The 71,482-nt window shown below is 48.5% G+C and overlaps 2 protein-coding genes across 2 annotated transcripts; both read left to right on the top strand.

Annotated features, from left to right (window-relative positions):
- Nucleotides 1-36,390: 36,390 nt before the first annotated feature.
- Nucleotides 36,391-37,331, top strand: LOC309578231 (olfactory receptor 10A3-like; the record flags this gene model as incomplete). The annotated part of the gene is given in 3 exon segments (XM_082290653.1): nucleotides 36,391-36,537; nucleotides 36,539-36,564; nucleotides 36,566-37,331. Coding segments are annotated over 3 exon segments (939 nt in total).
- Nucleotides 37,332-42,540: 5,209 nt separating this feature from the next.
- On the top strand, nucleotides 42,541-71,236 carry LOC309578230 (olfactory receptor 10A4-like; the record flags this gene model as incomplete). Its single annotated transcript, XM_082290652.1, is given in 6 exon segments — nucleotides 42,541-42,615; nucleotides 65,290-65,512; nucleotides 65,950-66,130; nucleotides 70,404-70,578; nucleotides 70,580-70,672; nucleotides 70,676-71,236. Coding segments are annotated over 6 exon segments (1,308 nt in total).
- Nucleotides 71,237-71,482: the final 246 nt, after the last annotated feature.

Genomic DNA, 71,482 nt, shown 5'->3' with positions numbered 1-71,482 from the left:
GAAACGTTCTCTCGATGAATTGTAGCCCAAGTGGAAGACCACCATTGTTGCTTCAGTTTTGGAAACAATTTCCAAATGTCTTGGGAGTTGTTTCCAGTAGTTTCCACCATGGATTATGTCTGAGATGGAACCTTACTGATGACTAAGGCAAATCATCTTGTGAGCCTGTAACAGCTCTGTCCTGAGTGAGGCTCTTGGAGGCCTCCTGGACCACAGCGGGCTGTGCCAGCACCTCCCTCTGGGTGGAACGTCTCTCGCAGCTTAAGAACCATAAAGCTGGGGTACTCGAAAGACCACCACTGATGATGAGGCCTGGTTTGATCCACACACACATCCACACACACTCCTCAAAGTCCAACCCAGGCTTGGTTGAGAAATGCAAAGGGATTTGATGTGACCATTTCACTGAGCCCAAGGGGCATTTTCAATAGGTACATTTACACACCTGAATACAGATGTGGTCTCCTCTGTGCCTCTGTGTGTATGAGTGTCTGTGCATTGATAATGGTATCAATGTTGTCACTGTGAATGTATAATTAAGTCCTTGCTATGACTGTGGATTGAGTGCTTCTAAACCCTTTTGTACCCTTCTAATTTTGTGTCCATATCCTTTGCATACCGTGCATTTCTAAATGCACAGTCTCCCTATAAAACATTCAACATTGATTACAATTCAATATTCTATTTATGCTTCATCCATTTAGTAAGTAACAGAGTGAACTTTGCCATCAAACTCTGTTAAAGCCACACTGCCTATGTCCAGCCATGAAAAGAAGTGCTTTTCTCCTTTCCAGCCCACAATCCTGTACTCATCCCACTGAGAAAATTCCAACATCACCAACAGAGGGAGATAAGATGGATTTTCCTATGCTTTTGTGAAGAAGCATAGGAAAGCAGAGGAAGACCTCTGACAGGACTGAAAACTTACTCAAAATATATCTGTATTAAATCTCACAAATTGGCACCAGGCCCTGCAGGACCATGGTCTCCAGGTTACAGACTCAAGCTCAGTGACTGAGGCTTTGGTGCTCTGCTGTAATTTCTGGGAGTTCTTTGTGCAGCTGCTGGCAAGCTCAGGAAAGCAGCCAGTGCTCACCCTGGCAGAGCAGGTGGTAGCTGAGGAGAACAAATGACCACAACTCTCCAGCGATGCTGCACAAAGGCTTTAATGAGAAGGAGCAAAAGCAGCGGCACAGAACACAGACCAAGGGACACGCGTGCGGGGGCCAGGCAGGGAAAGAGATCGGCCCATTTGCCAAGGACAGAGGGGATGACCCGCCGGCTTCAGCAGATCTGACCGCAGCGGGGGAAAGGCAGACACAGGCCTGACCCCCCCAGCCCAAGGGAGCCCCCAGAAGAGATGGGAACCCCCGCACTGCTGAGGGAGCTGCCCACAGCAGCTGACAGAGAGGATCCCACGGCTGTGCTCTGAGGGAAAGAGATGAGGATGGGGCACAGCATGGTCACCACCCACAGCTCATGACTCTTTTTCCTGGGGCAGGCATCCCTTTGCGCATTCAATGCATTTTGCAGTTCAAAGGGATGTTGGATCAGTCTCCCAGAGCATGTGGGAATCATTGTGATGTGGAAGAGTTGGGAAAATCCATGAGCTTTAGGCAAACCTGAATCATCCTGATGTGGAAATGAGTGGACACAGTGTCCTGGACTCAGGCATTCCAGGGATACCAGAACACATAGCCTCATCTCTCCAAAATTTCTGCCTTTGTCAGGGGCATTGCCAGACCTTTTAGGACCACTCCCAAACCACCTCGTGTACATCTGTGTAATCCTGTGCTTCTGCTGCTTCTGCAGCTTTTAGAAAGGCATTGCCTTTTGGTGGGTTCTCAAGGGCCCATGGGATGCAGTGCAACCCACGATAATGGAGGTTGGGAGAGACCAATGGAAGTCCTCTGCTCCTGCTCTGAGAAGAACACACTTCCCAGTTGCCTCCAGAAGCTGTGGGCCTTGTCCCATTGTCCTCTGAACACTGCCACTGTCAGACAGGTGCCTGTCTCTTGGACAGCTCTTCCAGGGATGCCCTGCAACCCTGGGGAGCTACCAGGAGATGGAAAGGGCTCCTACAGCTGAGCCACCCAGGTCCTCGAGGGGGAGGACCACCAGGAGATGACACTGAGGCTGCCTGCACTGGTGAGCACATGCCACATGGCAGTCTGGAGAGCACAGGGCTGGGTATGTGCAGGGAATGCCACCTGCTCTGCATTGCACTGGCAGGCCAGTGACAAGGAATCCCTTTGGGGTACAAGGGCTGGAAAGCAGAGAGAAAGTCTGTCCCAAGAGAGCTTTCACCCCTGATCCTGAGAGTTCCTTACTGCCCATCTCTGGATCCCACCCCATAAGCCTGAGATCTGATCACCCCGTGGAGGGTGCCCTTTCTTTGGCACTGCAGAAGCCACATCTGGGTTGGTGTCCCCATTTGGTGTCCCCAGGGACAAGGGAGGTGGTGATGATCTCTTATGGAGTGAGGCACTGGCAGAGGACCAGGCAGAACATAAGGGCTGCAGCACCTGACGTATGGGGGGAGGCAGAGGGCACTGTGCTTGTGCAACCTGGTGGAGATGAGCAAGGTGTGGAGAGAGGCATGCAGCTGCTATCTCCACCATCTCCTGGAGGTTCTGGAGAGAATGAAGCCAAACTCTCCTGAGAGGTGCACTGCCAAAGGGCAAGAGGCAGCAATCACAAGTTGCAAGAAAAGAAATCCCAGGACTCCCTGGGGGAGGACAAGGGACAGGCCTGGGAGAACTGCACAAGGGACAGTGACCTCTTTCTTGAGCTGTGTCAGTGCTTAGAAGTCAGCAGGACAAGGCCCAGAGCCTGCTGAGGAACCGGGGCAGTTGGATCTGCCCAGAGCACTTGATAGGAGCACAAGACCTCCAGAGCTCCACCCAGACCTTCTGGGGTTGATCTGGTGTATGACAGCCCTTGAGCAGCCACCAAAAGGCTGTAGGTGCAAAAATGCTGTTAGTGAGGATCTTCTTGTTATTTTTCTAAGTCCGTGAGAGACTTTTCTCTCACACAGAAGAGGTAGCAGGGAATGTAAACAACCAAGCCACCTGCAACCTTGGAAAGTCTTGTTTGTGGTATAGTAGAAAATATTTTGATAATGGATGTTTTAGGATTTTGGCCAATCACCCCCAAGGGGTGGCTGGTCCTTTGCCCAATTAGACTATGAAGAAAAAAGTCTATAAAAGAGTTTGTAAAATAATTAAATAAATCAATCTTGCTGCACAATTCCTGCCTGCTGGATCTTCACCTCCTCCTCCTCCCTATGGCTGCGGGACGCGGTGGTATACCGCAGGAACCAGGCCTGGGGTAATAAAAGGCCATGCCTTGGGAGACAGCAAATGCAGCAGATTGTACCAGGTGATCCAGGAGCGAGGATAAAAGGTGGGGAAATGCCCTTCATGGCAGCAGAACATTGAGGATATGAGCTCTGTTAACCCTTGAACACCTGAGTCTGTGGCACCCAGTCCACTGAAGTCCACGCTGGGTGAGTCAGGTTTGCCTGGAGCTCAGGGATTTTCCCAACTCTTCCACATTATGATGACACCCACGTGCTCTGGGAGACTGATCCAGTGTCCCTTTGAAATGCAAAATGCATCAAATGGGAAACCCCACTCCTGACCCAGAAAAAAGAGCCGTGAGCTTTGGGCTCCCTGCCCTCAGCCTTTCCCCAAAGCTGCCATCCAGGTCTCAGGCCTCTGGGATGAACACGCTGAGCAAAAGAGGTCAGTGTGGCTGTGGGTCTCTTTCAGGGAAGGACGTGGCATCTCTTTGATCACAAAACCAGGCCGTGGTACAGCCTGTGGACCAGAAGCAAATCCCTAGGGCTGGCACTCAGGCCTGCAGGGGACATCCTTCCAGCTGAACATGGACTTTGCTTGCCACTGAGCTTTGCCACCTCCCTGCAGAGTTGGGTCTCTTCCCCACTATGGGATTGTGCAGTGTTGACTTTCGGCCTCAACTGACCCACAGTCTTCTGTACATCTGTGATGACCCGTGGAAGTAATGACTCTCAGGATTAGCCCGAGTGCCTGCACTGAAAGCTCCTGAGAGCTGACCTGAGGTGTCTCTCATGGCTGAATTTAACTGTAACTGGAGCCAAATTAACCATCAAGAAGAACAAGTGACAGAAGCAACAGACACTCCACAAATCCATTTAAACTCGCCTTACACACCAGCCTGGGAACTCCAAGTCAAGGGGCCTTAGGAAGCTGGGACACAGATGAATCATTTCCATGTGTGCTGGTGTGAAACTGGAGAAAAATGCCTGAGATGAAAGAGGCAGGGACTTCAGCAGCAGCGAAGCCTCGCAAGTGGCCACTCCCAGGAGTTTGGATGTTTCACAAACAAGGAATGTTTGTGGTCCCACAGGGCTCTGGGACACGGCATAAAAGGCTGCGCTGCTCCAGGCTCTGCATCCTCCTCCTCTCTGGCCTGCCTTTCCTCGAAGAAGGAGGTAAGCCTGAGTCCGCTCCATGTCTCCCTGTGGGCTGAACTGCTGTCATGGAGGCTGCCCAGGCTGATCCTTGGGCTGCCTCAGCTTGGCCCTGACACAGAACTGTTGAAGGGCCATCAGCCTTTCCATGGTGGGGGCTGGGGACAGCTGGGAAGAGGGGGCTTTGTTCCAGCAGAAGGGGATCAATGGGGCTCAGCCACAGGGGGATGTGCCCAGCAGAATTCACGCCTGCCGTGCGTGTAGCAAAATGTCCCTGGACATCTCTAACACAGCCATGTCTGTTCTGGACATGGGCTGTGGCCAGTCTTCCCACAGGGGCCTTAAAGCCACTGTGCTGGGTCCTATTCCTGAAGTGGGTTGGCCTTCCTGTGCCTTGCCACTCACAGGGCACGAGGAGGGTCGTGGGAGCTGTAGGCACAGAGTGTGTTTTGAAGACCAAATGTGTCCCTGGAGAGAGCTGAAGGACAGACAGACTGATCCTGAGGCTGGTTGGTGCTCCCTGCTCTGTGTTGCAGCTTTGCCTCCTGCGCCGAGAGATGTCTTGCTGCAGACCCTGTCCCCCTCAGCCCTGCGGCCCCTGTGGCCCAACCCCCCTTGCAAGCAGCTGCAGTGAGCCCTGTGTCGCCCGCTGCGCTGACTCCACGGTGTACATCGAGCCTTCGCCGGTGGTGGTGACCATGCCGGGCCCCATCCTCACCTCTTTCCCTCAGAGCACAGCCGTGGGATCCTCTCTGTCAGCTGCTGTGGGCAGCTCCCTCAGCAGTGCGGGGGTTCCCATCTCTTCTGGGGGCTCCCTTGGGCTGGGGGGGTCAGGCCTGTGTCTGCCTTTCCCCCGCTGCGGTCAGATCTGCTGAAGCCAGCGGGTCATCCCCTCTGTCCTTGGCAAATGGGCCGATCTCTTTCCCTGCCTGGCCCCTGCACACGTGTCCCTTGGTCTGTGTTCTGTGCCGCTGCTTTTGCTCCTTCTCATTAAAGCCTTTGTGCAGCATCGCTGGAGAGTTGTGGTCATTTGTTCTCCTCAGCTACCACCTGCTCTGCCAGGGTGAGCACTGGCTGCTTTCCTGAGCTTGCCAGCAGCTGCACAAAGAACTCCCAGAAATTACAGCAGTGCACCAAAGCCTCAGTCACTGAGCTTGGGTCTGTAACCTGGAGACCATGGTCCTGCAGGGCCTGGTGCCAATTTGTTCTTTGTGAAAGAGAGTTAATAAAGATATTTTGAGTAAGTTTTCAGTCCTGTCAGAGCTTCTTCACAAAAGCATAGGAAAATCCATCTTATCTCCCTCTGTTGGTGATGTTGGAATTTTCTCAGTGGGATGAGTACAGGATTGTGGGCTGGAAAGGAGAAAAGCACTTCTTTTCATGGCTGGACATAGGCAGTGTGGCTTTAACAGAGTTTGATGGCAAAGTTCACTCTGTTACTTACTAAATGGATGAAGCATAAATAGAATATTGAATTGTAATCAATGTTGAATGTTTTATAGGGAGACTGTGCATTTAGAAATGCACGGTATGCAAAGGATATGGACACAAAATAAGAAGGGTGCAAAAGGGTTTAGAAGCACTCAATCCACAGTCATAGCAAGGACTTAATTATACATTCACAGTGACAACATTGATACCATTATCAATGCACAGACACTCATACACACAGAGGCACAGAGGAGAGCACATCTGTATTCAGGTGTGTAAATGTACCTATTGGAAATGCCCCTTGGGCTCAGTGAAATGGTCACATCAAATCCCTTTGCGTTTCTCAACCAAGCCTGGGTTGGACTTTGAGGAGTGTGTGTGGATGTGTGTGTGGATCAAACCAGGCCTCATCATCAGTGGTGGTCTTTCGAGTACCCCAGCTTTATGGTTCTTAAGCTGCGAGAGACGTTCCACCCAGAGGGAGGTGCTGGCACAGCCCGCTGTGGTCCAGGAGGCCTCCAAGAGCCTCACTCAGGACAGAGCTGTTACAGGCTCACAAGATGATTTGCCTTAGTCATCAGTAAGGTTCCATCTCAGACATAATCCATGGTGGAAACTACTGGAAACAACTCCCAAGACATTTGGAAATTGTTTCCAAAACTGAAGCAACAATGGGGGTCTTCCACTTGGGCTACAATTCATCAAGAGAACGTTTCAAGGCTGTTGTGGGATGACTGATTATCCTTTGTTCCCCACCATGGCTCATGCTGCTCATGGGAAGCTGATGCTGCTGTTGTGGTCATGGCTGTGCCCAGCTGTATCATGCAGCAGCACCTGGTGTGGTGAGGGACCTTTCACTGCCCAGCTGGTTTGCTGAAGGGGATGCTTCCTCTTGCAGCTGGTTCAGTCAAGGCTTGTCAGGGGGAGGAACACAGGAGAGGATGAATGACCACAGCCACAGGGCAGGGTCTCCCAGATGCCTGGCTGAGGCCAAGGCTCAGGGAGCTGCAGCCGGAGTCCCTGGGGTTGTGTGTCTCGGGCCTCTGAAAAATGGCCCCAGGGGTCCTGCTTGCTCTCTGAGGGTCCGAACTACAAAGGTGGAGTGGAGCTGAGGTGGTGCATTCCTCCTCCCTCCTTTTTCAGGCCATATTGAGATCTGAGAAATGCTCATTAGGCCCCGGCCTTGAAAACAGCACGTGGTCCCAGCTCTTCCTGAGCTTATCAGAAACACTCTCTTTCCAAGAACTGCTGTCTAACGAGCTCCTGTTTTCCTTATGACCGGTCTTGGAAAATACTTTTGTTTCCTGAACACCATAACATTCCCGTTCTCACCGTTTCAAAGAAAGTGCCAACACAAACTGTGGCCACGATGAAACATTGTTATGGCTAAAGCCCACCCTCTTGCGACCCTATAAACAGCGGTCCAAAATGAGACCATTTGAGCTCTCCTGGAGCGCAGCAGGCTGCAACCAGCAATCTCCCTCTGAGTGAGATGCCTCTCAGAGCCAGCAAACTCTCAGGTTTGCAGTACTTGGAGGATTGCCGAACAATAGCAAGTCCTGGGCTGACACCCTCACTCCTTGAGGCCCGACCCTTTGCCCGTCAGGAGATGCAAAGGCATCCAAAGTGAATATTTCACTGACCTCTGAGGGGAATTTTTCACAGGTACCTTGCTCACACTGACTCTTCATGTCTGTGTGCGTGCACATGCATGTAAGCTATAGCAAATCTGGGAGAAATACTGCTTTCTTGGATGTTTAAGTAGCTTGGATATCTAAGTAAATTAGGCCTGTAAGTAAGGTTAAGTTACAGTTATAAACTTATCTAAATGCTTGTCCTGGGGTGATGTTATGAGGCTGCTTTATTCCTTAACCATCCGCTTAATGCCCAAGGCAGCTGTATCTTTAAGATGGACCCGGGGGCCGGGGCCACAGCTGCAGCCATGGGACCCCGGGTGCGGTCGGTTCAAGGGGCCTGTCCAACGGCTCTGGCTGCAACAGCGCTGCACCGTGCTCTGGAGGGAGGGCAGCGGGGACGCTGCACTGCTCCTGTGGTGGTCTTTCATTCCTGCTAGCTTGGAAAAAGGTTTTGGTTTTTTTTTTCTTTCCTCCCCCTGGCCTCCCTACCTTCCTTCCCTTCTCTCCGGCCCGGGGAGTCTGCGGGGTAGCCCCGGCTGGTCCGAACCCCGAGAAAGGCCAAACCAGTGAGCGAAGGGACACAGAAATCCACCAGCTTCTCCTGCTGCAAGGAGGAGGAGAACTGGCACCGGAGAAAAATAGGTTTTTCCAGCTGTTCTCTGGAAAATGGCCCTAAGGTCCATTCTTGCTCTGTGAGGGTCCCAACTGCAAATGTGGAGTGAAGCCTTGGCCCCAAAGTGTCTGGGCATTGGTGTCATGGCACAGGGCATGTGATGAGCAGGGCAGTGTTATAAACATATACTATAATATTGGCTTCTCGCAAAGTATAAAGGTAGATATTATATAATGTTAGAAATGCTTTTTGCTGTGTGGATGTAGTTTTCTCTCTTTTTAGCAAGAATGTTAGCAAGTGTGAGCAAGTAAGATAACCTCCAAGCGAACAGAGGATGAGGCCCGAGAAGCTGCTGATCAACACTTTGTCCAGGGAACAAAAAGGCCCAAAGGCTGCTCTGCCCGGAGAACGGGCGGCCTGGAGGGTCCGAGAGCCGCTATCACCGCTCTGCCCGGGGGGCAAAGAGGCCCAAAGCTGCAATCAGCCCTGACTGTCTGGAGAATTAAGAGATCCACCCTACCATCAACTCTTACCTAGCAGGCCCAACCCCAAGAATCAAAAGAAATAAAACCGCAAGGCAGAAGAATACTCATGCTCTAAAAAGGCGGAACCAAGGACTGGCCATGCAGAACAGCTCCGGGAAAAGTTTGAATATTAATAGAGAACAGACAGTAAAAATAGTATAAAAAGAACTCACCTTGAACATCAGGTGTGCTCTTGGCAAAGCACCAAGGCACCCGGCCATTACCTCTTTGCTTTATTTTATGTGTCTCTTATTGTCTTTATATTAAACCCTTTAAATTCTCACAGGAGAGTGAACCTCGTTTTTCAGAGCAGGGAGGGCTGCAGCAGGTAATTGTGGCCGAGTGGTGAAGGCAATGAACTGGAAATCCATTGGGATTTCCCTGTGCAGATTTGATTCCTGCCAGCTACAGGGCACACACTCCTTTTGGGCTGCAGGCAGTTGACCACGCTGCAACTGTGACACTCCAGGTACCTGCAAAGGTACCACTCTACAGGTGGGTGCCATGGACAACAGCTGTGCCTGCCCAGAGGGCTCCTGCACTTGCAGTCCCAGCTGTTCCCACAGAGCAGCCCCAAGGGAGGAGCTAAAGTCAGCCTGCTGCACTTCTAAACGGTGCTTTCTTAAGGAGGTCTGGATGGGCCAGTCCCTCCCAGGGACTACTGGGAACCATCTCCCACCCTCAGTAATGTTACACAGGACAGCAATCTGCACCAGGCAGAGAGGAGATTCCTTGTCTCCCTGTCTTGATGTTCGGGGCATCCTTTGGCTGTTGGGCTGTAAAAAGGCAGAGCTGAGCCAGGAGGGAGGACAAGACAGGGGCTGTGGGGGAGTGCAGCACAACACAGCCAGGGTAAGAGGTCACAGCCCCTGTGAAAGGCAAGGTACCAACAGCTCTACAATCTGCTTAATGCAAAAAACTCTGTCTAAGGCTGAGTTTTTACCTCGCAGTACATGTGACCTGAAGGCCCAACCTAAACCAGCTCTCACTGGCTGAGAATATCCCATATGGACAATAAAAGAATAGGACATTTGTTTAAAACAAAAGACAGTTAACACCCCACTGAGGATCTGTCCTCACCACCTACACAGGAAAAGCACAGAGTCATTATGTGATCAACAGTGTCTAATTAGCTCCTCACAAAAAGATTAATGTCACTGGTCAAAGGAACTGTACTGTAAACATAAACCTTCCTCCTCTGGGCTGGTTTCCTATATGCATTGGGCTGGGACACCTTCTTGTGCACAGTTGTAATAGCAGAATTCCTTCCGTTGGTAATTCCAAGCAAAGGGAGCCTGCGTCCCTCCTTGGCCAGCAAAGAACCAAACTGTCGGGCAGGTGCCGTCCCGCAGCATGCTGGGAGCAGAGCTGGATTTCTGGGCAGGGCTGCAGCCGTCAGGATGTCACTGGATTTCAGGTACCCCAAGGCTACAGCCTGCCTCCGGGGTGCCTTGAGCATGTGCAGTGCCAGCGTGGGCGGTCAAAGGCCAAGTGGCTGTGCAGGGCTGTGGGAGAAGGGCAAGGTCCGGCCCTGGAGCTGTGGAGCGCATGCCCAACAGGAGATGAATTTGTCGAGGAGTCCATTTTGTGGGGCGGGGGAGGCCAAGCAGAGAGGAAGGAAGGGAGTGAGAGCCAGCAGTGCCTGGGTAGGGTCAGGCCTGGCTGGAGGCAGTGGTGGCCAAGCCCCAGGGGGAGCAGAGTGGCGCAGCGGGAGCGTGCTGGGCCCATGACCCAGAGGTCGATGGATTGAAACCATCCTCTGCTAGGGCACTTTTTCACCGACACTGCCCCACCCAACAGCTTTTACCCTGCTTACGGATGGCTGTGGAGCAGTATGCACAGTTCCCCCACAAGGCCTTGGGACACAGGTCTTCCTTCCCTGCTGGCAGCTCAATCTGCAGCTTCTCAGGCACAGGAGGGCACCTCCTGTAGGGGCAGAGGAGGCTCAGCCTGCTGCACGTGTGCTCAGCTCAAAGACCTGGGAGCTTTCTCTGTCCTTGTCTGTTTGCTGCCATGACCATTTGTAGGGTGATCCAGGATCAGGGCCAAGCAGGTATTTCCCAAGGGACACTGTATTGGCAGGAGGTGGCTGGGTGTTGGGAATGGAGGGGACATGGGACTCTGCAGTGTGATCGCTGGGGGAAGAGGAAAGGGGCTGCCCTGTGCTACACACAGATGATTCAATCTCCATGTCAGACTGCTGAGCTGTCAGCAGTTTGTGGCCTCCATGAAAATGCAATGCAGAGAGGGTAGACAGTGCCAGACAGAGGAGGGAAAAAAGAAGGGTCAGGAAGAGCATAGAGAAAATTTATAAGCCCATGCTGCTTGAGTGGATACAAGAATGTGAAGTAGATGAGCTGATCCCGGATAAGAGCAAGTAAAGGTTGTGTTTACTGTTTGTTTGGGGGGTTTTTTTGTTATTTACTATGTGAACCTTTTTCAATTGGCGAAAGGTGAATTTCCCCAAGTTGAGTCTGCTTTGCCAACAACAGTATTTGCAAAGCCATGTCTGAATGTTTATTTTGTCCTGGAAGAATTCTTGTCTTATTTCCTATGCTCCTCATTCACTAAAGGTGGAGCAGGAGTGAGCAACTGGGTGGGCGGTTGGCTGTGCTTACCCCACCACAGGTATGTACTCACAAATGCACCTACACCTGCACGTGTATGAAAGTGGGTGGGGAGTGATGCCATTAACAGCTTTAGGTCCACTAAAGCACCACCAGCACTCACATAAACAAGGGAGACAGTCTGATCCTTTTCTTTCTCTCTGGCTGCTCAGGACTGGAGATTGGTACTGGACACAGCTCCATCTCTCCCACCTGCGCACCCTAGGTCTGTGCAGTCTGCGCCTGCAGCTCGGTCATAATCTGTGCAGGGTCCTGCTCCAAGCCTGGTCACTCCCTGCTGCTGATCTCCTCTAGTCGGTGTCTAGCCCAGCTTGAGTTTCCCAGACAGTATCTTACTCACAGAAACACCTGTACCCTGTGGCAGCTCCTAGCAGTGTGCACGGAAGACAGCAGCCTGTGCCTCCATCCGGGCAGTTGTGAACTCCAGGTGACAGAAGAAGCAATGCTGGCTGTATGCGTTGGTGGTATAGTGGTGAGCATAGCTGCCTTCCAAGCAGTTGACCCGGGTTCGATTCCCGGCCAACGCAGCTTTTTGTTTTGTAGGCTCAATAGTGTCCTATCTGCTCCCAAAGAGCAGCACGGAGGCCACGAGCTGTTGTGTTCTCTGTAAGCCTGGGTGACAGACCACAGCTTCTAGTTCAGTCCTCTCTTACCTGCCGTGACACATCTTATTTTGATGCACAGGTTTCTCCTCACCTGTGGTTCTCCCCAGTACCTCTCCCAGGGATTCAGATGAGGGTGATGAAAGATGTTTGTACAGCACCAGCTCTTGGGGCCCTGGAGGACACGCTGCTTTCACCAGTGTACTTTTCCAGCTGAGGGGGCTCTGGGCTGGGCTCCTCACTGTACAGGAGCCAGACGAGAGGGATTTTCAGTGTTGCTGCTGCAGGTGGTTGCACCTGGCAAGAGAAGCGTGCCGCTCTGGCACGGTTATGATGAAGACCGACAATGCCCAGGTGGGGACTGAGGCATGAACTGCATATCATGAGGCCAGATATGCAATTTGGGGGTATAGTGGGAGGAGGCCGGTTCTTTATAAAATGTCTCAGTGTCACATTGGAGTGAAATTGCTCTCCATCCTCCACCTTTTCCATCTCTGCAGTGCTGGCTGGTCAAATGCCTTGTTATTCCCCTTCAGTGGGGATGCTGGTATGTACAATGTCTGTGTTCATAGCACAGAGTCATTTAATATGTAGGACTCTTTCTTGAAAACAGACTGTGGTTCATGTGGGAACTTAGTTTGAAATGACCTGATTAACAATCATGACTGCATGTCTCAGACACCCTGTGTAGGGCTGCTGACCTATTCTGTCCAGGCTCCAGCACCACAGTGATATGCTAAAGTTTAATAGAATTCATCGTAATAATGGTTTTGGTAACTAAAGGCTAAAACAGTCTCGTTTCTCTTACAGCTTATGGATAAGAGAAACTGGCAGAAGTTGCTAAACTACTACCCATAAAATTTGAAAAATCGTACAACAAGGGAAATTCCCACTGACTGGAAAAGGGGAAACAAAACCACCATTTCTAAAAAGACAAAAAAGGAAGTCCTGAAGAATTATAGGTTGGTCAGTCTCACCTTGGTGCCCGGCAAGATAATGGGAAAGATCTACTGGAAAACTTTGTTAATGCACGTGGAAAACAAGGAGATGAAAGGTGACAGACAACATGGCTTCCCTAAGGGCAAAATTATTGGCCTATTCTACTGAAATGGAGCCTGGAGAAGAGCTGTGAGGGTGTCAGCATGCTGAGGGAACAAAAAGGCCAACATACCACTGAGAGTTGAACTCAGATCACTGGATTCAGAGTCCAGAGTGCTCACCATGACACCATGGCACCTCCTGCGTAGCTCACCTCTGGCTCCTGTGCCCAGCCTTGCTCAGCCTTAGGCCCCTGGCTGAGGCTGGCTGTCTCTCCATCGCCTTGGACATCCATCACCAAGTGCAGCATTCCTGCAGGGCCTCCAGGCACTCTCTGATCACGCCACCCTTCAGGGCAGCAGCACAGCTCCTTCTGCAGGCCCGGCGTGGCCTCTCTTACAAGTGCCAGGCTCGAAACCTCAAACAATCTTGTCTTTCCCAAATTGCAACAAGCTCTTTCTGACTCAGGGCAGGCCTTGGAAAGTCACCTTCCCCCAGCAGAAGCCCCCTTGCCTTCTCTTCTCCAGCCCAAACCAGCCCCGCTCCTTAAAGACTAATGAGAGGGAAACTGACCCATCTCTACAAAAGGTGAAGAAAGACCTTCTGGGGAACCCAAGGAAAGGGGCTGGAGAGGCAAGGAGAAAGGATAGGTGAGACACCAAGGGCTGAGCAACGACTGAGCTCCAGTTCCTGTGGGGAAGAGGTTCCCTCACTGCCCGTGGTGCAGGGCAAGGAGGGCAGAGGCCTCTCTGGGAACTCCTTCTTCTCAGAAGGAACTTGACTGCCAGGCATCCCAGGAGGACACAAGTCCCAGTGCCTGAGTCCCATTGAAACCCCAGCATGATGCCCAGGCATGGGGAATCACAAAGATCTCTGCACCCCTGGCTCCAGTGGCTCTTTGCTCTCTGGGAGTCTCTGCAGGATCCAGAGCAGCCCCCGCAGTCTGCTTTTGCCAAGGCCAACCTGGCTCAAAGCCAGTTTGTGCCTGCTGGGCTGGGAGGTGCCTGGAGTCCCGGGCAGGAGGCCCAGCTGAGGGGAGCAGGAGCAGGAGCTCAGCTGCTCTGTGGGAGCAGAACTTGCAGAGGGAAGAAGCTGCGCTGTTCGGGAGCAGGAGAGGCCGGGCAGTGTGGAGCCAGGCTGAAGAAAAGCTGGTCTGCCTTGGCCAGGAATGACTGAGCCCTGCTCACCTGCCTGAGGGCAGCTCTGCCAAGCACTACCCTGCAAGGCTCCTGCAGCGCTGCTGCTGCTTCCCGCTCCTGCCGCCCGCAGCCTGCGCTGCCTCCTGCTCCTCCAGTGCCCACGGGCACTGCCTCCCACACTGCCACCTCACACCCTGGCCTGGCTCCAGCTCCTGCACCTCTCACACTGGCTGCCCCCTCCTTCCACCCCCTGCACACACCCCAGCTCCAGCTCCTGGCATGTGCCTGTGCTCCTCTGGCTCTGACACGTGGCCAAACTCACGCTGCTGGGTGCTCCTAATGGAGCCCCTCCAGTTGTAGAACACAAGTCCTGTTTCACTGAGGAATCCTCCATGGTCCCCATGCCTTTCAGGGAACCTCTTCAGTGCCATGGCTACTCTGCAGGATGGATTGTCATCTGCAATATTCACACGCTCCAGCAATGGTGCTTGGGGGGTGCCACGAGCTTCACAGGTGTTTCAGAGTTGTGGTGGCAGCAGGAACCAGCTGTGTCCTGGGCAGGCCAACCCCTAAAGGTTTTCCAAGAGAGACAGCACCAACAGCACCCTGTGTCTCCTCCATTCCCAACACCCAGCCACCTCTAGCCAATACAGTGTCCCTTGGGAATACCTGCTTGGCCCTGATCCTGGATCACCCTACAAATGGTCACGGCAGCAAACAGACAAGGACAGAGAAAGCTCCCAGGTCTTTGAGCTGAGCACACGTGCATCAGGCTGAGCCTCCTCCGCCCCTACAGGAGGTGCCCTCCTGTGCCTGAGAAGCTGCAGGTTGAGCTGCCAGCAGGGAAGGGAGGAAGACCTGTGTGCTCATAATATGCAGGGCCTCGAGGGGGGAGCTGTGCCTGCTGCTCTGCAGCTGCCCATAGGCCATGCTGAAGGGCCCTTTGGGAGTGTTGGTGCCTGAGAAAGCCAAAGAGAAAGTGTCACCAAAGCCTAGGGGAAAACAGAAACTCTCATACAACATCTTTTCAATGTTAGAGGATTAGACATTACTTTATTCTGGCCAGGATGGTATGCTGGCCGGGATGTGCAATAGAAATTATTCCATCCACACATGCCTGGTTTGTGCAGTGGAAATTTTTCCATCACACATGATTCTTTACCAGATTTTTCACATATTTATATGTCAAAACTCCGAAGAAATTCTTCTTCATTGGACCTGAATTACACAATCCTTAGTATTCAATCTCCTATTGATTATTGATCCCTTTTCCTTGGATGCTAATTTGGTGCTCTTAACAATCTTTTCCCAGACTACGTGTCTCCAGCCACACCAGGCAGTAATGTTAATGTCCGTTTATCTCCTCTTTATCTTCTGGCCACTCCTAACCTGTAGATGCATGTTAAACTCTCATCATCTGGGAATCTTCTTTTTGTTGATTGAAGCCTACCTGGCCCCAGCCAGCAGAACTCAAACCCTGGGTAAACAGAGTCTTTTGAAGAAAAGCTTTGATACCCCTCCCCTTGGGCAAAGGTGAACAAACCCCTGACTAAAGTTAGTTAAAAAATAATAAAAGTTGTAGCATTTCTAACAAAAGCAGGTAGCAGGGGCAGAGGGAAGCGGAGGGCTATGGCCAGGGGTGCCCAGAGAGCTAGAGCCACGCAGGGTAAAAGCTGTTGGGTGGGGCAGCGTCGGTGAAAAAGTGCCCTAGCAGAGGATGGTTTCGATCCATCGACCTCTGGGTTATGGGCCCAGCACGCTCCCGCTGCGCCACTCTGCTCCCCCTGGGGCTTGGCCACCACTGCCTCCAGCCAGGCCTGACCCTACCCAGGCACTGCTGGCTCTCACTCCCTTCTTTCCTCTCTGCTTGGCCTCCCCCACCCCATAAAATGGACTCCCCGACAAATTCATCTCCTGTTGGGCATGCGCTCCACAGCTCCAGGGCCGCCCTTGCCCTTCTCCCACAGCCCTGCACAGCCACTTGGCCTTTGACCACCCACGCTGGCACTGCACATGCTCAAGGCACCCCGGAGGCAGGCTGTAGCCTTGGGCCTTGCTAGGGACGGGGGCACCTGAAATCCAGTGACATCCTGACGGCTGCAGCCCTGCCCAGAAATCCAGCTCTGCTCCCAGCATGCTGCAGGACGGCACCTGCCCGACAGTTTGGTTCTTTGCTGGCCAAGGAGGGACGCAGGCTCCCTTTGCTTGGAATTACCAACGGAAGGAATTCTGCTATTACAGCTGTGCAAATTCTGGTGCCTCAGCTCAATGCTGCTCACGGTTACCCTGAAGGAAAAGCTCTGAGTTCTAGGCACTTTGTGCTAAGCAGGCTGTCAAGCTGCAGGTCCTTGCCTTTCACGCTTGGTGCTAATGCGCGGTGACAAAACGCTCAGCTCCAGGTGCTGTCTGCATTTCCCCTTTCCTTCTTCATTGATGCTGACAACATCGCTGAGCTTCTTTTCCCTTGCAGTGCTTCCCCCAGGCCAAAGTGCTTGGCTGCAGGGCAGAGACCTTGCAGCAGCAATGGGCTTTTTGTCTCCTGCCCTTATGTGTGCACCTCAAGCTTTCCCTTGCCCCAAAGAAGGGCCCTCAGAAGCCAGGCAAGGCTGCCAGCAGCTCCTCTCCTCCCTTGCGGCTGCTCTGCGGGAACAGCCGGGGCTGCAAGCGCAGGAGCCCTCTGGGGCTGCGTCACAGCTGCAGCGTGTTCAGCTGCCCGCAGCCCAAAAGGCGCGTGCACGCCGTAGTTGGCAGGATTCGAACCTGCGCGGGGAAACCCCAATGGATTTCTAGTCCATCGCCTTCACCACTCGGCCACAACTACCTGCTCCGGGCCTCCCTGCCCTGCACATCACATGCCCTGTGCCACGACCCTGACGCCCAGGCACTTTGGGCCAAGGCTCCTCTTACAAACGAGTGTTTGAGATTGCTTAAAAAAATCACTGGCAAGGGTATCAGCAAAAGCCAGATTTAATATTAAATGAAAGCACAACAAAGTTTGTTGGCAAGGGTCACTCTACTACTTACAGGACAGTTAAGGCACAACAAGGAAAAACAAGCAACAACAAAACCAAACAAAATCCAAGCAATCAAAACAGAAATGAACCAAGAACTATCTAGGGGAATGTGTGTGTTTGCGTGTGTGTCTCTGTGTGTGTGCGTGTGTGTGTGACAAAAGACAGTGAGGGCAAGGATATAAAGGAACACAGCCTAAAAGCTTAACAGCACTCAAACTTTACAGTATTTTAACTTAACCTATCCCTTAAACCTAATTAATATCTTAACCTTAAAATTTAACAGAGGAATAACACTTGAAGAGCATTTAACCTAACATATAACTTCAAAGTTATACTTAGCAACTTAGCAGAAGAACAACACTAAGCAGCATTGTCTCAGTTTTGGAGACAAAATTTTAGGAGGATACGCTCTGGAATGAGTGCCTCCTGAAAGGAAAAGGGCCTCCCCCTTTCCTCCGCCAGTGAGACAAATTAATAACAGCATGTGAAAGTGAAAAAAATGAACTGTTTATTAACACAGAACAAAACGGGGGAAAAAAGGGGAAAAGGGTGTGTGGGGGTGCCTGCAAGGAACCTGTTAAGATCAGAGTTAAGAAAGTTGGCTTTCACGAAGTTGTTGATTAGCTGTTGATTAGTTATTTAAAGTTGGTAATTAGGGAATAAAGAGGGTTGTTAATTAGTTTGTTGAATGTTTCTGCAGTTGAACAGTTGTACATTGATCAGATTTAATTGTTGCAACTGATCGAGGTTAAAAGTTATTAGTTAATAACTAATGTGTCATTATATTTATGTGTTCATTATATTTATTGTTAATAAAATCATTATAGGCATAGTGGTACAAAATGGAGAACAGGGGAATGTTCCAGACCCTCCATGAGGTAATCACAAAAGGAGGGCCTCAACCCTTATCTACATAAGGGTGGAAATGAAGGACTCTTACTGGATGTTCCTCAGACCAGTCAGAAGACCCCAGACAACAGCCAAAGGACACCAAGCCAATAAATGGACTCCAGACCACAGCGAGCCAATCGCGATGCTCCACTTGGGCGGGGAAAGGGGCGGCCGGGAGACGGAAACTAGGGGTATAAAATGTATCACCCGAGGCTGTGAGGGGAGCCTCTGCTTTGTGCCAGGCCAAGTTTCTACTGCTGCACTCTTTTGACTTGTGTGAGGCAAATAGCCGCAAGTGGTCTCTTATTGTCTTTTAATTTAGTCTTTGCTAATAAATTTCTTTTAAGGCTCAACCTTGAGCCCGTTTTTAAGAGAACCGAAAAGGATTGAGTAAAATGTTAACCCCAGAAACTTATGCTCTATCCACACAGCTACACACCCACCCACAGTAGAACAGAAAAACTCAAAAATACAATAAATGCCCGGAGAAGGAAAATACACAGGCTGGCAACTGGTCCCCCAGTCTCCGGGAAGGGAAAGGGGAGTCCACACAGCAGCCTGGAGAAGAGCAGATGGGAAAAAAAAACACCTGTCAATTCTCCAGCGACGGTCCTCCTCCTCACCACAGGCGAAACTGGAGAACAGCTGGAAAAACCTATTGCTTCTCCGGTGCCAGTTCTCCTCCTCCTTGCAGCAGGAGAAGCTGGTGGATTTCTGTGTCCCTTCGCTCACTGGTTTGGCCTTTCTCGGGGTTCGGACCAGCCGGGGCCACCCCGCAGACTCCCCGGGCCGGAGAGAAGGGAAGGAAGGTAGGGAGGCCAGGGGGAGGAAAGAAAAAAAAAATCAAAACCTTTTTCCAAGCTAGCAGGAATGAAAGACCACCACAGGAGCAGTGCAGCGTCCCCGCTGCCCTCCCTCCAGAGCACGGTGCAGCGCTGTTGCAGCCAGAGCCGTTGGACAGGCCCCTTGAACCGACCGCACCCGGGGTCCCATGGCTGCAGCTGTGGCCCCGGCCCCCGGGTCCATCTTAAAGATAACAGCTGCCTTGGGCATTAAGCGGATGGTTAAGGAATAAAGCAGCCTCATAACATCACCCCAGGACAAGCATTTAGATAAGTTTATAACTGTAACTTAACCTTACTTACAGGCCTAATTTACTTAGATATCCAAGCTACTTAAACATCCAAGAAAGCAGTATTTCTCCCAGATTTGCTATAGCTTACATGCATGTGCACGCACACAGACATGAAGAGTCAGTGTGAGCAAGGTACCTGTGAAAAATTCCCCTCAGAGGTCAGTGAAATATTCACTTTGGATGCCTTTGCATCTCCTGACGGGCAAAGGGTCGGGCCTCAAGGAGTGAGGGTGTCAGCCCAGGACTTGCTATTGTTCGGCAATCCTCCAAGTACTGCAAACCTGAGAGTTTGCTGGCTCTGAGAGGCATCTCACTCAGAGGGAGATTGCTGGTTGCAGCCTGCTGCGCTCCAGGAGAGCTCAAATGGTCTCATTTTGGACCGCTGTTTATAGGGTCGCAAGAGGGTGGGCTTTAGCCATAACAATGTTTCATCGTGGCCACAGTTTGTGTTGGCACTTTCTTTGAAACGGTGAGAACGGGAATGTTATGGTGTTCAGGAAACAAAAGTATTTTCCAAGACCGGTCATAAGGAAAACAGGAGCTCGTTAGACAGCAGTTCTTGGAAAGAGAGTGTTTCTGATAAGCTCAGGAAGAGCTGGGACCACGTGCTGTTTTCAAGGCCGGGGCCTAATGAGCATTTCTCAGATCTCAATATGGCCTGAAAAAGGAGGGGGGAGGAATGCACCACCTCAGCTCCACTCCACCTTTGTAGTTCGGACCCTCAGAGAGCAAGCAGGACCCCTGGGGCCATTTTTCAGAGGCCCGAGACACACAACCCCAGGGACTCCGGCTGCAGCTCCCTGAGCCTTGGCCTCAGCCAGGCATCTGGGAGACCCTGCCCTGTGGCTGTGGTCATTCATCCTCTCCTGTGCTCCTCCCCCTGACAAGCCTTGACTGAACCAGCTGCAAGAGGAAGCATCCCCTTCAGCAAACCAGCTGGGCAGTGAAAGGTCCCTCACCACACCAGGTGCTGCTGCATGATACAGCTGGGCACAGCCATGACCACAACAGCAGCATCAGCTTCCCATGAGCAGCATGAGCCATGGTGGGGAACAAAGGATAATCAGTCATCCCACAACAGCCTTGAAACGTTCTCTCGATGAATTGTAGCCCAAGTGGAAGACCACCATTGTTGCTTCAGTTTTGGAAACAATTTCCAAATGTCTTGGGAGTTGTTTCCAGTAGTTTCCACCATGGATTATGTCTGAGATGGAACCTTACTGATGACTAAGGCAAATCATCTTGTGAGCCTGTAACAGCTCTGTCCTGAGTGAGGCTCTTGGAGGCCTCCTGGACCACAGCGGGCTGTGCCAGCACCTCCCTCTGGGTGGAACGTCTCTCGCAGCTTAAGAACCATAAAGCTGGGGTACTCGAAAGACCACCACTGATGATGAGGCCTGGTTTGATCCACACACACATCCACACACACTCCTCAAAGTCCAACCCAGGCTTGGTTGAGAAATGCAAAGGGATTTGATGTGAGCGTTTCACTGAGCCCAAGGGGCATTTCCAATAGGTATATTTACACACCTGAATACAGATGTGCTCTCCTCTGTGCCTCTGTGTGTATGAGTGTCTGTGCATTGATAATGGTATCAATGTTGTCACTGTGAATGTATAATTAAGTCCTTGCTATGACTGTGGATTGAGTGCTTCTAAACCCTTTTGCACCCTTCTAATTTTGTGTCCATATCCTTTGCATACCGTGCATTTCTAAATGCACAGTCTCCCTATAAAACATTCAACATTGATTACAATTCAATATTCTATTTATGCTTCATCCATTTAGTAAGTAACAGAGTGAACTTTGCCATCAAACTCTGTTAAAGCCACACTGCCTATATCCAGCCATGAAAAGAAGTGCTTTTCTCCTTTCCAGCCCACAATCCTGTACTCATCCCACTGAGAAAATTCCAACATCACCAACAGAGGGAGATAAGATGGATTTTCCTATGCTTTTGTGAAGAAGCATAGGAAAGCAGAGGAAGACCTCTGACAGGACTGAAAACTTACTCAAAATATATCTGTATTAAATCTCACAAATTGGCACCAGGCCCTGCAGGACCATGGTCTCCAGGTTACAGACTCAAGCACAGTGACTGAGGCTTTGGTGCTCTGCTGTAATTTCTGGGAGTTCTTTGTGCAGCTGCTGGCAAGCTCAGGAAAGCAGCCAGTGCTCACCCTGGCAGAGCAGGTGGTAGCTGAGGGAGGAGGAGAACAAACAACCACAACTCTCCAGCGATGCTGCACAAAGGCTTTAATGAGAAGGAGCAAAAGCAGCGGCACAGAACACAGACCAAGGGACACGTGTGCAGGGGCCAGGCAGGGAAAGAGATCGGCCCATTTGCCAAGGACAGAGGGGATGACCCGCTGGCTTCAGCAGATCTGACCGCAGCGGGGGAAAGGCAGACACAGGCCTGACCCCCCCAGCCCAAGGGAGCCCCCAGAAGAGATGGGAACCCCCGCACTGCTGAGGGAGCTGCCCACAGCAGCCGACAGAGAGGATCCCACGGCTGTGCTCTGAGGGAAAGAGGTGAGGATGGGGCCCGGCATGGTCACCACCACCGGCGAAGGCTCGATGTACACCGTGGAGTCAGCGCAGCGGGCGACACAGGGCTCACTGCAGCTGCTTGCAAGGGGGGTTGGGCCACAGGGGCCGCAGGGCTGAGGGGGACAGGGTCTGCAGCAAGACATCTCTCGGCGCAGGAGGCAAAGCTGCAACACAGAGCAGGGAGCACCAACCAGCCTCAGGATCAGTCTGTCTGTCCTTCAGCTCTCTCCAGGGACACATTTGGTCTTCAAAACACACTCTGTGCCTACAGCTCCCACGACCCTCCTCGTGCCCTGTGAGTGGCACAGCACCGGAAGGCCAACCCACTTCAGGAATAGGACCCAGCACAGTGGCTTTAAGGCCCCTGTGGAAAGACTGGCCACAGCCCATGTCCAGGACAGACATGGCTGTGTTAGAGATGTCCAGGGACATTTTGCTACACGCATGGCAGGCGTGAATTCTGCTGGGCACATCCCCCTGCGGCTGAGCCCCATTGATCCCCTTCTGCTGGAACAAAGCCCCCTCTTCCCAGCTGTCCCCAGCCACCACCATGGAAAGGCTGATGGCCCTTCAACAGTTCTGTGTCAGGGCCAAGCTGAGGCAGCCCAAGGATCAGCCTGGGCAGCCTCCATGACAGCAGTTCAGCCCACAGGGAGACATGGAGCGGACTCAGGCTTACCTCCTTCTTCGAGGAAAGGCAGGCCAGAGAGGAGGAGGATGCAGAGCCTGGAGAAGCGCAGCCTTTTATGCCGTGTCCCAGAGCCCTGTGGGACCACAAACATTCCTTGTTCGTGAAACATCCAAACTCCTGGGAGTGGCCACTTGCGAGGCTTCGCTGCTGCTGAAGTCCCTGCCTCTTTCATCTCAGGCATTTTTCTCCAGTTTCACACCAGCACACATGGAAATGATTCATCTGTGTCCCAGCTTCCTAAGGCCCCTTGACTTGGAGTTCCCAGGCTGGTGTGTAAGGCGAGTTTAAATGGATTTGTGGAGTGTCTGTTGCTTCTGTCACTTGTTCTTCTTGATGGTTAATTTGGCTCCAGTTACAGTTAAATTCAGCCATGAGAGACACCTCAGGTCAGCTCTCAGGAGCTTTCAGTACAGGCACTCGGGCTAATCCTGAGAGTCATTACTTCCACGGGTCATCACAGATGTACAGAAGACTGTGGGTCAGTTGAGGCCGAAAGTCAACACTGCACAATCCCATAGTGGGGAAGAGACCCAACTCTGCAGGGAGGTGGCAAAGCTCAGTGGCAAGCAAAGTCCATGGTTCAGCTGGAAGGATGTCCCCTGCAGGCCTGAGTGCCAGCCCTAGGGATTTGCTTCTGGTCCACAGGCTGTACCACGGCCTGGTTTTGTGATCAAAGAGATGCCACGTCCTTCCCTGAAAGAGACCCACAGCCACACTGACCTCTTTTGCTCAGCGTGTTCATCCCAGAGGCCTGAGACCTGGATGGCAGCTTTGGGGAAAGGCTGAGGGCAGAGAGCCCAAAGCTCACGGCTCTTTTTTCTGGGTCAGGAGTGGGGTTTCCCATTTGATGCATTTTGCATTTCAAAGAGACACTGGATCAGTCTCCCAGATCACGTGGGTGTCATCGTGATGTGGAAGAGTTGGGAAAATCCCTGAGCTCCAGGCAAACCTGACTCACCCAGCGTGGACTTCAGTGGACTGGGTGCCACAGACTCAGGTGTTCAAGGGTTAACAGAGCTCATATCCTCAATGTTCTGCTGCCATGAAGGGCATTTCCCCACCTTTTATCCTCGTTCCTGGATCACCTGGTACAATCTGCTGCATTTGCTGTCTCCCAAGGCATGGCCTTTTTGGTGGCTGCTCAAGGGCTGTCATACACCAGATCAACCCCAGAAGGTCTGGGTGGAGCTCTGGAGGTCTTGTGCTCCTATCAAGTGCTCTGGGCAGATCCAACTGCCCCGGTTCCTCAGCAGGCTCTGGGCCTTGTCCTGCTGACTTCTAAGCACTGACACAGCTCAAGAAAGAGGTCACTGTCCCTTGTGCAGTTCTCCCAGGCCTGTCCCTTGTCTTCCCCCAGGGAGTCCTGGGATTTCTTTTCTTGCAACTTGTGATTGCTGCCTCTTGCCCTTTGGCAGTGCACCTCTCAGGAGAGTTTGGCTTCATTCTCTCCAGAACCTCCAGGAGATGGTGGAGATAGCAGCTGCATGCCTCTCTCCACACCTTGCTCATCTCCACCAGGTTGCACAAGCACAGTGCCCTCCGCCTTCCCCCATACGTCAGGTGCTGCAGCCCTTATGTTCTGCCTGGTCCTCTGCCAGTGCCTCACTCCATAAGAGATCATCACCACCTCCCTTGTCCCTGGGGACACCAAATGGGGACACCAACCCAGATGTGGCCTCTGCAGTGCCAAGGAAAGGGCACAATCCACGGGGTGATCAGATCCGAGGCTTATGGGGTGGGATCCAGAGATGGGCAGTAAGGAACTCTCAGGATCAGGGTGAAAGCTCTCTTGGGACAGACTTTCTCTCTGCTTTCCAGCCCTTGTACCCCAAAGGGATTCCTTGTCACTGGCCTGCCAGTGCAATGCAGAGCAGGTGGCATTCCCTGCACATACTCAGCCCTGTGCTCTCCAGACTGCCATGTGGCATGTGCTCACCAGTGCAGGCAGCCTCAGTGTCATCTCCTGGTGGTCCTCCCCCTCGAGGACCTGGGTGGCTCAGCTGTAGGAGCCCTTTCCATCTCCTGGTAGCTCCCCAGGGTTGCAGGGCATCCCTGGAAGAGCTGTCCAAGAGACGGGCACCTGTCTGACAGTGGCAGTGTTCAGAGGACAATGGGACAAGGCCCACAGCTTCTGGAGGCAACTGGGAAGTGTGTTCTTCTCAGAGCAGGAGCAGAGGACTTCCATTGGTCTCTCCCAACCTCCATTGTCCTGGGTTGTGTCTTGGTTTGAAAGACAGGTGTCTGCCAAGGAAGGCAAGAGTCTCCCTTGAAATGGAGAGGAAAAAAATTGCAACCCCTTTCCCTCAGGATTATTATAATTTTGAAATTAACGGGCTTTCAAGCAAAGATATGAGTAACAGGAATAACAGTTCTTTACTATTATATATCTGTATGTGTATAACAAGGCAGACAAAAAACAATAACTATGGCAGTAACAGCTGACAGAACCACAAACCCAGTGCCAGCCTTCTCGGCTGTCGGGCCCTTTCCCCTCGGGTGCAGTTCCCCTCGCAGCCGGCAGGGGCGCTGGCGGCTCCCGGTGAGCAGGGCAGGTGCGATGGTTCCCCCGCGGCTGCAGGGGGCGCTCCGGAGCGAGCTCGGGGAGCACGCGGGCAATGGCGGCCTGGGATCCCGGGAAGGGATGGGACAAAGGCTTCACAAAGCCCTGGGCAGCTGATCCCGGTGTCCAGCCGGACGCTCAGGAACAGCAGGCTGGAACAGCAGTGACGAGCACAAATCCCGGGTGTCAGACAAGAAGTATCGGACTCCAGAGCAGCGGTGGGAACCCCCCGGAGGTCTTGGCAGGCAGGACAAACAGGGCTACAGAGTAGCGAAGGCTCGAAGCAACGGTGGGGGCAGGTCAGCCGCAGCCCGGCTCCAAGCGGGGCAGGGAAATGCGGGCTTGGGAATCCTGGAGTTTCACCAGTAGAAGGAAGGCAGCCAAAAAAGCAGAAGTCTCCAGTGCTGACGAATTACTTCCAGCCACCCTCTCCGTCCAAATGCCGGGAACTAACAGCCCACAAGTGCAGGTGAAAGAGACTAGCCAGCTGGACACCTCCCCCTATGGCCGGGTCTTTTGTTTTTCTTAAGCACCCAGTAATTTGTCCCCCTGGCAACATGTATGGGGAAAATTCTTTAACAGAAAAACAAAACAGAAGAACTGGCCACAGGGGGAGGGGGCCATCTGACTACTCTCTTTCACCTGGGCTTGTGGGCTGTTAAGGCAATGCCTTTTGAAAAGCTGCAGCAGCAGCACAGGATTACACAGATGTACACAAGGTGGTTTGGGACTGGTCCTAAAAGGTCTAGGAATGCCCCTGACAAAGGCAGAAATTTTGGAGAGATGAGGCTATGTGTTCTGGTATCCCTGGAATGCCTGAGTCCAGGACACTATGTCCACTCATTTCCACATCAGGATGATTCAGGTTTGCCTGAAACTCATGGATTTTCCCAACTCTTCCACATCACGATGATTCCCACATGCTCTGGGAGACTGATCCAATATCCCTTTGAACTGCAAAATGCATTGAATGGGCAAAGGGATGCCTGCCCCAGGAAAAAGAGTCATGAGCTGTGGGCTCCCTGCCCTCAGCTTCTTTCCCAAATCCGCCATGCAGATCGTGGCCTCGGGGGTGGACACGCTGAGCAAAATGGGTCAATTTGTGTGTGAGAGAATGGGTCCATTTGTCTTTCCGGGAGAGACGTAGGCACGTGCCTTTGATCACCTTCCTACCTGTTGATTTCCTTGTTTTCTAGAGGATCTCAACTTCCCAAGCTGAGGCCAGAGCTCTGCTTGTAAAATGCATGAGGGCCCTGCTTAGTTTTCGAGGGACACACAGCTGTGGAGATTCCCTTAGACAAGTCCCTTGAGAGACAGTTTATTGAGTCCTTGGTTTTCTTCTCTTGGTTGTCAATCTGCCTCTGTTCCCCAGGCTCATGGGCAGAAAAAAGTAGGCTGTGGCAGAGACCGATAAGAGAAAACAAGGCCCTCATGGTCCTCAGTCCTCTCAATGCGGAGCTTCCCTCTGGCCCACAGTGATCCTACTTTGCCACTGAGTTTTGCCACAGCCCTGGAGAGGTGCGTCTCTTCTTCTCTATGGGACTGTGCAGCCTTGAGCTTCCGCCTGAACTTACCCACCATCTCCTCCTTGTCAAAGTGACCCCTAGGGAGAAATGCCTCTCACGCCTGGCTTGTGCATCCCCACCAAAAGCACTTGAGGGCTCACTCGAGGTGTGTCTCATAGCTAAATTCCACTGTTGACAGGGCAGGCACTGTCCCCATGAAGAGGGCAATGTGACAAAGGCAATCCTTTGTGTGACCCAAACCCACCTCCAATCTTCCTCCACTCCAGCCTCAGACCTCTGAGCCAATTGGCCTTATGCTTCTGGGACACAGATGAATTGTTTTGATGTTGGGACACAGCCCACTCACTTGGTCCTGTTCCTGAGAGGAACTTAAACCACTCAGTCATCTGCTGGCAAAGCAGCACAGGGAACTGCCAGCAGTCCTGGGAACTACTAGAGCGTGTTGAGGACAACTTCCTAGCACAGGGGATAGAGAGCCTGACCAGAGGAGAGGCACTGCTGGACCTACTCTTTGCATCCTTCCCTCTAAATAGGAGTGACGTGGATTTTATGGGGAGTGGTCGCTCAGTGCATATGGAATTGGATGGATGGCAGCACTCCAGAACTTGTGGTCGAGAGCTCAATGTCCAACTTGAGTGCTGTCCAACCAGTGATGAGTGTGTTTTCTCAGGGTTTGGTGATGGGACCTTGTTGGGAGACATGGGGGGAGGGATTGAGTGCATCCTCAGCAGGTTTGTGGGTGACACTGAGCTGAGTGATGTGGTTGGTACTCTAGAGGAAGGGATGCCATCCAGAGGGACATGGACAGGCTGGAGAGGTGGGTCTGTGCAAACCTCATGAAGTTCAACAAGGTCAAGTGCCAAGGTCAGGGCAATCCCAAACATGGACACAGGCTAGGCTATGAGTGGATTGACAGCGACCCTGCACAGAAGGACTTGCAGGTTCTGATGGTTGAAATACTGAACATGAGCTTGCAGCACACACCGGCAGAAAGCCAATCGTATCCTGGGCTGCATCCAGAGCCATGTGGGCAGCAGGTTGAGGGAGGGGATTGTCCCACTCTACTTGGCTCTCATGACACCATAGCTGGGGTACTGTGTCCAGCTCTAGGACCCACAGCCTAAGAAACACACCAACCTGCTGCAGTGGGTCCAGAGGAGCCACAAAGACCATCAGGCAACTGGAGCAGTTGCTCTGTGAGGACAGGGCTGAGAGGGTAGGGGCTGTGTAGCAAAGAGAAGAGAAGGCTCCCAGGAGACATTTGGGTAAGAAAGGGAGGGACACCTGGTTGGTGTGTGTTGGGATGGAACAAGGGCTACTGGTTTTAAACTGAATGCAGACATATTTAGGTTAAATATCGGGAAGGAATCCTTTCCTCTGAGAGGAATGAGACACTAGAACAGGTTCTCCAGAGAAGTTGTAGAAGCCATTTCAGGGGGCTCGAGCTAGATGATTTAAGATCTATTCCATCCCCAGGTGATTCTAAGAGTCATTGCACGATTCTGGGTTGTATGAAGTGGGAGCACAACATTTGAGATGAAAGAGGCAGGGACTTCACCAGCAGCGAGGCCTCGCAAGTGGCCACTCCCAGGAGTTTGGATGCTTCATGAACAAGGAATGTTTGTGGTCCCACAGGGCTCTGGGACACGGCATAAAAGGCTGCGCTGCTCCAGGCTCTGCATCCTCCTCCTCTCTGGCCTGCCTTTCCTCGAAGAAGGAGGTAAGCCTGAGTCCGCTCCATGTCTCCCTGTGGGCTGAACTGCTGTCATGGAGGCTGCCCAGGCTGATCCTTGGGCTGCCTCAGCTTGGCCCTGACACAGAACTGTTGAAGGGCCATCAGCCTTTCCATGGTGGTGGCTGGGGACAGCTGGGAAGAGGGGGCTTTGTTCCAGCAGAAGGGGATCAATGGGGCTCAGCCGCAGGGGGATGTGCCCAGCAGAATTCACGCCTGCCGTGCGTGTAGCAAAATGTCCCTGGACATCTCTAACACAGCCATGTCTGTTCTGGACATGGGCTGTGGCCGGTCTTTCCACAGGGGCCTTAAAGCCACTGTGCTGGGTCCTATTCCTGAAGTGGGTTGGCCTTCCTGTGCCTTGCCACTCACAGGGCACGAGGAGGGTCGTGGGAGCTGTAGGCACAGAGTGTGTTTTGAAGACCAAATGTGTCCCTGGAGAGAGCTGAAGGACAGACAGACTGATCCTGAGGCTGGTTGGTGCTCCCTGCTCTGTGTTGCAGCTTTGCCTCCTGCGCCGAGAGATGTCTTGCTGCAGACCCTGTCCCCCTCAGCCCTGCGGCCCCTGTGGCCCAACCCCCCTTGCAAGCAGCTGCAGTGAGCCCTGTGTCGCCCGCTGCGCTGACTCCACGGTGTACATCGAGCCTTCGCCGGTGGTGGTGACCATGCCGGGCCCCATCCTCACCTCTTTCCCTCAGAGCACAGCCGTGGGATCCTCTCTGTCAGCTGCTGTGGGCAGCTCCCTCAGCAGTGCGGGGGTTCCCATCTCTTCTGGGGGCTCCCTTGGGCTGGGGGGGTCAGGCCTGTGTCTGCCTTTCCCCCGCTGCGGTCAGATCTGCTGAAGCCGGCGGGTCATCCCCTCTGTCCTTGGCAAATGGGCCGATCTCTTTCCCTGCCTGGCCCCCGCACACGTGTCCCTTGGTCTGTGTTCTGTGCCGCTGCTTTTGCTCCTTGTCATTAAAGCCTTTGTACGGCATCGCTGGAGAGTTGTGGTCGTTTGTTCTCCTCCTCCCTCAGCTACCACCTGCTCTGCCAGGAAGATCCTTCCCTCTCCCATGGCAACAAATGTAACCCCAATGATGGGGCACTGCCCAGTGTTGGTAGAGCTCCTTGAACTGACTGCAGAGCAATAGAAAGACATTGGCAGGCAAAAGAGGAAAAGCAAAGCTGCAGAGGAAAGGAGAAAGAAAGGAGCAGGAGAAAGGACAAAGGTGGGCATACAAGTAATGCCACACCGAGTAACCTGGTGTTACAGTGGGAATGGTCCAACGTGGAAACAACTGCCCAAAGCGTGTAGCCCAGTCTCCAGTTATTGGATGCATCCAACATAGGAGAGAGTCCCAGAGCAGCCTCCTGTGCGTGACCCACTTTGAGTGGGTGATCTCCACCTCAGCTGCTGTGTGATTCATCAGAGAACATTCCACAAGTGACCCAGCAGCAGAGTAGAGCTGTGAGGGTGTCAGTATGCTGAGGGAACAGAAAGGCCAAGGTCCCACTGAGAGTTGAACTCAGATCACTGGATTCAGAGTCCAGAGTGCTCACCATGACACCATGGCACCTCCTGCATAGCTCACCTCTGGCTCCTGTGCCCAGCCTTGCTCAGCCTTAGGCCCCTGGCTGAGGCTGGCTGTCTCTCCATCGCCTTGGACATCCATCACCAAGTGCAGCATTCCTGCAGGGCCTCCAGGCACTCTCTGATCACGCCACCCTTCAGGGCAGCAGCACAGCTCCTTCTGCAGGCCCGGCGTGGCCTCTCTTACAAGTGCCAGGCTCGAAACCTCAAACAATCTTGTCTTTCCCAAATTGCAACAAGCTCTTTCCGTCTCAGCGCAAGCCTTGGAAAGTCACCTTCCCCCAGCAGAAGCCCCCTTGCCTTCTCTTCTCCAGCCCAAACCAGCCCCGCTCCTTAAAGACTAATGAGAGGGAAACATTGACCCATCTCTACAAAAGGTGAAGAAAGACCTTCTGGGGAACCCAAGGAAAGGGGCTGGAGAGGCAAGGAGAAAGGATAGGTGAGACACCAAGGGCTGAGCAATGACTGAGCTCCAGTTCCTGTGGGGAAGAGGTTCCCTCACTGCCCGTGGTGCAGGGCAAGGAGGGCAGAGGCCTCTCTGGGAACTCCTTCTTCTCAGAAGGAACTTGACTGCCAGGCATCCCAGGAGGACACAAGTCCCAGTGCCTGAGTCCCATTGAAACCCCAGCATGATGCCCAGGCATGGGGAATCACAAAGATCTCTGCACCCCTGGCTCCAGTGGCTCTTTGCTCTCTGGGAGTCTCTGCAGGATCCAGAGCAGCCCCCGCAGTCTGCTTTTGCCAAGGCCAACCTGGCTCAAAGCCAGTCTGTGCCTGCTGGGCTGGGAGGTGCCTGGAGTCCCGGGCAGGAGCAGGAGCAGGAGCAGGAACTCAGCTGCTCTGTGGGAGCAGAACTTGCAGAGGGAAGAAGCTGCGCTGTTCGGGAGCAGGAGAGGCCGGGCAGTGTGGAGCCAGGCTGAAGAAAAGCTGGTCTGCCTTGGCCAGGAATGACTGAGCCCTGCTCACCTGCCTGAGGGCAGCTCTGACAAGCACTACCCTGCAAGGCTCCTGCAGCGCTGCTGCTGCTTCCCGCTCCTGCCGCCCGCAGCCTGCGCTGCCTCCTGCTCCTCCAGTGCCCACGGGCACTGCCTCCCGCACTGCCACCTCACACCCTGGCCTGGCTCCAGCTCCTGCACCTCTCACACTGGCTGCCCCCTCCTTCCACCCCCTGCACACACCCCAGCTCCAGCTCCTGGCATGTGCCTGTGCTCCTCTGGCTCTGACACGTGGCCAAACTCACGCTGCTGGGTGCTCCTAATGGAGCCCCTCCAGTTGTAGAACACAAGTCCTGTTTCACTGGGGAATCCTCCGTGCCCTTTCAGGGAACCTCTTCAGTGCCATGGCTACTCTGCAGGATGGATTGTCATCTGGAATATTCACGCACTCCAGCAATGGTGCTTGGGTTGCCACGAGCTTCACAGGTGTTTCAGAGTTGTGGTGGCAGCAGGAACCAGCTGTGTCCTGGGCAGGCCAACCCCTAAAGGTTTTCCAAGAGAGACAGCACCAACAGTACCCTGTGTCTCCTCCATTCCCAACACCCAGCCACCTCTAGCCAATACAGTGTCCCTTGGGAATACCTGCTTGGCCCTGATCCTGGATCACCCTACAAATGGTCATGGCAGCAAACAGACAAGGACAGAGAAAGCTCCCAGGTCTTTGAGCTGAGCACACGTGCAGCAGGCTGAGCCTCCTCTGCCCCTACAGGAGGTGCCCTCCTGTGCCTGAGAAGCTGCAGGTTGAGCTGCCAGCAGGGAAGGGAGGAAGACCTGTGTGCTCATAATATGCAGGGCCTCGAGGGGGGAGCTGTGCCTGCTGCTCTGCAGCCACCCATGGGTTGTACCAGGTGGCAGGGTCAGAGGGAAGCGGAGGGCTATGGCCAGGGGTGCCCAGAGAGCTAGAGCCAATCAGGATAAAAGTTGTTGGGCAAGGCAGCTTTGGTGAAAGAGTGCCCTAGTAGTGGATGGTTCCAATCCATCAACCTCTGGGTATGGGCCCAGCATGCTCCCACTGTGCCACTCTGCTCCTGCCAGGTTTAGCTGTCACTGCCCCCTGTCTGGCCTGATGGTGCCAGGCACTGCCAGACCTTGCTCCCTCCCTTCCTCTCTGTTTGGCCCTGGACACACTTTTGTTGTTCCTAGACAGGTTAAGCTTTCTGAATGAACTGTCTACACGATTTTAGACCTTTGCCAGTAGTACCTGGTTTTGCCCAAAGCCCCTGATGTGTATTATTTTTTAAGTATTCAATATGGCAAGCAAGAAAAACTATGAAGAATCAGTCCTGCAAACATCTATCCAGAGACCTTCTGGTGGTGGTCTGACAGCATGATGGCAAGGTGTCAAAAGCCTTTGTGTGGAATTATGCTCCTGTTTACAAAATACAGTCACAGCCTGCTCTAAACTGCCAGTCCCAAAGGCTTTTGATATGGCTGCCATTTATGCCTTTGAAAATTGGACCAAAGATTTAGCAATTATGTTAATAATATAGAGTGTTGCAAAATGATATAAATTATGTAACCCTAAAAAGGGCAAGAAATAGTACCATAAGAGTTTATATTATTGGCCTTTTTTTTTTTTTTTCTGCTTTTGTCTAGTTTATTCTGGAAATGGAAGATTTCTTTTGGTAGATGTCTGCTTGTGTGCTGCTCACCTGAAGGACTTCCCATGATGGCATAGAAACTCAGTTTAAAACACAGGTGAAAAACTAAGTGACATGAATTCAAGACTGAAGTATTCAACACTGAATCAACTCCAGCAAAGCCAACCTTTGTATCCTGGAAAGACAAGTTGAACAAGCGGAACAAAAGAAAACTCTTGTACCAGTGCATCACAGCTGGGAAACGTCACAGAGAAAAAACTAGTGTTCTCCTATTGTGAAAGGTTTGACTTGCACCCACCTCCCTGACTGTGCCCCAGGCAGGTCTGATGCTGCTTCTGCTCTGTCCTGAGCCCTGGGTTTCTCATTTGTGTGAATTCTCTCATTTGTGTAAATTCTCTCATTCCTGTGCATGCAAATGTCTGGTGGCCTGGCTTTGCTGGCTGCCAGGCTCTCACCCAGAGCTCTCTCACTCCAGCTCCTCAGGAGGACAGGACAGGGGGAGAAAATGAGATGAAAAATCTCATGGGTCAACAGAAAGACAGGGAGATCATTGACTGATTACCATGTGGGCAAACCAGACTGATTTGGGGGAAAATTAACTTACTTCCTTGCCAATCAAAATTAATTGGATGGTGAGAAACAAAACCAAAACTACATCACCTTGCCCCTACCTTCCCCTTTTTCCTGGGCTCCATTTCATGGTATTTTTATTGATTATCTGGACAAGGTGTTGAGTGTGCCTTCAGTAAATCTGCAGACAAAAGGGGGGGAGTATGGATCTGCTGGAGGACAGGAAGGCTCTGCAGAGGGATCTGGACAGGCTGGATTGATGGGCTGAGGCCAATGGTTTGAGGCTCAACAAGGTAAATTGCTGGGTCCTGTGCTTATGTCACACCAAGTGCCTTGGAACACTCCAGCCCCTCATGACAAGAGCAACATTGAGGGGCTGGAACATGTCCAGGGAAGCAAATGGAGCTGTGGAAGGGTCTGGAGCACCAGGAACAATTAAGGGAGGGTCAGCCTGGAGTAAAGGAGGCTCAGGGGGTACCTTCTTGCTCTCCACAACTCCCTGATGTGAGACTGTAGCCAGGTGGGGGTCGGGCTCTGCTCCCAAGCATCAAGCAATAGAAGAAGAGCAACTGGCCTCATGTTGTGCCAGGGGAGTTTTAGATGAGATATTAGCAAAAAATTCTTCACTGAAAGGGTTGTCATGCACTGGCACAGGCTGCACAGGGCAGTCACCATCCCTGGAGAGATTTAAAAGATGTGTGGATGTGACACTTGGGGGTATGACTTACTGGTGACCTTGGTAGTGCTGGATTAATGGTTGGACTTGAAGATCTTAAAGGTTCTTTGGAACCTAAAGGATTCTATGATTCATTCCTGAAACTTTTATCTCCTCCCTTTACTGACCAGTGGGGGGTTGTGGTAAGTTCATAACAATTTGCCTTTGCTGATTCTTCCTCCACCCATTTTTCCACTGCTCCAGTGTACATCCTCTCTGGGGTAGCAGTCCTTCAGGATAAATCTGCTCCAGTGTGGGCTGTCTCCAGGCCACAGTTCTTTTGGGGAATGGTCTACATACAGGATTCAGGCAGGGAGAAGAGCCCCTGACAGATCAGGGCCTGAAGCTGTGTGGTCGGACTTGCACGTGGTCTGGTCATCCAGCCCATCTTGCTGCTGGGCCTGGCAAGCTTCCACCCTCGTAAATACACAAGCTATGTGAGCATAACCTTAAAATTAGTTTTGCCTTGCTCTACCTCTGCATTTCTATAAGTACAACTGGTTGTTCTAGTTTTTGCTCTTTTGTCAAAATAAAACAGTGAACACCTGCAGTTTCCTTTCATATTGAGATGATTTTGGTTTCTTTTGCAGTAGCTGAGAACAGTTGCTCCATCATCCTCCCCTGAGCCTCCTGAGAATTCCTGCAGTGTGTGGTGCGTGTTTGTGCACGCCTGGGTGTGGGTGGGAGTGTTTTGGTTGGCCTCTGCTAGTATGTTCTAAAACCGTGGATAATAAAAAAGATTAAGTAACATGATTTCATCATACCAACAAGTTGCTGTCTGGAGACCTGATCCTACTGGGAGCATATGAAAATTCAAATAGCCCCAACAGTTAGCTATAAGAGCCTTTTGAATCAGAGAAGAGATGCTTCCTCTTAGAGAGGAAAACAAAGGGATTTGTTGTTTTTTTTTTCTTTCATTCTCTTTATTCATAATTTCTCTTTCTCTCTGCCTTTGGAATTATTTCTCCTCTTGAAGACAGAGAGAAAACTCCACAACTTTTTGTAACATATGGTAATATTTAATTTTCTGTTCCTCCTTCTTAGTTGGATCCTAAGGCAAAACCAAAACATACTTGTGTTTCCATGGTTAATTTTTCTAATTGGCACCTGGAGCTGTATTAGATTCTACAAGAGAAATCTATCCCACCTTTAAGCACCAGCAATGTGGATTTTTACATCTGAATTACTCACTCATCCAAAAGAAACCAAAACATCTCTGGCCTTAGTATGTTATTTTCAATGTTTATGATGGAGAAACTTTATACTGACAGTACATTTGCTTATTTCTATTGCCTGTGGAAAACTTTGGCAACTGTAGCTGCTTATTTTGCTGATAAATGTGTGGAACAAATCAATTACAGTGTCTGTATTTTCTCATCTCCTCATTTCTCTTTCAACATTGTTAAGGAAAAGAAAAAGGCATTTTCAGAAATCCTGAAAACCCAGATTCCAAAAATCTCAAGCTATTTTATCGTTATTACCGATGCAGTATAGCTGTTGCGTAGGTAGCAAGAGTTTTCCTTCATCTGGGTAGAAGCCAAATCCCACTGGACATATAGATATTTTTATGAGAGTCCAATTTATTTTCATTATTTGTTTGGAATTTTTGTCTTATCTCATACATGTGAACCTTGTAGAGAAAATGTTAGTCCTTCATTCTCTTAGAGTAAAACTAAACTCCAGGTCTTGTGGGCCACATTATCTTAATCCCGATGGTGTAAATACAGAAAAAAAAATTATGATTCTGTTATTGTTTTTATGTGTCTTTCAAAATCAGCCAAGTTTTTTTTTTTGGCTAAAACAGTCCAGGAAGTTTCCCAGACAAATAATTCTCTTAGCAGATTTGATGAGATGGCAAATTCCCAGAAAAAAGAAGCAAGGGGTAGATGCTGCTGACTACTTTTATGTGAGCAGCCATGTCTATGCTGAGCATCTTTTTATTCCCCAGAGCTTATTTTATATAAAAACTCAGAATGTGGATTTTATATGATTTGACAAAACAAACAAACACTTCTAGCAGCCTAAACTTGTTTAGGTTTGGATTGTACTTTTGCAGGGTTGAAATGAAATAATGTATGTAGGTCACTTCTGCTAGAGTCAACCCAGCAGGTAGAAAGCCATAGAATCTCCATATCATCTGTCTTAGAGCACCAATAATTAAATTAATTTCAGTTAAGTCTAGCTATCCAAAAATCTGGTATTTGCATATTGCATACTCACTTCATTAATAAGTATACCACCATTCCTTGCATCCTTGAACATCCACGTTAGAAGGAAAAAAATTCTGCATCTGTCTTGTGGTATCTTTCTCATCATTAAATATGAAGTGATTCTAAGATCCCTGGCTTCCATTTAGATGTCCATAGACATTTAGATGCTGAAGTTAACTGAGAGAAATCCAGCCCATCCGAAGTCTAATTCTGCTGTCTCATCAAAAATGCTTCTGTCACTCTAAGGTGAGCTGCCCTTTGGAGGTATCAATTTCTTTCTGTATAAAATGAACACAGAATGGTTATTTGAAATTTGTATGTCTGTCTTCTGTTCACCTAATTTCAGGAAGACAAATCCCAGCCTATTACTGTTAAAGATGATTTTGAACAGGTTCTCCAGCATAGATTTTTTTTCACGGGGGTCACTGTCGTATCCAGTCCAAGTTTCATGACATGTTTTAAACCCCATTTTGCTGCAACTGTAAATATTTCTTAGTCCACAAGTCTGTCTCCAGCTGCTAATCCTTTTGTAGTGTGGTGTGCTTTTTTCTCTTTTAGGATGAGACCTGTTGAGGAAATGAAGCTGGGAAACCAAACCGTCACTATTCACTTCTTACTTTTGGGGTTTGCCTTCCATGGCAAGATGCAGGTACTGTTTTTCACACTGATTTCCATTGCGTTTGTGGCCATCTTGGTAGGGAACTCTCTTAACTGTTTTGATCACAACCACTGACTGTCCTACACATGCCCATGTACTGCTTCCTGAAGAACCTTGCCTTGACAGAGATCTGCTACAGGCTGAGCATTATCCCCAATATGCTCATGATTCTGCTGATGGAGGGAAAAATTATTTCCTTCACAGCTTGTGCATTGCAGCTCAACTGCGTTATCCTTTTTGTCACCTGTGAGTGTTTCTTCTGGAGTGCAATGGCTTGTGACCGGCAAGTGGCAATATGTCATCCTTTGCAATATGCCACCACGATGAATAGGGATCTCTGTGTCAGGATGACCCTTGGGTCTTGGCTGTCTGGTGCCCCTTTGGCTCTGAGCTTCCCCACATGGTTCTTCTCTCTGCCCTTCTGTGGGAGAAACATGGTCAATCATTTCTTTTGTGATATTTTCCCTGTGTTAACATTGCTGTGTGCAGACACAGCCTTGTTTGAACTACTGATTTTTATTGCTGTTGTCATAATAATGATGATTCCTTTTTCTCTGATAGCCATCTCTTACCTTCGCATTATCCATGCTGTTCTTCAGATACCACCGGCTGTGGGCCAGAGAAAACCCTTTTCCACATGTGCAGCTCACCTGCTGGTGGTGGCTCTTTTCTACAGCACAGCTGGCATCATCCACCTGCAACCCAAGGTCAGCTTCTCATCCAACATGAAGAAAACGGTTCCCCTGTCCTACACAGTTATCACCCCGATGCTCAACCCCATCATCTACAGCTTGAGAAATCAGGAGTTCAAGCAAAACCTGAAGAGATGCACTGACGAGTGATTCCTTAGGAAGCAGGTGGCTGTTTTTTCACTGTCCAGGTGATGGATTCCTTGTAGCTGCACAGAACATGAGAGTTCCCCTCCTAAAAGTTAAATGAAATTTAAGAATAAAGTGAAATTCCTTTCAAAGAGACCTGTGCTGTTTTAGCAATCTTTTGCTCTTAAATCCATACAATATTTTTTTACTCAGCATGTTAGAATACAGTATAGCTGTACCTCTGACCTTGCAAACAAATGAGTAGACCTGAGTCAGTATAGGGACACTACAAAAGTGGATTATAAAACTCTTATCCTCCCCCACCAATCATTATACTTTTATCTCCCTAAGTGTATAAAATTTCTGTCATGGGAATAAGAAAATTTTTTTCCTCTCTGACAAAGCAAAAGGGATAACCTGAAACTCTCACCACCACGATCTCCACGCCCAAAAAGCCCTCAAAAAACTCATTACTGAGTTGAGAAAAAAGTTAAAACTTTATGATTGGAGGGAAGGAGACATGTCTCCTGGAGTGTCCTTCCTACTGATGTGAGAGACTAGATCTAAGTCTAGACTTAATCTCATTTTTTTTTCCTCTCAGAGCAAAGACTTCTTTCACAAACTAGTAACTTGCTCAGTTCAAACTGGAAAAGGTAAAGTGAAACATTGCCAGATACCTGCAGTAGCTTTGTTCAATTTTTACCCCTCTCACATAGACTAAAAGCAAGCTATGGGAGGGGACTGTTCATAACTCACTGAACCTGATATTTCTGACTGATCCTTCTCCTGGCTTGCCAGATGGAGAGTTCATGAAAGCAAAATGTGACCTGTCTTTATTTTCTCTCTGCTTATTTCAATGCCTGTACCAGTCTTGCTTGTATCTGAGAAGAATTTTCTCCTCGAGTTTGTGTGACTAAAACCTAATTTACTGTCTCTTAGACTAGAAGTAATAAAGACACTGTACTACAAACACAAAAAGACACTATGTATTTTCTGTGTATTGGGTGTACAGGGTGAGGTTTTGGTAGGTGGGACCAGCAGCTCATGGAAATCTCAAATTAGAGCAGGTTCATCCTGAAGGATTGCAGACCCAGAGGGGACCCACACTAGAGCAGGAGGGGGAAAATGTGGAGAGGAAGGAGCTGCAGATGCAAACTGTTATGAACAGACTGTAACCCCCCATTCCTCTTACTCCCTGCACAGCCTGGAGCTGGGAGGAGGTAGAACATTTGGGACTGAAGGAGGAAAGTTGAGCCTGGGAAGAATCAGGAGGGTTGGGGGAAGATGTTTTAGTTGTGTCTTTATTTCTCAGCATCCAATTTACTTTGATTGGCAAGGAGGTAAGTTAATTTTTCCCCAAATCATTGTGGTTTACCTGTGATGGTCAGTGATCTCCCTGTCTTTCTGTTGACCCATGAGTGTTTTCATCTTATTTTATTCCCCTGTCCTGTCTTCTTGAGGAGGGAACATCAGAGAATGGCTGGGCAGGAGTCCATCTGCTGTACAAGGTCAACCCACCAAAGTAGTAAAAGTTACAAGGTGACACTTTACCGTGACATAAATCAAGTCTCTCCTGATGGGAGAGAATTTGCTGAAAGTCCTTGCAAGGAGTTTCAAAGACAAACTGAGACTTTTCTTTTAGTTTCAATGCTTCCAGATAGTTGTTTATTAAGTCTTATCAGAGGAACAGAGCCACTAGCATGACCCAGGTACAGCATAGAGGGAAGTAAAGTAGGAGTGAGACTAATTATCAAGATTTACACAGCCTTTTAAAGATATTTTAACCAATAGTAACTAAAAACGTACATTATTTTCACTTTCTTACCAATTATTCAGAAACACGACTAGGAACTGCGGAATTTTCCATCCAATCATTCCAAACCACTTTTACTGCAGAATATGAAGTAATAGAAGAAGAAGAAGGTCTAGAGAACAACAACAATCCTCCATTTTGGTATATTTTACTCTTCTCTATGTACTACAAAGAGAAGCCTAAAACCTCTAAATTCTTCACCCTGGGACAATCTTACATAGTAGTCTATCACCTAATTCACACCACTGTATTTTCTAGTTGTTGTCTGACTGTTGGTAATTTTTTCCAAGGTTTGAAGCTAAAACAGTGTTGTTCAAGGGGTTCAGAACCCTTAAAAACAGGCAGAGAAATATTCTCGGCACTCTGGGTTCCTACAACAACGGTTGGTAAGAGAGAATTTTGGAAATAAGAAGCAGACAAAATGGTAAATGAAAAGAAAGGTATGGGGTGAGAGGATTTAGTGTGGGGTAGGTGTATGGAAAGGTTTGAGCAGGCTACAGACATGAAAGGTGTGACTGGGATGGTCTGAGGATACCTCAATGTATCAGCTAATGTTGGACCTGAGCATGAATCCAGAGGCTATGGAATAAGAGCTGGCGATGGTACTGTGCCTGGCTGGCATGGTGTCAGCTCTCTTCAGAGCCATCCTGATGGTGTGTCCTTGGCATCTGTAGCTCAAACACTGTTCATAAAACATGAATGTTTTTTCTATTGCTGAACAGAGCTGGTACAGAGGCATGGTTTTTTCTCCAGTTCCAAGCCCCACAAAGACCAGTAGGCTGAGTGGGGGGACACAGTCAGGACAGCTGACCCAAACTGCCCAAGGGGATATTCCATATCATATTGTATTTTGCTCAGCAATAAAAGCTCCTGGAATGGAGGAGCAAGAGGCCGTGTTCACGGTTAAGGTGTTTGTCTTCACAGGCCACAGTTAGACATGCTGAGCCACTGCTTCCTAGGAAGAGACTGCACATCACCTCTGGATGGGAAGCAGTGAATCAACTCCATTTTTTGCTAGTGTGTACAGCTCTTGCTCTTCTTATTAAACTGCCATTACCTTGACCCATGAGTCTTTTCATTCCACTTTGATTTTCTCCCCAGGGAAGAGGGGCGTAGGAAGAGGTAAGATGTTTATACTGTTTCAGGCAGCTTAAGATTAAACTGAGTTACTTTGCATTTTGCAATTAACCCACTTCCTCATACAAGCAGTTTTCCACTTTTCCTTCTGTGTTAAGTAAATACCTTATTCTTGTATAAACATGTCACCGGCTGACATATATGAAAGATCCTCAAGATCTTGTTTGTGGTGTTATGCTGGTGGAACCTGAAGTTTCCACTTCCCACGCTCCCTGACACTGGTTTTCTTTGGACAGTGTGAATTTGTCCCCCAGACATTGGCAGTAGCTGTGAACTACTACTACAGTTGAACAAAGCTAGCAAAGGCCGTATAGAAATAGCCTGTATGGTGCATAAATTAAGCATCTTATTAAGGACATGTGGAAGGGCAGTGCCTGCTCCTTCAGGGTACCTGGTCAAGGACCTTTTTCAATGTGGCTAAGGAAGATAGGAAAGGGAGGAAGCAATGAACAAGAAAGTACAGGAACACAAATCTGACTGTCAAATGATAGGGGAGACAGTGTGGAGAACCAAACCTGGGCTAGCAATAATGTAGTGAAGGGAAAACAGGGATGAACAAAGGGAGGATAGACAGAAAAAAAAGTATAAAATGTCAGGCTGAGCCCTATGCCTCATCCCCACAGTCATTCTCATCATCTTACATCTTACTAAATCTTTGCAGACCTTTTCTAGCTCCCAGATCCCACCTTAGAGCAGGCCTCGACCATGTCTGTGAGTTCAGGTTCTCCTGGTAAGGCATCTATGATTTTTCTGCACTCCTCGTTTGCGTTATCTCTCACTAACTGCCTTAACAACATGTGCCTTAACCTGTCATCATCAACCTGCTTCTCGAGAGAAACAGCGACCTTCTCCACAAAAGAGAAATATGACTCGGACCGCCCTGAATTATTTCAGTATATCGCTTTCTAGGAGCAGACAACTCTATGGTTTTCAACAGGGCCATCATGCCAACCAGCTGAGCTTGCTGCAGGATGCTAGGGGGAAAGGTATCCTGGGGACTGGGATCAGAGAAGGGACCAGTCCCCATAAGAGCATCCATCCCCACTGGATGTCTAAGGTCCTCAGCAGGGAGCTGCATATTCCCTAATGCGGCTTTATCAGGCAGCTTTCTCCAGGTAGTCTCAAAAATTGCACATTGTACAGGTTGAAATAGGATTTGACCTAAGTGCCTGCTATCAAATGGAGCAAGCAAATCCGTGTTTATCGCCCTTATCATTTGCATAACCTCAGCAGAACCAAGCCCATGTTGTACAAGCTTGGATTGCAGATCCTGTGCAACTTTCCAGGCAATTATCTCGTGCTTATCATGCTGGCCTGAATTTGGGAGAGCCTTATACACTGGGAAAGCTTGGATCTCCCCTTTCAGGGAGTCACTACCATCCTGAACTACTGGCACAGCCTGTGGATGCAGTGTAGCAGCTTCCCAATTACTCTCAGAATCCTCAAATCTGCTTGGCATCCCCAGTGTTTCCAATAAATCCCAATCGCCCTCCTCCAGAGCCCGCATCTTAAGTGACTCCCAGGAACGGTTGTAGTGGGTTGGATGCACTGTCACAGTGCAGTCCGGGAAGGTCCAGGGGCAAGACTAGAGCAGCCTTTTCTTTCTCCGCCTGGCTACAGTGGCTTTACACCCCGGGGCCAAAGCCTCCTCTGCCTCACTGCCCGTCGATGAATTGTCGGGTATGAGCAGCTTTGAGGAGCCATGCATGAACAGAGGCAGGCGAGGAAGAATCAACCAACCAGAGGAACTGACAGCAGAGGCTGCAGTCGGCTGTGCAGGGGTTTGAACCGCAGCCACTTCCAGGGATGCAATGTCAGGCGGTTTCAACCGATCCGGCGCTGGGGCTGCTGTGTCCGTCTGCAATGCTGCGGCCACGCCCGGAGCCGCCGCTGTCTCCTGTGCCATGGCACCGCCCGGAGCCGCTGCTGGCCGGGGCATGGCCACCGTGACCGCGGCTTCTTTTCCCGGTCTCGGCTCCGCTGGCGGCTGGGGTGCAGGCTCGGTGCCGGTTGCTGACACCGCGGCTGCCACCACCGCTGGTTCCGGGTTGGGAGCGGAAGGCACAGGCCTGGCGAGCCCCGCATGGAGGGGGCATCTCTGGCAGCTGCAACAGCTGCTTTTGCAAGCTGAGCAGCTCCACCAGCTGCCGTGATAAGTTCAGCAGCTCTGTCAACAAAGGCAGATGCCATACTAAAAGGTTGACTGCTAGGTTCTGTGCTTGCGCGGAGCAGTCTGTCGCTATGGAGGGAGACAAGCCGCATCCGGGCATTCTCGGCGTCACCATGGGGGTCCAAGACACAAGCCCACTGAAACACGGCGCCGAAAAAGCAGTGACCACCGCTGAGCCGAACGGCAAGGTGGGCTGCACGCCCCCCCCGCTGCCCACACACCCCCTCCAGTTGCTCTGCCGGCATGGGGTCCTTGGGGGGCGTGGGGTCCTGCGGCAGTGCAGGACGACCCGGTGCACGCTCTGGGGCATTCTCTGCCCGTGGAGCCAGGGGGATTTTTCAGATCTGCCACCACACGCTCCTAGAGCCAGGTCAGTGGGGTCTCCTTCAGATATCTCTCCGTCACACGCCACCGAGACAAGCGAGCCAGCTTTGCTGCCACAGTTAAAGTCTATCACCAGATTAAATAAACCCCATCACATGTGTAGTAATTCTAGCACTGGCAGATCCCCAGACGGGAACTTGCACCAGAGTGCAGAGCAGAGTTCTTGCCACAGCCCAAAATCCAGGGTGGTGTGTCTGTTCGGGGAGATGCCATGTAGGGCAGCCCAGTCTAATAACTCACAGAGTGAGTTCTCAGAAATGGAGGTGTCCATTAAACTGAAAACACCTCTCCAGACCGTTAATACAGCATCGGTTTTTAAGCCACTGTTCGCCATTTTTTCAGTCTCATTGGACATCCCGGTCCATGGAGGGGGAACAGCAGCATACCTCTAAATAAATACAGTTTGGCTCGCAGTGTGCAGGACACGTCAGAGTTCACCAAATATCACGGTATCCCGCAGTGGTAGGGAGGATAAGAGAGATCCAGCAGGCAGAAATTGTGCAGCAAGATTGATTTATTTAACTGTTTTACAAACTCCTTTATAGACTTTTTTCTTCGTAGTCTAATTGGTCAAAGGATCAGCCACCCCCTGGGGTGATTGGCTAAAATCCTAAAACATCCATTGTCAAAATATTTTTCTACTGTACTATAAACAAAGCTTTGCAAGGTCACAGGTGTTCATAATTTATAGAACTCTACTAATATCTTCCATGAGAGAGAAAAATATCTCACGGGACTGAAAGGAAGCAAGAGAAATTCTTGCTAGCAGGATTTTGTATCCACAGCTCAGCTACTGGTAGGACCTGTGTGCGTGTGGGTGAAAACTGGTATCAGCTGCTGGAGAAAGATAGAGGGTATGGACCCTACAGCCCGTGGTGTCAGCTGCTGGAGTGAGTGGGGTCACAGTGTCACCTACTACAACAGTTGGTGGGAATGGGATGAGACCCAAAGACCAGCTGGGGGAGGGGACTTGCAAGACTGAAGCCAGTGAGGGTCACACCATGACCACACCAGAGGCTGAATGTCTGTAGCTTCTCTAGTGCTGGTGTGCATGGAGTGTGAGTGTGTATTCACCAGCAAACTTCAGGCTGGCCACAGAGGGGTCTTGGGTTCAGATTCAGGTATGCTGACAGGACGCCTGGTGGATGGTCAAGTCCAATATGCCCAAGGGGAGTTGGGAATGTGCAGTGTCTGTGGGACGAGTGCAAGTGTGTGTGTGCTGGCTAGTGAGCACTGAGCACAGCAGGGGATCCATGGAGCTGGTGAGGGAGTTTGGGACCTGGGCAGGGATGCCAGGTGGGCAGAAGGACCATGTTGGTTCTTGAGGGATCTGCAAATGCGCGCAAGTTTGTGAACTCAGAGGGTGTTGTGTCTGCTTTCCTTGCTGAACTTCTGCCTCTACCAGCGGAGGAAGAGGAAGGGGACTTGTCTGACTGTTCATATGTTTCCTGTGAGGCACTGTTGGAGGCCTCACAATGTCACAGATGCCACAGATGTCAGTGGCCATCTATGACTGACTGTGTCAGCGTTCTCTGAGTGTGTAAATGCATGTATCTGTGTGTGTATGTGTCTGCCTTTGTATGTGTATCTGTGTATCTGTGTATCTGTGTACCTGTGTATCTGTGTGTGTATCTATGTGCATGTATCTGCGTGTATCTCTGTGTGTATCTGTGTGTCTGTGTTTGTGTATGTGTGTGTATGTGTATGTATCTGTGTGTATCTGTGTGTGTATCTGCGTAGTGGGTTTAGTTTGGAAACCGGGCAGAAACACTAATTAAGTGTAGTGGTTTGGTTCAAAATATCTATTACTTACTTATTTTCCTTCTGTGAGATAGGAATTAGAAGAAAGCAAAGCGGGCACAAAACTTAAACAGTTGCAGTTCAATGAAAGAGTTTTAATTGCTAATAGAATTAAAAGTAAAGAGAAATAACAAGAAATTAAAGCAACCCCCCTCCCCCTTTCCAGCACTTTCCTCCTTTTACCCAACTCACACAAAGGGTAACAGAACATGGGATTTTAGTCAGTGTTGCAGTTCTTGATAAGTTTCTTTCATATGCTTAAGGGGAAAAAGGGTTTTCTTCAGCTGCACATGGTTCCCAAACTTCCACCAACAGCAGACCCACCAGAAAGAAACAATCTGCTGTGGTGTAAAACATCTCTTCCATAAAAATCTCACAGTTCCTTCACACTGCCAAACATGGGCCATCACATGGGGTTATTAATCTTTTTAAGGATGAGTTATTTTGGCCTGAACACAAAGGTTTTCTTTGCCACAAGTCTCTAAAAAGCCTTTCAGTGCTTCTATATAGCCTAGCATAGGCACTCTTCACAATTTTCACAGGCCACACATGAATTTTTCATCCCCCCATGTACTTCAAATGGATTAAAGAGACAAACAGTTTGTGATATTACAGTTTCTTACCACGGCATGCAAGAAGATTTTTTTAAGCTGCGCGTGAGAAACGCAGCACCGCCCTCTTTTCTCACTTCACCATTTTCAGCTTTGTCTCACATGACTCACTTTCTCTTTCTCTCTGACTCTGAAACCGCCACGTTGAAGAGTGTCCTTGTTCAGGCTTTATGGTGGAGAAAGCCTCACTCCCTTTGTGCTGCTGGCTGCATGGTGTCTTCTTCAGTTCAGCATGAAGTGTGCTGGCTGCAGACAATAGGCTACGCCGGCTCCTGTTGGCTCTGCCGGCTCTGTGTGTGGAGGGGAGACAGACCTGCCGGTCCCAGGAAGCCATGCCAGATGGGGTTAGCTGTGTGGCAGTCCATGGCTGGTTTTAGCTGCCTGCGGCTCTGGGATAGTTCCCCCCACAGCGGCCCAGGGTCTGTGCCGTGGTGTTGGGAAGAGGGGAGGGGGGTAGGGGCCCTGGCCCAGCCCGGCGGAGCCCAGAGGCTCCAAGGCCCCCTCCACCTTCCAGCAGGCGAGAGGGCAATTCCTGCCTTTCCGTGCTGTTTAAATATGTAAATTGTGAGAAGCGTCATTAGTCTAAAAGCCTGTCCATCAACTCAGGTTCAACCCACTACAATCTGTGTATGGGTGTGTGTTTCTGTGTGCATCTCTGTGTGTGTATCTGTGTGTATCTGTGTGTGTATCTCTGTATGTATCTATGTGTATCTCTGTATCTCTGGGATATGTGCTCAGCTTTGCTGAGGGTTGAACCTTCAGACAGGACAGTGGCTCCTCTGTTCCCCCCCCCCCCCCCCCCCCCGTGAAGTTTCCTGGGCCAGAGCAGCAGAGGAGCAGGCTGCGCTCCCACATCACTTCACAACCTTAAAGGGAAAATCACAGAAGTTATAATGATGCTGTGCTGTTTTCAGCCCCAGAGCAACCAGATATAGTTTTGTTCTTGCTGTCATTTTCTCAGCTGCTGCCATTCTACCAGTGGTTCAAGTGGCTTATGCTTCCTGCAAGAGCAGCTTTTCCGCATTTACACCACCTGATTTTTAGAGTAATACCTGGCTTGACGATTCCCTGATTTTGTATATACCCTTTAGCCTTTTAGGCAAACAAACTTTGCCTGTCAGCTGTTCTTTGATTCATGCCTGCTTTGAGGTAATTATAGGTGTTACTATGGGCAATAGTGAGAGTTATTTTCTACTTTTTGGTTTTTTTGTGTGGGTGGCTGTTTTGCTTCAGAAAGGATACCAGGAGCCCCTGGAGTGACTCCTGACTCCTGCAGCTCAAAAAAAAAGGAAGTGCACTAAAGGTGAAAATGGGGACAGGAACACTAGAAAGAATATTGACCATGCAGAGAAGGAGTTAGGAAAGCCAATGCTCAGCTGGAGTTGGCTGGTAAGGAATGGGAAGGGCAAGGAGAGTTTCTAGAAGAACACTGACAGAAAAAGGAAGTCTAAGAAAAATGCAAGTCTGAGGGATACTGGGCCTCACAACCCAGGGCACCAAAAAGGCTGGGGAATGATGGGGTATGCAGTTACTTTTTTGCCTTGCGTTCTGCTGATAAGGTCTGCCTTCAGGGCCCCCTGTCCCTTAAGCCTACTGGGAAAGCATATGGGAGCAAAGCAGCACAGTAAGAAGACTACCTTGGTTTGAAAGACAGGTGTCTGCCAAGGAAGGTGGGAACCTGCCTTGGAATGGAGAGTATGACCCCCTTCCCTCTGAATTATATAACTTTGAAATTAAGGGAAAAGGAATAGCAGTTCTTTACTAGTATGTGTGTGGGTAACAAGACAAACAAGCACCAACACCGGCAGCACCAAGGAGCAGCAGCAGAGCCCAGGGCCGGCCTCTCCCGGCCGCAGCCCTTTCCCCTCGGTGCAGCTCCGCTCGCGGCCGCCAGGGGCGCTGGTGGCTCCCGGCCGGGCAGGGCGGCTGCGGGGATTCCCCGCGCCTGCAGGGGGCGCTGTGGCGCCAGCTCGGCCGCCTCTCTCCACACAGTGGAAGGGATGGAGAAGGAGCTTCCTTTACAAACTCACAGGGCAACTGATCCCAATGCCCCTCCAAATAGCAAAATGAGCTGTAGCAAATGAGCATGTAGCCTTCCAGGCTCCCTTGGAGGGGGAAGGGGCTCAGGGATCCAAGGTTTTCCCGTGAGACACCTGAGCAGATGGTGAAGGGTCCTTTGTTTGGTGAGGTAGGGTGTTAATAAGGCCCCAGTGCAACGGCCGCTCTTACGAGCAGAGCTCCGCTCACGGTTGAAGGCAGCAGAAGACTGGTGGTCTTCGCAGTGGTGGCGAATTCTTCCCACAGCAACCGCAGCCTGTTTCCCCTATGAATGCCGAGAGAGCAAGAGGGCTAGGAGCTGTGCCCAGCCCCCTTTTCCCCTGCCCAAATCTCAGGGTATCTCTGCCCCTCATGGTATCTCCAACCCCCCAGCTAAGAGAGTATCCAGCCGTACCTCTCCTGGGGCAACTTCTTTTGTCTCTCTTAAGTATTGGCCGTTATGGTTTCTTAGCGACAGATGGGACAAAATTCCAAGAGAGAATTAAACAAAAGGAAAAATCCTAAACCCCAACAAAGACACAGATAAACCACTTAGATCAGCTGTGCATATGAAAGTTCAGGAGACTGGACCAGATCTGCTTAATCAGGGAGGTTGGACTAGATGACCCACGGTGGTCCCTTCCAACCTGACCCATTCTGTCATTCTGGGATCCTATGACTTCACTATCTTTGGTCCTTGAAAGGTTATGGTGATTACAGGAGGAGGAAAAAGACAAACATTGACCCCCTCTTCCAAAATGGCAAGAAGGGGAAGTTGAGGAACTATAGTCTCACCTCAGCACCTGGAAACACAAAGGAAGAAATCCTTCTGGAAGCCATTTTGAAGGACTAGAAGAGTTTGGAATAGCTGGCATGAATACAAGAAGGGCAAGTAAAGTCTATTCAATCTGGCTGACTTCTATGGTGAGGTAACTGGATAGACATGGGAAGAGAGTTGATGTCACACACCTTAATTTGAGGAAGACTTTCAGTGCAATCTGCTACAGACTCCTTAGATCTAAATTTGGAACATATGCTGTAGGCAAGCAGATAATAATAACCATGGTCAAGATGGCCAGGTTCAAAGTGCTGTGTGGTACAAAGTCCTACTAGCAGGTACTTACTAGTGGTATTTCTCAGGGCTCAGAACTGTGGCTACTGCAGTTTATTTTCCTTATCAACACAACAGATCAGGCAAGGGGATGACTGGGTAGAAAGAAGCTTTGCAGAAAAAGCAGGTTTGGGGTTGTATCATCCTTGTCCCTTCCCAGGGGAAGGAGATCATATTGCTGTCTGCGACTGCTTAGTGTGGGGATGGATACTCTTACAGAAAATAAGGGAAAATATTTCTTACAGTGGTAAGGTATGAGGTGACAAGTGCAAGTCAGAACATGGGAAATTTGGATTAGATACTACAGGATACTTTTCCACCTTTAGGATATTCAGACTTGGAACAGGCTACCCAGAGAGTTTGCCAAAATATCCTTGAAATTGTTGAAAACTTTAATGGACAAGACCTTATTCAGGTGGCCTGCTGTGTGCAGAGGGAGAACCAGACACTGCAGAGATTTCTTCCAGCCTGCATTATTCTGTGTTTCTAAAAATTACACTTAACATACTGGGTTTTCAAACTTGTACCAGACTGGAGCTGAGCTGCCAGGAGTTTTATAGAAGGGATGGTAAAGCCAACTTCCTAGAAAGAGAATTCATACACTGACATCTGAACCGCTAGAATTGAACATGTTGCTACTTGTCTTGGTCTGAAAGACAGATGTCTGCCAAAGAAGGCAGGAACCTCCCTTGGAATGGAGAGTATGACCTCCTTCCCTCTGAATTATTATAACTTTGAAATTAAGGGGCTTTCAGGCAAAGCTATGGGAAAAGGAATAGCAGTTCTTTACTAGTATGTGTGTGGGTAACAAGACAAACAAGCACCAACACCGGCAGCACCAAGGAGCAGCAGCAGAGCCCAGGGCCGGCCTCTCCCGGCCGCAGCCCTTTCCCCTCGGTGCAGCTCCGCTCGCGGCCGCCAGGGGCGCTGGTGGCTCCTGGCCGGGCAGGGCGGCTGCGGGGATTCCCCGCGCCTGCAGGGGGCGCTGTGGCGCCAGCTCGGCCGCCTCCCCGGGTGGTTAATGGCGGCTCAGTCGGTGGGAGAGAGATGGAGAAGAGGCCTCCTGTACAAACTCACAAGGGGCAGCCAGTCCTAGTGCCACTCCAGGTCATGAAATGGACTGTAGCGGGAGCCTCGGAACAGCAGGCTGGAACAGCAGAGGTGAGCAGACCCCAGAGTGGCAAACAAAGCATAGCAAAAATTCCAAAGCCGTGGCAGAGCCAGGGGGTGTCCGGGCGGACATGGGGTAATCAGGTTAAGGTGTAGCAAAAAAGCCCAAAGCAGCAGCAGAAAACAGCAGGGCTGGGCAGTGGCAAGCGGGCTTCCACAAGCAGCTGCTACACAGAGCCGGGAGACGCTCACTGCTGAGGGGATGAGGAGGTTGGGTTCCCCTTCCCAGTGAGGTCAGGTGTTGGAAAAGGTCCCAGTTCAACAGCTGCTCTTGCAAGCAGAAGCTCACCCATGACAAGGAGAAGCATTGCAGGCCAAAACTCTGCAGTGACAGAGAATCCTCTGGGCTGCAATAGTCTGGCACCAAAACCACACCTGTCCCCACTCCAACCCCAAGAGAGAGAGAGGGAGCAAGGGCCGAGCCCAGCCCCTCGCTCCCCAGCCAAATTCTCACAGTATCTCTACACTTCTCAAGAGAAAGCCCCCCAGCTAAGAGAGAGTAGCAAACTGCATCCTTCCCCTTCCTCCTCCTCCTCCTGCCCGCCACATCTTTTGTCTCTTTAGTATCGTCATTATCATGTCTCAGGCAACAAATGGCAGAAAATTCCCTGAGAGAAAGAAAAAAAGGAAAAATCCTTACCTTAAACACTACTATAAACAGTTGTGGAAACTTTTTCACTGGATTGAAAATTAATCTTAGGATGCTAATTTGGGATGGTTTTGACATCAAAGAGACCAGAAACCCCTCATTATCTGTAAAATACCAATAAAAATAAAACATCAGAAATCTTAGCAAATCAGAATGGATGGAACACACAGTAGGTGTCACAAATTCTAGTATTTGAAAAAGATTTAGGGAACACTGACTAAACACTGCTCCAGTTCAGCTGAGGTTGCATGACTCATGACTATTTATGACTGAATTTTCAGCCATAAACTCTGTGCAGCAAGATGGAGATATTTGTGTTGGATTATCTGTGGGGGGAGGATAGGGGTGGATTGGTTTAGTGGTTCGTTTGGGGGGATTTTTTTGTTATTAATTATTCTCTGCAGAATGCTGTTCTGCAGGTGGCTCATCTATGCAGAATGTTTATGCAATGCTTTGTGCATTGCTCTGGAGATCCCCATGGAATCATAAATCTCAGGAGATGGACCAAAACAAAAGGATATTTTCTTCCCACACGATGTTGCTGATATTTTGCCCATTCTGGGCATGATAACTCTCCTTTCACCCTCTACCTAGGTCATGAGAGATTTCTGGTACAGTTGCAAAGCTTCCTTCTTGCATCCTACCTGGATAACTACCAGCCCCTTGGAATTGTGGCCCTTGACATCACACCTGCAGTATTAATCTCTCAGCTAGAAAAGCACCATGTCGTTGTGGAAGGAAAAAGGAGAACAGAAATTTTCGGTCTTTTAATTCCACAAAAGGAGTCATTTTGCCCTCAGCTTTGCTTTCCATCTCACTCTCAGAGGGCCCTACTACAATGACAAAAGTACTCATAGGTACTGGTGTGAGGTTTGTGGAGAATTATCTTTTTTTTAAGATCTATTTTATGTACTTGGAAAAATAGGCAAGATTCAACATGCAAAGTCTTTTCTTTGCAGTTGTATTTAAGTAAGAATCTTAAAAATATAATTGTATCTGTACCTCTTCAAAGGCAAGTGATTGGCTAAAATTCTGGTAAATCTGTGATATTATTGAATCTAATGTTTCCAATAGAGCTTGTTCAAAGAGCAGACTAAAAGCATTTTCAGGGAAATATGATCAGGCTTTTTGAGTGGACACATATGTGCATGAAGTACCTTTAGGCCACATGCTGATTGTTCTATTAAGGAAAAAGTTTAGAAGTTTGCCTACTGTTTGCCTACTGTTTTCGTGCTGAAATGATAAATAAAGAAGTATGAGAAAAAGAGTGACTAGGCTTGAGATATACAATACTGACTTTCAAAAATCACTTATTTTCAGTAAAAGCATATAGTACAAAGGAACAAAGAAAGACATTAAATGTACCTATACGTGTTTTAATCTATTTACAGGAATTATTTTGGAAGTAATTATTTTTTCATTAGTTGTATTCATCAGTTTTAATCATCATTACATTGAATGTACTGAGAAAACTATTTGTCTTGTAGAATTTACTGTCTTTACTGTAAGCTGGAAATCCCTGTCCCTACCTGCCCTAGTAAAATGATCTCGGGACTTTGTTCTTTGTTGGAGTGAAAGCTCCTCTGGACTCAAGCCCAGAGGGAAGCCAAAGCACAGGGGTTGAATTAAAACCTTTGGACAAGCTGAGATCCATGAAGCCACACCAAAGTGAAACAGAAATATAGATTTTTAACTTTTAGTAGAAATATATGCTAAGTGCCTTAAACATTGAAAAGCTGTAGCAGAGACCTTAAACACAGTTCTTGCTGCAGCAGTGTTACCTTTTCACAGAATTCTTTACTTTAGACAAAATATAGATAGAATTATACTGTTCACATTTTTCAGAAAGAGTGTTCACATAAACAATAAGAACTGATAGTAACTGTATATGCAAATCTGTGTAATACCTATGTAACACTTGTGTAAGACTTACAATTGTTAGAATTAGACCAGGATAGGTTAAGAAAAGGAAAACTAGAATCATGTGTTAATCTTATTGGTCAACTAACAAATATAATCCACACTTGTCTAAGAAAAAGTATAGAGTCTAGAGTATAGAGCATATAGAGTATAGAGCATATAGAATATATAGAGCATATAGAGCACATAGAAGAAGAAGAAGCTGGTTTTGCCTGCTGTTGCTGTTGCTGCTTGGCTTTATCATGTAACCCCCTTCGAATTCTGCCTTCAAGAAAGCTGTGAGACTATGAAATAAAAAACTTAGCAGAACATCAGCCTCCTCTGCTCTCTTACCCTGGTCCAAGAAGGAAGGGTACCCTGTCAAAAGCTCAACAGTTCTTTATTGAATTTGGTTGGGATTTACACATAGGAACAAATAAACTTACCTGAAACAGAAAAGAAGCGAAAGCACTGGCGTTTTAGGAGACCACTGAAGAACTGGACCTGGTTAATGGCTGGTTGATGATCTTAGAGGTCTTTCTCAACCCTAATCATTCTATATTCTTAGGGGGGCATATGATCAACAGTGAGTGGGATGAGACAATTTGTCTGGACCTTGCATCATCTACTCTGGCTCCTGTAAATTCAGTCTTGCTTCATCACAGTACTGTAGGAGATGAGATGCTAGATTTTGTCCTGTTCATCTGCTGCTGCTCATCAATATAAAAGAGATGTCTGGAAGAGATGTTAACCAAATGTGTATGTTTAAACTGGTTTAATGAAATGTAGGCACAATAATAGGAAACATCAGGGGTAATGTTATAGGTTAGAAGCTCGATTGATGACATCAAAGGATGTAGCAGGAACTTACAGCTAAGTAGATTTGAAATATGAATGTGGCTGAAGATGAAGAAGCAGCAATGAACACCTTACATATTCAGCTATTATGCACAGATGGACATTTTTGAGTTAGTATTTTCCTTTCTGTAATATTTTACTCTGTTCTAGACAGGACGTGTAAGACTATATTCAAGTCTTCTTTATCCCTGTTAATTTCTTGAGTTCCTATGTAAGATTTTATTTTATTGAACCCAGCTTTGTCCCTGCAGGCTGCACTGGGTTCGCCAGCAGCTCAGAGTCCTGTCGCCGTGGCTGCTGTGGACCTGTGCAGAGAGTCCACGCCAAACTCTGGTATCCGCCGGAAGAACTTGTCCCCTTGGCGGTTCCGGCAGCAGCCCCCACCTATGCCCCCCCACTCCAGGAGGAATCAGCCTCGGAGAGGATTCCCACCTCCTACCCCCCCTCCCTCGCCTGCACCGTTCCCCTGGCAATGACTGCTTCTGCTGTTCCTCTTAAAGAGGAAGGAAAACACCAAAGTACGGGGAGATCAGTTACAGAACAGCCATCTCCCGACACCTCCCCAAGACAGGAAAGAAGTATCTTAAGAGAAAAAGGACACAAGAACTGGGATGGGGAGGTCCATTTGTTCCCTTTAAGAGAAGTTCCAATGGGGGCTGGCGGAACAGGATTTGTAAATGTCCCTCTCACTTCTTCAGAGGTCAGAAATGTTAAAAAGGAGATTAAAGGATTATTAGAAGATCCCATGGGAACAGCTGAACAGTTAGATCAATTCTTAGGCCCAAACATTTTTACTTGGGAAGAGATGCAAGCAATAATGAAAATATTATTTTCTCAAGAGGAATGAGAAATTTAATTAGAGTTTCAAGTATGAGAATTTGGGAAAGAGAGAACCAACAGGGACTGCCAGGAGACCAGAAGATGCCATTGACACCTCCTGCCTGGAATCACAATGAAGAGGTTGGGAGAAGGAATATGAATGATTACCATAATTTAATAATCAAAGGAATAAAAGAGGCAGCACCTCGAGGGCAGAATTTAAAAAAGGCTTCTGAAGGGCAACAGGGAAAGGAAGAGTCTCCAACTGAATGGTTTGAGAGAGACTTAGGAGAAATATGAAAAAATTTTCTGGGATAGATCCTGAAACAGCAGCTGGGCAGACTTTATTAAGAGTCAATTTTGTCACTCATGCTTGGCCTGATACTAGGAAGAAACTAGAAAATTTGGAAGACTGGCACGAAGGACCATTAAACGACTTATTAAAAGAGGCTCAGAAAGTTTATGTGAGGAGAGATGAAGAAAAAGCCAAAGTAGAAGCCAATTATGGTAGCCACTATGAGAGAAAGTAACTTTCAAAGGAATCTGAGATCTCCAAATACCACTTCTAGGAATTCGGGCTTTAGAAAAGGGGAAAAAGGGGAAAACAGGAACTCAGTGCAAACAAAAACTCAGGAGCATTCTGGAACTGCTTGCTATTACTGTGGAGAGGAAGGGCATTTTAGAAGAGAATGCCCTCATTTAAAGAAGGATGTGAAAATCTTCCGAGAAATAAACCCAGATGAGGAATAGGGATGTCACCAGCTCTATTTTCTGGGGGACAAATACCATCTAGAGCCTGTGATAACGTTAAAAGTCGGTCCCCAGGAGGAGGAGTTAGAATTTGTGGTTGATACAGGGGCTGAAAGAACCTGCCTAGTGAATACTCCAAAAGGTTGTAGTATAAGTAAAGATACCATAAAGGTAATAGGGGCAAAAGAAGAAAGTTTTACAGTTCCTGTCATAAAAGACGTGGTAATCGAAGGGGAAACTAGAATTTGGATGGGGGATGTTTTATTAGTCCCTGGGGCAGGTAGGAATTTATTAGGGAAGGATTTACAGGTGGAGTTGGGAATAGTTATACCAAAAGAAGGGAAAATGACAACTAAAATTTTAAAACTTGGTCAAGAAGATGAAAAGAGAATTAACAAGGAGGTTTGGGCTGGAGAAGGGAATAGAGGAGGACTGGATATTGACCCTATAAGGGTCACGACTGAGAAAGAAGAATGTCCCATACGTGTACGTCAGTACCCTGTATCCTTAGAAGGACGAGAAGGCTTAAAACCAGTAATAGAGGGACTAATAAAGGATGGGACATTAGAACCTTGTATGTCTCCTCATAACACCCCTATTCTACCAGTAAAGAAGCCTGATGGGACTTATAGATTAGTGCAAGACTTACAGGAAGTTAATGAGAGGACTTGGGCTCGTTATCCTGTGGTACCCAATCCCTATACTCTCCTGAGTAAAGTCCCACCCCAGCACCAGTGGTTTAGTGTAGTGGATTTAAAGGATGCCTTCTGGACCTGCCCACTGGCTGAAGAAAGCTGAGATATTTTCACCTTTGAATGGGAGGTTCCAAATACCAGGAGAAGGCAGCTACTGAGATGGACAAGATTACCACAGGGATTTACAGAATCGCCAAACCTATTTGGACAAGCTTTAGAAATAATATTACAAACTTTCCCTACTCCACCAGGAATACAAATCATCCAATATGTGGATGATCTCTTATTATCTGGGGAAGCTGAAAGTGAAGTCAGAGAAGCAACGATAAAACTTCTGGATCTTCTTGGAGAAAAGGGGTTAAGAGTATCAAAAGGGAAACTTAGAATCAGAAGAACAAGTAGAATCAGAAGTAAAATATCTTGGTCACTTAATAAGCAAGGGAAGTTGAAAAGTAAACCCCGAGAGAATTGAAGGGATTCTATCCCTTCCCCTTCCCTCTTCAAGGAGAGAAATTAGAAAGCTACTTGGATTATTGGGATATTGTAGACTATGGATTGAAGGATATACACAAGCTGTAAAATTTCTGTCTGGAAAATTGACAGAAGGAGATGATATAAAATGCACCAAAGAGGATAATGAGAAATTAGAGGAATTGAAATTAAAACTTGCCTCAGTACCAGCTTTAAACTTATCCTCATTAGAAAAACCCTTTCATCTGTATGTGAATGTGGAAAGTGGAGTAGCTCATGAAGTTCTGGTTCAGGAGTGGGGAGGAGTGAAGAGACTAATAGCTTACTTGTCAAAGATGTTAGATCCAGTAAGCCATGGCTGGCCAATATGTATTCAAGCTATAGCAGCTACTGCAATCTTGGGAGAAGAAAGTCATAAACTTACTTTTGGGAGAAAGCTGATAGTGTACACACCTCATGCAGTTCAAAATATGCTAAACCAGAAAGCTGAAAAATGGTTAACAGACTCTAGGATGCTAAAGTATGAAGCAATTCTGATAGATAGTGAGGATTTGACATTAGAAGTGAGTAAGAGCCTAAATCCTCATATGGAGAGCTCAATTCTCATATGGAGAGCTGAAAGATAACCTGACACATAACTGCTTAGAAATTATCCAATACCAAACCAAAGTTCAAGCAGATCTCGAGGAACAAGCCCTTTCAGAAGGAGAAATAATATGTGTAGATGGTTCTTCCAGATGTATACAAAGAAAAAGAATGTCAGGATATGCTTTAGTTGATGGGGGAACTATGCAAACCATTGAAAAAGTAAAATTACCCTCCAACTGGTCAGCTCAGACTTGCGAATTATATACCCTAAAAAGGGCACTGGAGTATTTAGCACACAAGAAGGGAACTATAGATACTGATTCAAGGTACGCTTTTGGAGTAGTACACACTTTTGGGAAAATCTGGGAAGAAAGGGGATTACTTAATTCAAAGGGAAAGGGGTTGATACATGAAGGACTTATTTTAAAGGTTTTAGAGGCATTAGAGTTACCTGCAGAGATAGCTGTAGTACATATAAAAGGGCACCAAAAAGGAATGACCTCAGAAATAAGAGGAAATAATTTGGCAGATCAAGAAGCTAAGGATGCTGCAGAAAATGGGATAAAAAGGGTTATGCCACTTTTGACCTCAAAGAACAAAAAATTGGAGACTCCAAAATTCAGTGAAACAGAGGAAAAAGAATTAAGTAAGACAGGAGGAAAGCCAGATGAATGTGGAAAATGGAAACTTCCGGATGGAAGGCAGTTACTTAATAAATCACTCACCAGAAAAATACTACAAAACATGCATCAAAAAACTTACTGGGGTACTAAGGCTTTGTGTGATCACTTTCTAAGGAATTATGGGTGCACTGGAATTTATGGGTTGGCTAAACAAATAACTGAAAGATGTATGGTTTGCCAAAAAGTAAATAAAAAGGTGATGAGGAAAACAACTCCAGGAGGTCATGAGTTAGCTCTCCGGCCATTTCAAAGTATCCAAGTGGACTTTACTGAACTCCCCCAAGTGCAGAGGTGGAAATTCTTGTTAGTAATAACAGACCATCTTACCCATTGGGTGGAAGCTGTTCCCACTGTCAGAGCCACAGCCAATGTAGTATGCAAAACCCTCTTAGAACAACTTATTCCCAGGTATGGAATGATTAATAGGATAGACTCAGATAGAGGGACACACTTTACATCAGAAGTTCTGCAGCAATTAACTCAAGCCTTGGGAATAAAATGGGAACTACATACCCCATGGCATCCACAGAGTTCAGGACGGGTAGAAAGGATGAACCAAACTTTAAAGAGAACCTTAACTAAATTAATAATTGAAACTCAAATGTCATGGGTAAAATGCCTACCTCTGGCTTTATTGAGGGTTCAGACACAACCCAGGTCAGACCTGGGAGTGTCACCTTACGAAATGATGTTTGGGTTACCCTTTCTGACCACCCAACATGAAACTGCTACCTATGAATTAGGGGAAATGAGTGTTAAAGCATATGTCAACACAATTGCAAGGACCCTTGAAGATTTGCAGTTAAAAGGGATAATCCCTCAAACCACACCTTTAGACTTTAAAATCCATAACATCCATCTAGGGGAGTGGGTACTAGTAAAAACGTGGAAAGAGCAATCTTTAACTCCACAAGGGGAAGGTCCTTTTCAGGTGCTACTGATGACTGAGGCAGCGATCCGGACCAAGGAGCGAGGGTGGATCCACACCAGCAGAATCAAAGGACCCATGGAAGAACCTAAGGAGTGGACTATAACATCTAAGCCTGGTGATACCAAGTTAACTCTTAAGAGGGAACTGGGAGTTAATGCGCTGGGAACACCCAAATGATTCAAGAGATACACCAAGAATCACACCTGATTGGGAAATAAAGCCAAGCTTCTATCAGTGGTTTCAAGTGTTGCCTGGACAAGTCCTGAGACACCTCCGATACCCTCCTTGGGGAGGAATACTTCCACTCCAAACAGGAGGATCAGGATTATTTCAGGCTGAGGGTTCTCATATTCTGGCCTTAGCCTGTGATTTATTTAAAAAGGAGGAGGAATTGCTACCTCCAACAGTGCCATACCATATACCCTGTCTGATTCACCCCAATACTGGACATGTTAGCTGGGTTAAATGTAAATGTCTAGACTGTAAAAAATATTGGTATTGTAGTTCACAGAAATGACACTCTACTGGATGAAGTATCGAACGCCAAACCTATTCCTCATCCAGGTAGAGTAAAGAGCAGCTGAAATAGTAACCCTGCTTTATGGATGGGAATTACTAGTGCCTGATGAATGGGAGATACCTGAGGAATGGTGTGAAGTTACAATTAAGAAGTGTCAAAAGCAATTTGCCTGGAAATTAACGAAGAGGAAGTGATGAGGAAATAGAGGGCAAGACCGAATTGACCACTGTACTTGCCACCAAGAAGATCACATACCCCTGCTGTCGGAAGCAATCCCATAGGCATGGGAGGTGGAGGTATCAGCCATATCGGACCTCTGTTATTCCTTTATCCATCACTCCTTTTTTGTCTCTTCCCTCTGGGGATACCAGCAAAGCCATGCCATAGGTGTTACCAAAAGCTGTATATGGAAAAACACCGAGGTTCCTTTTTCATTGCGCATACCCATGTCAACAGTCACTGTTACAACCCATCCAAAGTAGAAAAAACTGTATGCAAAATGGGGAAAAGTACTGGATTGTAAAAAACCTAGGAACAAGTGGTAGCAAATTGGGAAGTAAATGTCCAAAAGGGGGAAGATGGATTTGTTTCACATATATTGTTAGGAGTAAAGTCTCAGGCTTAGTAAAAGAACAACTGGTGAATAAGAAGGCAAAGCCAGCACAACAATCTGACTCTATATCGACCCCAATTCAAGACATGCGTGTGAAACTCAAACAACAATTAGAAAATGAAACCTCAAAATTTGGAAAAAACCTGTTTGTGGAATTAGGGGAAAGGATAGGTAAAGAGCTTAATGTAACCAACTGCTGGGTCTGTGGAGGGCTTCTGATGACAGAGGAATGGCCATGGAAAGGCAGTAGCTTAAGCCCAATAGAACTCCTTAAGTGGAATCGGACAAGGATAAGGGGAGAAAACAGACCAGAAGGGTGGGTACTGAGTTCAACAGTGATAGGAGTGTCTTTGGCGTACCAGGAACAATTTCCTCAACAAAGTAGGAAATACTCCATGTAAGAGATATAAAGTCAGTAATGGAACTTTTACATGGTACGTCCCCAAGAAACCAGCTCTGTATTGGACTCAGGAGAAAACAAAGGAAAAGAATTGTAAGTACAATAATAAGGTCAAACTCTTTCAATGCAATGATACAAACAAAAATCCTTATTTTGGGATCCCAGACATTTCAGAATTTTGGGAAAATATAAATCAACCAAAAGTTGACTACTGGAGGGCACCAGATGGCCTATTTTGGATATGTGGGAAAAGGGCATATGCAAAGCTCCTCGGTGGAAAGGGAGTTGTACCCTGGGAATCATACACCCAGGATTCTTTCTTTTACCAGAGCCAGATGGAGATCAACTAGGAATACCAGTGTATGAGGATCTGAAAAGGAATAAAAGAGAATTGATTGGAGGATCTCAAAAATGGAGAGACAAGGAATGGCATGCTGAGTGCATAATTGAAATGTATGGGCCAGCCACCTGGGCACAAGATGGGAGTTGGGGGTATCGAATCCCAATTTACATGCTGAATCGGATCATAAGACTCCAAGCAGTTGTAGAAATAATAACGAACCACACTGGTCAGGCATTGGAATTACTAGCTAGCCAACAGAGCCAAACAAGAGCTGCGGTGTACCAGAATAGGTTGGCTTTAGACTATCTATCGGCTGAAGAAGGAGGTGTTTGTGGAAAATTTAATACATCAGACTGTTGTTTGAAGATAGATGACCATGGGGATGCCATCCTAGATATAACCAAAAATATCAGAAAAATAGCCCATGTACTGGTCCAAAAGTGGGAATCCGCACTAAAACTTAGCTGGTGGGATAATGTACTGGGAATAGAATGGTGGAAGAAGCTAGGTTTCTTCCTTTTATGTGCCACCGCAGGCTTGATATTTCTCCCTTGCCTGATCCCCTGTTGTATTCGATCAATATCTACTGTGGTCCAAGGCATGCAAATAGTACCAATGCCTGTGGAACCAAAATTGGCTGCATCAGGAACGGCACAAAAGATCATGGTGTTAAAGAAGCAAAATGATATCAAAAACCCCTTTGAAGAAGCAAGATTGATTTGTGAAAAAAATGAGCAAATAATAAAGGCTAGAAAACAAGGGATACTGCTCAAGCCAAATGATCTGTAAAAAAAGGAAAAGGGAGGTAGTGTTATGAATGTATTGTGATGTTGACTTTTTTCATGTTCCTTAATGCTAGAAAAATTTTACCTAGGTTCTGTAATGTAATACATGATATAGAATGTCTCTTGTTTATATAGTCAATTTAGAAAAGATAGGCAGAGAAAGTCTTCACATTCCTGAAGTATCTTATCAGAGAAGATGAAGAGCCAAAACCAGAGAGAATTTATGGAGGGAGCAGAGACGGAATGGAGCCAAGGAAGAAGATAAGGCTGATGGGATGAAACACAGAAACTCCAAAGAATTTATGAATCATGCAGGATTGTGATGAATGTGCAATAAGAGATGTACTTTTAAAGATGATCTTTTGGATGTAGAGGTGTGCCTTTGGATCTCTGCCAAAGCACCCGGCCATAATACCCTTTTTGCTATTGTCTCCTAATTGTCCCTTTTATTAAACTTTTTTTAAATTTTACTAGGAGTGAACCTTGTTTTTCACATCTACCACACTGGGATGTTGCTCGTCCCTGCCAACCCAGCTTTCTGCTTCCTGCTGCAGTCCATTTCACCATCCAGAGGGGAACCAGGACCGGCTGCCCCTGGGGGTTTGTACAGGAAGCCTCTTCTCCATCTCTCCTGCCGGCTCTCCCGCCATCACCGCGTGAGGGAGAGAGGCGGCCGAGCTGGCGCCACAGCGCCCCCTGCAGGCGCGGGGAATCCCCGCAGCCGCCCTGCCCGGCCGGGAGCCACCAGCGCCCCTGGCGGCCGCGAGCGGAGCTGCACCGAGGGGAAAGGGCTGCGGCCGGGAGAGGCCGGCCCTGGGCTCTGCTGCTGCTCCTTGGTGCTGCCGGGGTTGGTGCTTGTTTTGTTACCCACACACATACTAGTAAAGAACTGCTATTCCTTTTCCCTTAATTTCAAAGTTATATAATTCAGAGGGAAGGGGGTCATACTCTCCATTCCAAGGGAGGTTCCTGCCTTCTTTGGCAGACATCTGTCTTTCAGACCAAGACAGCTGAGTAGAAGAGTCCACTCAGAAGAAAAAGAGAAGCAGATTTTCTGTTCAGTTCCTTTCATAGAATCCTTTCATAGAAGAGTTTGGGTGTGAAGGGACCTTTAAACTCATCCCGTTCCACCCTCTGCCATGGGCAGGGACACATTCCACTAAACAGCTTCTCTGGGCAACCTGTACGAGGCCCTCACCACCCTCACAGGGAAGGATTTCTTCCTATTCTCTAGCCCTAACTCTGCTCTCTGTCAATGTGAAGTCATTCCCCCTTCTCCTGTGTCCAAAGTCCCTCTCCAGCTGTCTTGGAGCCCCTTTAGGCACTGGAAGGGGCTCTAGGGTCTCCCTGGATCCTGCTCTTCTGCACAATCTGAAAAACCCCAGTGCCGTCGGTTTTCAGATCCCGTGACTTGGACAGTGCAGTTGGAATACTTGCTGGTGAAGATCAAGGCAAACAAGTCGTGTAATCCCTCAGCCTTCTCCAAGTCCTGGGTAACCAGATCTCCTGTTTCTTTCCAGAAAGAAGGGCCCAGAGCCGGCCCACATTTTCCTTTCTTTTATCACCAATACCTATCAAAGCTTTTCTCATTGCCTTTGGAGTCCCTAGACAGGTTTAATTTAATCAGGGCCTTAGCTCTCCTACTTGATCCCTGTTTGCTCATACAGTTTGTCTGTATTCCTCTTGTTGTTATGACCCAGCCCACTGCTGGGCTGGGGCAGCGAGACACCGATCAACCCTGGGCCCTCCCATGGATCGAATTTCCCCAGGACACAGCCTTGGAGGGCAGGTTGAGGGGCGGCTCCAAAGCTTAAGCCACATCCCCCCGGGGCTACGCCCACATCCAAAGTGCCTTTCCCTGTTTGGGAAAATTCTCTCTTACTTGGTTGTTCACTGGTTCTTTGTTGTATCTCCCGCCTCTCAGTTTCCCCCATTGGTTCTTGTTGAATTGTGTCCTCCCCCTTGCTTGTAACTCATTGGTTGTTTTCCCCTTTCCCCGCGGTTTTCAAACCCCCTATAAAACTGAGGGGAAAGCCTCTGGGTGTGATTAAGATCATTGCCATGTTCTGGTTGCTAAACTTCTGACAATAAACTTGTTGGAAGCCAGACCAGAACCTCCTCCCTCTTCCTTTATCTCCGAACTAACGTGAGCTTAGATCATCGGCTCCTGCAGTGTCTCCTCTGCAAAGAAGCCAGCAAGCGCGCCCAGCCAGTGCCTTTCCTGATGCCAAGGTCACTTCTGCGATGCAGAGAAGTAACATAGCTGGACTCTCTCTGATCAAGGGCACGCCGTAGCTCGTGCGGTGAGACCAGAACTGTGTTAGATTGGCATCTGAGCGTGGGGCTCACACAAGTGGCTCCCTGTGATGTCGCGGCTCTCAGTGGACAGTGAAAAAAGCGACTTTGGAGCTGCCAATGCCTCTCAGTGAAGCCCGCTCTTTTTTAGGAGGGGTGGCCTGAGAGAAGGCTGCTAACTCCGACTGATTTTGCACTGAACTGACCTCGGAGAGCAGCCAATATTTGGAGGACTCCACCTGTGTTTTTAGTTTTGGGACCAGACGCCTGTAACTGGGAGTTTGTGCTGATTTGTGCTGAACTGAAACTTGTGTGAGGTCCCTGAGAATTTTTTGTTTCTTTTTCCCTTTTGCGGGTGGTGGGTGGAAAAAGTGTTGAGAAAGCCATGGGTTCAAAACTTTCTCAACACCAAAGAGAGGTTTTTCTCCAAGTTGCAAAATCCCTTGAAGCTAGTGGGTTTAAATTTCCAAAGGGTCTGTTAAAACAGTTTGTTCACTGTCTCTTCTTTTACTTTCCTCAGACCTCTCCTGTAAATTTAAAATCCCCTGCTTTCTGGCAGGCTGTAGGAAAAAATATCGCTGATTTAAAGGGGAGAGGAGATAACTCTGGAGAAAAATTCTTTCCTCTAGTTCTAGTCCTTTGGGACTTGCACAAAATGAACCGGAAAGTAAAAGAAAAGCCCAAATTTCTCCCCAGTTCTCCCCGTATCCCTCCTTCCTCTCCTCGTATCCCTCATCCCACTTCCCCTTCGTTGGAAAAACTGAATGGGGTAATATGCCTAAAGGCACAGAGTTGCTACCTTCTCCCTGACCCCTCTAAGTCTTCTCAGCCACCCTGTTGAGATAGCCCTGGCCAGGCTGCCTCGACCCCTTCCCCAACCCAGTATCCTTGGCCTGTTCCCCAGTTGTAAGCCCAGAAAACTGTTCTAAATGCTCTTTACCATTATCCCCCCCCCCCATGTGTCTACATAATGGCGGTGACCACATGGCACAGTCCACCCCTCCCCCCTTTTCCTCCCGCAATCCCTTTCGCCCTCCCCCCCAGCCCTTTCCTATCCCTGCCCCCACACATGACTGCTTCGGGTTCCTCCCACATGTTGGGTACCACCCCCTACGTTGGGAATTCCCACCCATCCTGTGACTGCTCCTCCTGGTCCTCAACTCTTGCCCACTGTGGAGGACTTCCTGGTTCCCACGCCCCCCCTTCTGGTTCCCACGGGGTAGAAACCGGAACGGACTCGATCTTGAAATCGGGTCCGGGAGTCCCCTCAGCCCCCTGCTATCCCTTTGCTGCTTCTGTTACCTATGACAGAGCAGGCAGCAATCCCACATGGAAACCTTTTGATCCCGGAAGGCTGAAAGAGCTTTGCAAAGCCCAGAAAGATTTAGGGAGGGAGACTATTTGAAGAACCTCCTGCAGATAACCCTCACCACTACAGTGATGGTACCACATGACCTCAAAAGCATTTTTTCCTGCTTGCTTTCTCCATCCGAATCTCAAACATGGGATGATAGTTGGAGAGAACAACTAAGAGAGCTCCTTCCAATCCTACTGCAGGATCCAAACAATGCAGGGACTTCTACAGATCACCTTACCAGTGAAGGGTTATTGTCCAAGCCATGAGATCAGGCTCGAGACACACCAGAGCTGGTCCTAAATGCTATGAGGCAAGCAACAGAGCAAGCATTTTTAATGATGCCCCCCAAATTAACACCTCAATTGAATTATACAGAGATTTGGCAACTGCAAAATGAGCCATTTATTGATTTTGTCGATAAACTGAGGCTCCTGGTAGAAAAACAGGTAGAAGATCTAAACACAAAAAAGCATATTATAACTCAAATTGCAAAAGCTAACGCAAATGAAGTGTGCAAGAGTGATTTTAAATCTCCCATTTAATCTTCTGCCAACTCTAAAACAGATAATTCGTGCCTGTACCACATTAGTGCCAATTAACCAGCCAAATTTAAAAACCAGGGGGAATGTAGTAGGGACTGCGAATGCTGCTGAATCAACAGCATCTCAGGACAAAAGCAATGCTAATTGGGTCTGTCAAAGGTGTGGCAAACTAGGGCATCTAGCTCGAAATTGCTGAGCCCCGGCTCCAATTAATCAGGGTAAATGACATCACCTGCCTACATTGGGATGCAGCCAAAAAACTGACGAATCAGTGCGGATTGGCAGGGCTGCACAGAGATAGAAATCAAAAAGCTCGGACCAGAAGAACTGTCACCACAACCATGGCAACTCAAATGGACTCGGTAACACCCCAGAGAATCGTCATGAGTTGCGAGAACTTGAGAGACTCTATATTGTTTGTGTTAAAAGATGCAGTACCCACACCAGCTGACCTTTGTATAACACCAGAGATTGTTCAAGTGGGGCCATAAGGGTTGTTTACTGTCAACATCCACTATGTTAACCCTCCTTTTTTTCTTGCTGCTAACCAGGTTGTGGCCCAAGCTATTCTCATGCCCAGTAGTCCGCCACAGGACTACAACCCCTCTGTCTTCTGGGCTGAGGTAGCTGGGAACAACAAACCCATGCTTAACTGCAAACTGTCTTGCCAAGGCTCGGACATCAGCCTGGCAGGAATAATGGACATGGGAGCAGACGTGACAGTCATTTCTTCCCACAAGTGGCCGTCACACTGGGAGCTGCAGCTGGCAGAAGGTATCGTGACGGGTGTGGGGGGATCTATATCTGCCCAGAGAAGCAAGGCAGTTGTCCAAATCGAGGGTCCAGAGGGACAGATAGCATCAGTCCGTCCTTTTGTAATTGACTCTGGGTTTACATTGTGGAGCAGGGATCTCATGTCCCAGTGGGGGGGTCAAGTTGAAATTTCATCTCAACCCCAGAATTTTTAATAAAGGCCACTGCAGAGCGCCCCTTCCAGAAATTAAATTGGATCTCTGACGAACATGTCTGGATGGATCAGTGGCCTTTGGAAAAACACAAATTAAAGGTGCTCACCGCACTCTTAGAGGAGCAATTGAAAAAGGGCAACATCGAACCCTCAAATAGCCCTTGGAACGCCCCAGTATTTGTAATCAAAAACCCAGGGAAAGACAAGTGGGGCCTCCTCCACAATTTGTGGAAAATAAATGCAGTCATTGAGGACATGGGACCCCTGCAGCCTGGAATGCCGTCCTCCTCCATGGTCCTTAGGCAGTGGAAGGTAGCAGTCATTAAGGACTGCTTCTTCCAGATCCCACTACACCCAGACAATGCACCCCAGTTTGCCTTCTCGGTACCTTCCATCAACCGAAAGGCTCCCATGCAGCACTACCAGTGACGAATTTTGCCACAAGGCATGAAAATCTCACCCACACCATTTGCCAGCGGTATGTCGCCCACATTCTGTCCCCCATCAGAAAGTTAGCAGCAAAGGCAATAGGGCTCCACTATATGGACGATGTTTTGCTGTGCGCTCCTAACCAATCCTATTTAGACTGGACATTAGGGAAGGTAATCGAGGCCTTAGAGGCAAATGGATTTGAAATCCAGGCTGAAAAGGTCCAGAAAATCTCTCCATTTAAATACCTTGGACTAAAAAACCATGACCAGACTGTGGTTCCCCAACAAGTCAAAATTAATGATCACCCTAAGACCTCGCAGGAACTCCACCAGCTCTGCGGGTCCATAAATTGGGTGAGGCCGCTCCTAGGGCTGACAACAGAAGATCTCACTCCTCTGTTCAACCTCCTGTGAGGGAAAGATGACATCACATCATCCAGGAGTCTAACAGAGGGGGCGAGACAGTCCATCTGTGAGGAACAGGAAGCACTGTTGTCCCAGCAGGCACACCGCTGCACCCCAGGTCTGCCTTTTCAATTTATTGTATTAGGGGAAATGCCTTACCTTCCTGGGCTGATATTTCAATGGGATGAGGTGCAGAGTGATCCCCTGTTAATCATCGAGTGGGTTTTCCTCTCGCACCACCCGTCCAAAAGTATCACAACGCCACAGGAGCTCATGGCTCAGTTGGTGATGAGAGCTAGATCCCACCTCCGCACCCTTGCAGGGTGTGATTTCACATGCATCTACTTACCATTGACAACCGATTATCACTTGATAACCTCCTTCAAAACAACGTGCGCCTCCAATTCGCCCTAGACGGCTACACAGGACAAATTTCTATACACCATCCAAAACCACAGAATGTTTACTTCGGTCTTCAAACTGATTCCAAAAGAAATTCAAAGCAGAAAACTATTAAATGCCCTGACAATCTTTTCAGATGGTTCTGGAGCTTCCTGCAAGTGTGTAATCACTTGGAAGGATCCTCACACTCAGAAGTGGGAGTTTGATGTGCATGTGGTTGAAGGATCCCCACAAGTTGCAGAACTTGCAGCCGTGGCCAGGGCATTTGAGCGGTTCAGTGAACCATTCAATTTGATAACTGATTTGGCCTATGCTGCAGGTGTAGTTTCCAGGGCAGAGAGAGCCTTACTAAAGGAGGTTGCAAACCCAAAAATTCATCATTTGCTTTCAAAATTGATTCAACTGATCTCCCACCAAAAGCAACCATTCTATGTCATGCATGTGAGACCACACACTGACCTGCCAGGATTTATTGCCAAAGGGAACAGGAGAGCAGATGCCATAGCTATGCCCATCAAGTTAGCAAATCTGCCTAATAGATTCCAGCAAGCCCAGCTGATCCATGCAATGTCCATCAAAATGCTCCAGCTCTCATTCAAATGTTCCACCTCACTTGAGACCAAGCAAAAACTATTGTGGCAACATGCCCCAGATGCCAAAAATATCAGCTTCCATCATTAGGTCAGGGGGTTAACCCCCGAGGCTTAGGCAGTTGTGAGGTATGGCAAACAGATGTCACCCACTTCCTCCAATTTGGCCGCCAAAAATATATTCATGTTTCTGTGGCTACCTTTTCTGGCACGACCTTCGCCTCAGCCCACCATGGGGAGAGGGCCAAATATGTCATCAACCACCTAGTCCATGCCTTTGCTGTGTTGGGAACACCAAATAAAATAAAAACTGACAGTGGCCCAGCATACACCTCCACAGAGTTAAAAAGATTCATGAGTGAGTGGGGTGTGGATCACATCACTGGCATCCCTCACTCACCCACAGGCCAAGCCATTGTGGAAAAGAAACATCAAACACTAAAAAGACTTCTAGAACAACAAAAAGGTGGCAATGACATCGCTGCTCCCATCATAAGACTTTCCAAAGTACTGTTCACTTTGAACTTTTTAAACTGTTCCTATGAGGAACCCGACCCTCCCATCATGAGACACTTCACAAACTGCCAAACATAAACTCACTGAGAGACCTGAAGTCCTAATAAAAGACCCTGATACTTTACAAATACATGGCCCATACCCCCTAGTCACCTGGGGTAGAGGCTACAGGTGTGTTTCCACCCCAGAGGGTCCAAATGGATCCCTGGGAAGTGGATCAAACCCTTTTTGAGACCACCTACAGATGCCAAACAGAGGAAAAAAGCTGCCATAGCCTGGAAAAGAAGAAAAACCAAGCCACTTGAGAAAAAGACTCCTCCTCCAGGCCTGAAAAACAAACCCTCCCCTTCCCAGTCTCCTTAAATGTGTTTCCCTTCACAAAAATGACCCCTCATTTTATTTTGAAAGAGGGGAGTCCACGGGAGCCATCATTATTTAAAAGTTAATCATATTTGTGTTATACTTTTCCTAAAGCTACCACCCTTGACTGCATGATGACCTCCTACCTGCTGCTGTTCCACCTGCTGCTGCAGCTCCTCCTGTGCACCGGGAGCTCCAGTAGCTGATTCCTTCCATTATCAAGGACATTGTACGGGGGTTTTTTTAAATAATGTTGTTAATTTTACTAGCCCTTCCCATTTTTAAGTGCTTGGTTTTAAAATCCCTTAAGTCCTCTCCCTCATTTCCATATAATAAAAAAGGAAGGAGATGTTGTTATGACCCAGCCCACTGCTGGGCTGGGGCAGCAAGACACCGATCAACCCTGGGCCCTCCCATGGATCGAATTTCCCCAGGACACAGCCTCGGAGGGCAGGTTGAGGGGCGGCTCCAAAGCTTAAGCCACATCCCCCCGGGGCTACGCCCACATCCAAACTGCCTTTCCCTGTTTGGGAAAATTCTCTCTTACTTGGTTGTTCACTGGTTCTTTGTTGTATCTCCCGCCTCTCAGTTTCCCCCATTGGTTCTTGTTGAATTGTGTCCTCCCCCTTGCTTGTAACTCATTGGTTGTTTTCCCCTTTCCCCGCGGTTTTCAAACCCCCTATAAAACTGAGGGAAAAGCCTCCGGGTGTGATTAAGATCATTGCCATGTTCTGGTTGCTAAACTTCTAATAATAAACTTGTTGGAAGCCAGACCAGAACCTCCTCCCTCTTCCTTTATCTCCGAACTAACGTGAGCCTGTATCATTGGATCCTGCGGTGTCTCCTCTGCAAAGAAGCCAGCGAGAGCGCCCAGCCTGCACCTTTCCTGATGCCGAGGTCGCTTCTGCGACGCAGAGAAGTAACGCAGTTGGACTCTCTCTGATCGAGGGCACGCCAGAGCTCATGCAGCAAGCCCAGAACTGCGTTATCCTCTCAGGTTACCTGTCCTTGCATGCACTCTCTTGTCTTCCTGTGCCAGCACACCATTAACCACCATATTGGGACTAGCTTTGACCACTGAAATTTTTTTTAAACAAATCCAGAACAAGTAAATTGAAGCTTCAGGATTTTTGGAAAATCAGACTTGCAAGGGAATCTAGAGAAAGATATTATTCAGTACACATGAGGAAAAAACAAAAGAGAGCACCATGACAAGAAGTAGGATTTTTCTGAACTGTATTTTTCTTTTTAAGTATCTGGCTACTTAAGTCTGAGTTCTTGGTACAGGAAATAGGTACTTTTGGAAGATGACTTACTCTGTCCATTTTAGGTGAATTAAACTCCATAAATTTGGAGTCATTTGTTCTGCACATTAACAAGACTGAAGACTGAGGTAACTGTGAAGCGCTTTTGTTTGTGAGTGTTTCAGCGCTTTATTGGCAGGGTGGATATATGCTGAGGATAGTATAGATGACATTCACACCTGTTTTCATGGATGGAAGTTGGATTGTTTTTCAACTTTCTTCAAATAATAAAAATATCTGCATTAAAGGTCATGCTACACACCTATAAATAGTGAATATATATATATACTTCAATGCATCAATATTTATTAGCAATAGAAATATGGCTATGTCACTGCTGGAGCAATTTAACCTTTTTTTTTTCACAACAGAAAAAAAGATGGCAAAACTCGTGATGGCATCTATTGCTTTTTAATTTGGATGCACAGACTGGAGACATGTTAGAAACTACCCTTGTGCCAGAGAAGAAATGTGGACATCACTTCAGTTGTATGTTCTCCTCTTAGTATGTGGAGTAATAATCAATGTGACTCTTAGTATGTGGGAAGTCTTTATAGAAATTACATTACAGGTCTAGTGATGCAGGATATTTTTACTCTTTGCTTCTCTATTCTGTGAGGAAATTTTTGTTATTGGAAGCTTAACTCTTGAGGCCTTCATTGCTGCTAACACTTCCTGGTTTAACACTAGAACAAAAGTTAAGGCAAACCAAGAGTGGAAAAATGAAACAGATGTTACAAAGTTCATCCTCCTGGATTTTAGGAATGGTCCTGAATTGGATTCTCTTCTCTTCCTGATGTTTCTGTCAATCTACCTTGTGAGCATAACTGGAAACACTTTCATTGTTGTGCTGATGGTGGCTTCTTCACATCCCAGTGTACAACTGGCACCTTCACATCCCAATGTACTTCTTCCCGGGCTGTTTGGCCTGCTTGGAAATCTGCTACAGCTCAAAAATCTAGCCAAGGATATTGCTCAGCTACCTGGGTGGAGACGGAAGCATTTCAATGGAGGGGTGTTTTACCAAATACTATTTCTTCAGCTGCCTGGTAGCTGCAGAGTGTTACCTCCTGGCAGCAACGTCCTATGGCTGGTACCTGGCAGTGTGCAGGCCCCTGCACTACCCAGCCTTCACGGGCACCAGGCTCTGCCTCCAGCTGGGCACTGCATCTTGGATCAATGGCTTTCTCTCTAACTCCATACTCACCTTCCTGATCTCAAATTTAGATTTCTGTGGGCCTAATGAAAGAGACCATTTTTTCTGTGACCCATTCCCAATGATAAAACTCTCCTGCTGTGACTTTTGTGTGGTGGGACTTGTGACTTCTGTCATGGCAGGGGTGTGCTCACTACCTCCGTTCCTGTTGACCTTCTCATCCTATCTCTACATCATTGTCACAGTCATGAGAATTCCTTCTGCCACTGGAAGGAGAAAGGCCTTCTCCACTTGCTGCTTACATCTTCTTGTAGAAGTTCTTTTTTACTGGTCAATATTTAACGCAGTTCTTGTACTCGAGGCATGAGCTCTGGCAAGCCCCCGGTCAGAGAGAGTCCAGCTGCATTCTTCTGTGCGTCGCTGAAGCAACTTCGGCATCAGGAAAAGAGCTGCTGGCTGAGCTCGCTAGCTGGCTTCTTTGCCGAGGAAACACGGCAGGAGCCGATGGTATGGGCTCACATTAGCTCGGAGACAAAGGAAGAGAGAGGCTGTTCGGGTTTGACTCCTAACAGGTTTATTGTTAGAAGTTTCACAACCCAAACAAGCTCGGAAG

This window comes from Coloeus monedula (genome assembly GCF_965178545.1).
Source record: "Coloeus monedula genome assembly, chromosome: 14".
NCBI lineage: Eukaryota > Metazoa > Chordata > Aves > Passeriformes > Corvidae > Coloeus > Coloeus monedula.
Note: the sequence above shows the minus strand (reverse complement) of the source record. Positions and strands in the feature narration are given on the sequence as shown.